General features: G+C 36.9%; 3 protein-coding genes, 1 long non-coding RNA gene and 1 pseudogene across 4 annotated transcripts in view; 2 read left to right on the top strand and 3 right to left on the bottom strand.

Moving 5' to 3' along the window:
- LOC125585348 overlaps positions 1–937 on the top strand; it is a 2,903-nt gene extending 1,966 nt beyond the window's left edge. Inside the window, exons 4-5 of the mRNA XM_048754267.1 lie at positions 1–41; positions 123–937. The exon at positions 1–41 is cut by the window's left edge and continues 44 nt beyond it. Of these exons, the coding sequence (XP_048610224.1) occupies positions 1–41; positions 123–788 (707 nt within the window). The 3' untranslated portion in view covers positions 789–937. The remainder of the gene's footprint in view (positions 42–122) is intronic.
- A 21,384-nt stretch (positions 938–22,321) lies between these two features.
- Positions 22,322–26,121, top strand: LOC106390397 (annotated as a pseudogene).
- Positions 26,122–44,295: 18,174 nt separating this feature from the next.
- Positions 44,296–47,449, bottom strand: LOC125585350. Its single transcript, XR_007322272.1, has 3 exons — positions 45,601–47,449; positions 45,341–45,423; positions 44,296–44,614 (listed from the first exon to the last, which is right to left on the bottom strand). It is a non-coding gene; the product is annotated as an uncharacterized LOC125585350 (long non-coding RNA).
- Positions 47,450–49,506: 2,057 nt separating this feature from the next.
- Positions 49,507–54,193, bottom strand: LOC111212218 (glutathione S-transferase T3-like). The gene is made up of 3 exons (XM_048754269.1): positions 54,160–54,193; positions 53,900–53,982; positions 49,507–53,136 (listed from the first exon to the last, which is right to left on the bottom strand). Exon 3 carries the CDS (start codon positions 50,959–50,961, stop codon positions 50,200–50,202), a length of 762 nt encoding a protein of 253 aa, XP_048610226.1. The 5' UTR covers positions 50,962–53,136; positions 53,900–53,982; positions 54,160–54,193; the 3' UTR covers positions 49,507–50,199.
- Positions 54,194–70,106: 15,913 nt separating this feature from the next.
- Positions 70,107–70,568, bottom strand: LOC125586073 (putative uncharacterized protein DDB_G0287893). Its single transcript, XM_048755872.1, has 2 exons — positions 70,484–70,568; positions 70,107–70,426 (listed from the first exon to the last, which is right to left on the bottom strand). Exons 1-2 carry the CDS (start codon positions 70,566–70,568, stop codon positions 70,107–70,109), a joined length of 405 nt encoding a protein of 134 aa, XP_048611829.1.
- Positions 70,569–72,089: the final 1,521 nt, after the last annotated feature.

Genomic DNA, 72,089 nt, shown 5'->3' on the forward strand with positions numbered 1-72,089 from the left:
TCCTGTCGTTGGCGCGGCCAACAAATTGGGTCAGTACCGAGGTATTCCATTCATCAGAACTTAATCCGTTTTATTCAAGTGGTTTGTACATATTTTTCTAATGGTTTGTACATATTTTTCAGCACATTTCTGTGCTAATTAGTATGCTAGTAAGGCGACATGGACGCAATTATCTGAGTCGGAGGTGCAGATTTGTAGACTACTTCAGTATTGCGGGCATCATATCAAAGTTCGCAGAGTTCGAGAAGGCCTCAGATAAATTGGGATTCAACTGGGGAGGGCTTGTCAGTTTCAGTTTCACCGGAAAAACGCCGCGTCGGAATGACAAGAAGGTGTTGTTGGTTGATGTGGACAGGGTGTACGCCCCAATGATGTGGGGAAAAGATCATTGGGTTGGTCTTGTGATCAACTTGACATGCAGACAAGTGGAGATTTTGGACTGCAACATTCCCCTTAATGAGTCCGATAATGAGGTGAACAAGCACATGGCTTATCTTCTACGCGCATTGCCTCATGTCTTAGCTGCGTTTTCGCCTCCTTCCGATAGTAGTCATCCTGAAGAAGACCAAGCATTTTCATGGGTGCGTCCAGACAATATTTACTTCAACGAAAGGTCTGGCGACTGTGGACCATGCGCGGTCAAATTTCTGGAAATGCATGCAGCGGGATACTCCTATGAGGATATGGGGCAGATCGATGACAAAAAGGTGGACATATTCCGTCAGAAATACGCGATGGATACCTATGAAGAATTTATTGGAAACACAAAAGTTCAAAACGATGGTTGAAGACGTGTATACTGCCTGCTTCATTTCGTTTGTTAAACCGAATTGTTAACGGTTATTGTATCTTTTCATTCATCCAGACACTATAATTCAAACAGATCAGTTTATCTTTGAAGGTTTTATATCGTATTTCTTATATATTTAGTGTTTAGGGTTTAGGGTTTAGGGTTTAGGGTTTAGGGTTTAGGGTTTAGGGTTTAGGGTTTAGGGTTTAGGGTTTAGTGTTTAGGGTTTAGGGTTATTAGAGTATAATATCCATGCAAGATCTCACCATAGTGTGTTAGTTATTTGTTTCAAAGGAAAACAATTTCAGAAGTAGTTGGTGTTTTTACTGTTTCATTTAATAAGTATTAGTGTAAAATTTAAAAATTGATTGCAATAACTATTTCTCTGAGTGTGTTAGGTACAAAATGTGGGAGGGGACAATAACTTTCCTAGTAACTCATAAGACTCATTTGTTTATTTCTTTATTCTATATATACATATTCAATGCTTCTGATAAACATCTCCAACAGAACTCAATAGTATGGCATCTCTAAACATCCCCAATCTTCCAGAAGAAATTTTGTGTAAAATAATAGAGATGGTGGGAGCGGATTCATTCTACTATCTTGGTGGTATTTTGCGGGCTGGGAAACGCGGTTATGCACTTGTCCACGAACCCTCCGTCTTAAGGAAGTGTAATGTTCAGCCAATGGTCACCTTTGCAACATGTCAAATCTGCACTGGTGGTCAGTTTCGAGAGTTTTTCATCAAGTGCGTAACAGCTGGCAACACAAACGCTATCTACTATGAAGGGCTCTATGCAGCACTGATCGTAGGTCCTGAGAAATGTATTAGAATATTGCAACCAAATGTCCCAAATCATGATTTATCAACTTTAGCAGTCGGCATTTTCAACGTGTGTATTGGCAATGACAAGGAAGCCAGTAAACTGTTTCAGCAGTTCGAAGCTAATCACTATGACCTTCGCTCGGATGCGATAGTTGGACTGGGAGCTGATCTAGAGTGGCGATTGATATCATTTGGAGCGCCATACATGAACAGATATGGTGCATCTTTCAAATTTCCGGATGATGAGGTAATCAAGTCACCAAGCTGCCTTTATGGCCATGATTACACAGTCGATTTTGAAGGTTCTTGTAAAAACTGCAGGCTATTTTGGATATGCTGCAACATTTCTCACATCCTCTAGGACTTTATTTATGTTATCCTCGATGTTATCTGTTTTCTATCGTATAGCTTAAATATTCGTAGACCTTAAGTATTCGTATACCTTAAGTATTCGTCAATGTTATCTGTTTTCTCTCGTAGACCTAAAGTATTCGTCAATGTTATATGTTTTCTCCCGTATACCTTCAGTATTCGTATACCTTCAGTATTCGTATACCGTTTAATCAATGAAAAGTGAGTAAAGATAAATATTAATGGAATTATGAATAGAGATGTCAATTGGGCTGTCCATGTCCAATGGGTATGTCCTTTGGACAAAGCAGTTTATTGGACATTAATCTTAAGTCCAAATTGTACCTAGTCCAAATTGTCCAAACACAAAAAGACCATTCCAAAACAGACCCTTCCAAATAGAACCATAAATCATTCCAAATTGGACGTCCATGTCCAAATGGTTTTAGCCCATCTAATTTGGACTTAATAGGTTTCAGTCCATTTGACATCCCTAGTTATGAATTATAAGTAATAAAAGTGAGTAATTAATGGAATTATTCGTAGACCTTAAGTATTCGAATACCGTCAGTATACGTAGACCTTAAGTATTCGAATACCGTCAGTATTCGAATACCGTCAGTATTCGTATACCGTGAGTATTCGTATACCGTTAGTATTCGAATACCGTTAGTATTCGAATACCGTGAGTATTCGAATACCGTGAGTATTCGTATACCGTCAGTATTCGAATACCGTCAGTATTCGTATACCGTCAGTATTCGAATACCGTCAGTATTCGTATACCGTCAGTATTCGAATACCGTTAGTATTCGTATACCGTCAGTATTCGAATACCGTTAGTATTCGTATACCGTCAGTATTCGTATACCGTCAGTATTCGTATACCATCAGTATTCGAATACCGTTAGTATTCGTATACCGTCAGTATTCATATAATTAGCAATTTCTAATTTTACTAATATTAAACATGCATAAAAAGACAGCAATAATAAACAGAAATCATAAATTTTATTATATAATATAATAAAGAGTTCAAAAAAAAAAAGAGATCAACATAATTACAAAAAACAATAAAATTCAAAATATTTAATAATATTAAAAGAAGAGGAGGTTCCTAGTTGGAGTCGGAGGTGCTGGAGTCGGTGCCGGAGCTGTCTGGGTAGTTGTCCATCCTGAACTGCCCAGAACCCAATGTGTCGTCGGTCCAGTCGGAAGCGTCGTCATCCACGTCCGTGTCCATCTGCATCCACTCCCAGTAGTCACCTTCTTCATCGTCCTTTAACCCCGTCGCTTCTTCGCCGGGGTATCCATAACCCTCATCCTCCGGGTCACCTTTTCTCTCCGCCTTGCGAGCACGTTTGCTACTGCGGTGATCGGGGCTTGTGCGGCGGCGTTTGCGAGGGCTGGATGGAGGTGTTTCCTTTAACCCCTCCTCGACTTCCTCCGCCTCCTCGAACAGGGCCTCGAGTGTGGCGAACTCCTCAGTTTCCAGACCGTCGCGGATCTCTTCCTTCAAACCGGCCTTGGCCAACAGGATCAACTGTTGCTCGGTGCGTTCGCCGACTATAGGCAAACTGTAAAAGAATCGTTTGTATTTTGCGACGGTCATTTTGCCCTGGCTGATATCAGACACCATTTTTGGAATGAAAGAGTTTTGCAGAGAAAGAGGTTTGCAGAGAATGTGTTTAGAAAGATGAAAAAGATATTAAATGACAACAGAGTAGTATATATATTACGAAAATAATTAATTAATTTTTTGGTAACAGACGCGGCGTTCCATTACTACTCCTCGGTTTAAACCATGCGAATTAAATCGTTGCGACTCCTCGGTAGAATTAAATCTCCGACTGATTAGACCATATGAAATGAAGTAGGAAACTTTCTTGTCGTAGACAGAGTTCACTTAAATTTATTGGCGTGTTAAAACCATAAGTGTACGCGTGTTCGTACACCAACGAAGAGAGAGATGAGAATACCTTAAGTTCATACATTCATTAGTACAAATATGTATAAAGAAGATGTCTTTTCCGTGTCAGAAGGTTGCCCTAATTTCAAACAACGTAATGAAGCTTACGTAACCGAGGGGTATAATGATGACTTCGTACACCCTAACCGAGGGTGTATAATGATGACTTTTGTACACATTATGAAACTACATTAATTCAAATGGGTTTGCTTCTTAATTGGATATGGATAGGCCCATTATGAGATAAACAGTTAAAATTTGATAGAAGAGTACAAATTAACCTTAATATAAAATTACATAACAGAGTACAAATTAACCTTAGAATCCCTTAACCTTAACGTAAAGAGTACAAATTTGATAGAAGAGTACGAAAATTACATAATTGCATTACAAAATAAAGAGTTACTTGAATATGATCACCAACCCAAGTAAAACTAATATAATAACCATTCCACCAACAAAGTATTCGAAGCCATTGGTTAACCTTGTTCTGTTTTCAGCTAACTCAGACACTATCTTCTCTAGCCTAACCAGCTTCTGCTCAGTCTCATTCTGGAGATCCTTAAACTTGTTAAGTTGTGGGTCATAGTCATTCCAAAATGTAAGATAATCTACCTTTTCAGACAATTGAAGTGTGTGCGTATCCCTGGCTCTCATCTCCTCCATAACCGCCTCATCCCACCATTTATGAACATGACAGTCTCCATCATTAACATAATCACACGTGTAGTATCTTCTACCTGGATCATTTACAGTGCGAGATGTTGCTAGCTTAGGCCGACCACGACAGTAGCATGTCTGCGGGAATCCAAATTCGACCTCGGGTTGCGGAGGGTACTGAACCGTCGCAGCATAATTGTAATTTAGCTCAGCTTGGTCCCGACGAATAAGATCTTCAACCTCACGGTCTTCTGTGTGGCTGGAGTCATTCCCACCATAGTCCTCTGATTCGGAAGGCTGGCTATAGCTATAATCAAGTCCCATCTTTAGTATAAAAATAGAGTAAAGAGAGAATCGCTAAAAATCTGAAATATAGACGACACAAGCAGTCATACTTAAATAGATTGAGATTGTAACGGCTATATTATTATTGGACCACAATACAACGGCTACATTGTATTTAAATGTCTTTCTAACGGCTAGATTGGCTACACAGATATCGTACACCTCAAGTTATAAACAAGTTACATCAAATCATAAACATGAACACCATATTTAGGAATGACAATAAAACCATACATATCTAATAAATTCAAGAAGAAGCACTGCGTAATCCATATCTCATCAGTTCGCAAAATAGCATTATAGATGTGTTATTAGGAAACACCTAAACAATAACTCCCTTGTCAACAATACATAAAATCTCCTCCATCCATAACCCATCATTGTAGCGGTTCTTTACAAGACTTTTTGTTGTGACCTGAGATATGACATCGACTACATGTGTTTAGTTTCTTCTTCTTCGGCCCCTCCTGAAAAAAACATAACAGCCTTTATTCAGAAAATATCCATGACTACAGTCAGATGAGATTAGGTCGTACCGGTATTTCTCCTGCAGAACGTTTACGCTTGGTCGGTGGACGTCCTGGTGGTCTCTTCGTCTTTGGTGGTAACATGATAAGGTCACTAACCTCCGAAGGTATGAAAAGATCTTGCGGATCTGGAACCGGGAGTGTAACACCCTTTGTTGTTTCATTCCATGTCTTTTTTAGATAGGCGTCTGCAACGAACTCTGAGTGCTGCAAGTCCCGAAACATAGCCGCAGCAATGGCATGTCGACATGGTATTCCAACTTTCTGGAATTCAAGACATGTGCAAGACCTGGTTTCCAAATTAACAGAACTCCCGAAGCCGGTTGTTTTTAGAGTTACCTCAAATTCAAAAGCAGACAGAGGCATCACAGCGTACGCTCTTGCGTCTTCTAGATTGTTCTCCATCAACTCGTCAACAGCCGGGGGGATCTCACCACTCATTTTCGATATCTTTCGCTGTCTACTCACAAACCAACGACTAATCATGCGTCTGATGAACTCAAATAGCGCCATTATCGGGGAATCGCGCGCAGGAACTAGTGCTTTGTTGAGAGACTCAGCTATATTCGAGCTCATTAGATTGTACCGCTCGCCCTCAAAGTGTGACCTTGTCCAATGTCTAGGATCGATCTTCTCAAGATAATCCCAACAGCGCTTATCTGTAAGTTTGATCTCCGCGTAAAGTCTCTTAAAGTGGGATACCTTGAATACCTCGGCTGCCCTGCCAACCATTTGCTTCTGATTCCTTTTCTTGAATTTTGCGTCGACGTTTCTCTGTAGGTGTACGAGGCAGCACCCATGGTGTGAAAGAGGATACCACTTATCTTTAGCAACACATATTTGATTTGCTCTATCAGACACAATAGATAAATCGGAGCCATCTTCTACGATCTCTGTCAGCTTCTCAAAAAACCAACTCCAAGACTCGTTTGTTTCATTGTCTACAACAGCAAACGCTATAGGGAATACCTGAAAATTGGCATCTTGCCCACTTGCAGTTAGTAAACACCCTTTGTACTTCCCAAACATATGAGTACCATCCACCACAATAACCTTCCGTAGATGCTTCCACCCGTCAATGCAAGCTTTCAGCGCCATGAACGCGTACTTAAACCTTGCCTGACCCTTATCATCTTTTTCAGTTTTGATATTAGTAATGGACCCAGGATTTGCATACTTTACAACAAAAAAATATTTCGGCAGGAGCTTGTAAGAGCTCTCTTCTGTTCCTTGTGCAGCCACAGTTGCTAACTCTTTTGCTTTCCAACATTTCCAATATGTGGCCGTAAACAAGAACTCACTCCGGAGCATCTCGGGTAATTCAGATGCGCGCGGTCCAGCTTGGAGCCTTTCATACTTCGATCTCATTAGTGCAGCTATTACTTTTGACGTCGCATGTTTCTTATATTGCGCTTTAGCATCAGATGTGCAGACATGCTTCAGTTGCGCCTTCCTCACCTGATATGTCGAAGATTCCCCCAATTGCTTAGCCATAACATAAAATTTGCAGTTTTTATCAATGCATTTCGCTGCGACGTAGTTAAACGCATGTTTTTGGAACTTGAACCTGAACACCTGCTTTAAGGCATAAATGTGCAAACTGATCTTGAATTCTTGCTTGCTACTGAATAGCTTCCCAGTGTACATATCAGCATCTGCTAGAGTGAAGTCAATATCATCGACGGTATAATCGTTAACTGCTTCGTTGTTAGACGAAGCTTCTACATCCTCAAATCCATATAGCTCAACGGCTCTAACGGATTTCATGAGTGATTCGTCATCAGCCTTATCCTTTTCACGACGTCTTCTTGCGTCTTCCTCACGGCTTCGAGACTGAGGTACCGGTTCGATAAAGTCGTCATCCTCGTCTTCTCCAACCAGGGTTTCATGTGTCTGACCACCCGAAACACACTGAGGTACCGGTTCGACAAAGTCGTCATCCTCGTCTTCTCCATCAGATGTATCATGTGTCGGTCTAGACGAAACACATTGAGGGACCTGCCCAACGAAATCATCACTGTCGTCAACTTCCCGAGTATGCATGTTGAACGGCTTTGGAGGAGTCTGGAGAACCAACATTTGGGAGCTGTTGTCCAAACTTGGGTCCTCTTCTTGATTTGGATCTGAATGATTCTCAGTGTCGGCCACTTGATCACTTGACTTGACACCTAAATTGTTACTTGCTTCTTCAATATTCTCCATCGAAATCCTAGATGAGCCTATGTAATCTCTACCCTCATCTACGTAATCTTCAAAAGTTGATGGTGGGTTTGCGGTACGCTGTTTGTTTGTAGATGAACCACTGCCTTTGTTTGAAGAAGGATTAGTTCGTCCACTCCTCGTTTTAGTCACCACCTCACCACGTACACCTCCATATGCAACGTTCGTTCGACCACCACCACCTACCCCTCCATCCTCATCCTTATCATCGTCCCATTCGCAATTTCGTCCAACAAAATCATGCCATAAATTGTAATCATAATCCTCATCGTCGGCATCTTCGCCTTCCCCTAACGCAGCATCTTCAGTCGTCTCCACTTTATTCTGAACTTCACATGCAGTTCCATCCACTTCACGCATCCCAAAACCATTTGAGGCATAAACTGCTTCAATTTCCGCAACTCCCATCAGAATTATTTCATCTTCGGTCAAATCAGTCTCACCGTCATTAACTTCATTCCGGGTGTGCACATCAGCAGACGTACTCCCAACTTGCATTTCGTTGCTGCTGGCAACTTCTTTGGACTTCAAAAGATTCCCCATTGGCCTCAGAAAATGGATTTTCCCATCTATTTCCTCTTTGAATGTGACAAATACGTTGATGTACTTGTCCACCTTACGTGCCGAAGTAAACAAGTCGAAATCCTTATCTTTGGAAATTTGAACAGGAGCTTCTCTTTCACCAACAGCACAAGATCCGTGTTCACCAAGCCAATATGACATCTCAACGGCAACAGACATTCCAACTAGACCGTATGACTCAATAATGGCCCGCTTCAAGTCTTCAACAGAAGTTATCAACTTCGCATAGACAGCCCTCCCCATACGGTCGCTATCAAGTTTAAAATCCCAGTCACCAGTGTCGTACATAATCCACCGTCCAGAGATTACAACGATGTATGAATCGTGAACACCTACGAAAAAAAACATAAATTTATTTAAAAATTTAATGTGCTAATCAGAAGCAATAAATATAGTTTCGCACAAAAAAAACACCTGAATTCCGAACACCCTCAAATCTGTAATAAATGATTTCAGCAATAACTATAATGTCATAAATGCAATGGTGTACGGCTTATATATGATTTACCTTCGATGCTAGATACAGAACACCCACCATCCGCCATACTCTTTCCTCCCTCACCATATCGGATGCAGCTCATGCCTCTGTGTGTAAAATTCGCTGCCTCAAGTTCCCTTGTTCGGTAGCCTTTTTTACTCCTCAACAAGGAGACATGCAAAGAGATAGGGTTCGTACGTTTTTGTATTAAATAATTAATAGTTGCCATGTTTTTAATTAATAAATTAAAGTAAAACACATGTTTTCCAAAGTCACCAGTCATTAATGGCCATTCGTCCACCTTGGAGTCGTTGTTTCCCGCGAGAAATCATCACATATAAGGCCTTCAAGTTTTGGGGTCAAATAGCCCAAAAACGAAGCCCAATACCATGTTTCCTTCTGAAATTAAAATAATATAATATTCAATTCGTCTCTTACACGCACATCCGGCGCGCGTGTGTCGGTATTCCTGAGGCAAGTTTTTCTGGCAAAAGACAGCCTGGTCCCACGAATTTCAGCTCAAGATTGTTGGGCAAAAAGGTTAAAACTGTCCAACTTTTCTTCTCTCTCCTACTAGGTTGCCCAACAACCTAATTAAAACATGGACTTGCCCAAATTTCTAATTCAAACTTAAAAGTTGCCCAATCTTCTAATTTTCCCAAAATTCAAATAGATAAACGCAAACAAAACAAGTCCATAACATTTTCAAAATTGACAAATCAATTCTCGCTTTGCTGGAATATGCTTATTTTGTATGGTAGTAATAATTCAGGGAAATAGAGTAATTAAGAGAGACTCGCATTAAAGCACTTGTACAAGGCTTATAAGAGACCTGAGACACACCACGAAAGAAAGAAAAGTTATGATAACAAAAACTATAAGTGGGGCTTAATAAGAAACTCAGGTGATAGAGGAAACAAGAAAGACTCGAAGTCTATTGTGTGGATGAAGATTGGTCTTCTTTATTTTTGTTTATTTGTATAATTTTATAGAAATATAGTGATCTTAATTTTTTTTAACTTTCTAATCAATATATATACATTTTGTATAGCATTAAAATGAAGAAATGTAAATGATACAACTAAAGAAAAAAAGAAATATTTAGAAAGAAGTCAAAGTCTACGAAAGATACTACCTTAATTAACTACAAAATTTAGGTTGATATTTTAATTGTGCTTATGCAAAATATATGCTTTCTTTCAGTTTATTTTTCATATGTAATGCTTTGTTTTGGTCTACGAAGAGGGATCAATATTTTACATTCATATTGAGTTCATATTAATCTGTTGTAAGATATAAAGAACAAAAATTAAAATTTAAAAAAAAAAAAATTTAAAGAATAAATTATTATTCTGGAAGTATATATACATGTCAAGCAAAAGTAGTTTAAGTTCAAAAAAAACAATTCCATGCATCGCATGGGGTTCATACTAGTAAATTATATTTTACAATTTTAAAAAGGAAATCAGCTATACAATCTAAGCATATATATTATTTATAATAAATATTCTATATATATATATAGATATATATATATATATATATAATCCTTGTAAATTATATACATGTGTCCTCGTTCAATATCTCATATTTCTGTTGACATAAAATGATAAAACAAAATTTTATATAATATTTACTATAGTTCAAAAATAAAATTTATAATTTATTTGATAAATAAGTATTTTTAGCAAAATTATTTTATTATCAAATAATACACATTTAAACTTTAGTTTATGTATATTATATAAATAAGATATTAATGAATGTATATGTGTTTTTTCTATACATTTTAATAATTAAAAACTGTCTATATTACTGTATGTGTAATTAACTTTGTTACTTTATTTTCAGTTGAAAATGTGGTCCAAGAACAAATATGTCCCGTACTCCATTTAACTAAAACAAAAGCAAAAAGCTTAGCTGAATGGTAACACATTTTTTCTTCCGCAGTGTGTTATTTTTATTCCACTAAAAACAGTCGATGCCTAAATGCACAGACAATAACAGATTATATGAAAATGTAATTAAAGAGATGTTTTTTTTAACTATAGGACCCATAGAAAATAAATGACAGAAACAAAATGTTAGGAGAATAAAAACTTAATTGGCATTGAACCCCTCACACGAGAGACGGGGAACAATAAAAACTACTGAGCTGTTTGTCCAACTTTTAACCACATGAAATACATATTGCATATAATCAGATGGGGGCACGTGACCCCATACTCATCAATGTGGGTATGCCTCAGACAGTGAATGTAGGGTTTTTTTTTACCAATACAGTGAATGTATGGTTTAAAGGAGCAATTCTCGAACATTCTTTTATAATGTAGGTTGCACATGCAATTTTGGTTGCGTTACCAGAAACAAAGTCCAACCCATTTCCTGAATGGAATTGAATGCTCCTCCTTTTTTTAAAAAAAAAAATCACTAACTTTTATAATTCTTTACAAAGTCTTATCATATATATATATGAAATTCACGGAAAAAAAACTCGTTGTATCAAAATATTTTATAAAAAAATATTTCATTATAAATAATCAGTAAATCATGAATGTCATACTTATATTGATCCAATATGATTACCAGACAATAATTTGACTATTTCTAACATACACAGCTGCCTTCCTGAACATACACACACCATTTCTCATGGCTTTTTATCTTCCTTAATTTTATCTTTGTACCTATTTTCATCATAACAACACAATCAGATTGTATTACCTGAAACATATGTGTAATGCAAAACATCATACATATCATGGGAAGTACATATATAGACACACCCATCATTTATTTTCACAATCATCTCATATTGTATTTTATGAATTAGAATTATGTGTTTTGTAACTTAATGCTTTACAAGCATTATATTAGACTGTTTCTTTTTAAAATTCAGTATCAATACTTCTGAGATTTTAAACATTTAACCAGCATGATAGTCCAGCCACTGAGATTAGTGAAAATAGGTTTAACATTTAAATGTGTTAAGATAAATTCTATGACAATACAAGTAATATAATAGTCCAAACCGAATATTTTGCATATATAGATACACCCATCATTGATAACCCACTATGCATATTTACATCATGGTGAATTCACGTCTTTAAGTCTTTGATAATTTTTGCATATTCATTGTGAAAAGTGTGAATATTTTGCAGCAATATTAATCGCATCAAGCCAATAAGTAATAAATAGTTCTCCCATCTTTGGTTTTGAGTCTTGAACCAAATGTTTCTCGTCTAAGAATTTGACTTATGTACACATGAGGGAAAATAATTTTTCACCGACTCTTATTCTCTTAGCCATGATTTTTCTCGTTGGATTTTCCTTATAAGGTTTTTGACTAGGTAGGATCTAAGGCATTTCAATAAGTAGTTTGGTATAATAGTCATCAAAGAAAAGTGCTATAAATATTATATTATGTCCAGCATAAAATTTCTAAATTTACTTGAATAATGAGCTTTACTTATTCTCCAAGTTCGATATAATCTCCAAGCGAAAATCTTCTACAAGGAAAGAGCCGAGACTATGAATTTGTAAGACATACAATTGTGGCTCGTTCAATTTGGTTTGGATTTCTCATTATCAAGACCATTAGAACAAAAAATGGATTTCAATTTCAAGCAGCACCAAAACACGTGGATTTCACAAGCCCCTGAAGTGATATAAGTCCAATATGGAAGTACTATAAGTCCAAGATGGTGTTTCCATCTTCAGGAGTATTAGAGTATATGTATTTAGTTTATTTGGTTTAATCTTTGTTATAAGTTGGTTTTGTTAGCATAACACATTATACTTAGTTTACTTTACTGTGAAAAACTCTCTTGTTCATTTTTATATAATTAAGATTTATTTCACATTCTCTTTCTCTTGATCAAATTGAGAGAATATGAAATAAAACGAACAGACAAAACTTAGAAACGGAAAAAGTCAAGCTCAAAGCAATGAGACTGATGCTCGATTCTAGGAGAAAAAATAAAGAAACATAACATGATGAATGAATGGATTAACGAACGTGATGAACGATTCAAAGTAAATTCAAACAATTGAAAGGAAGGAGATAAAGTTGAATGATGATTCTAGGAAAACTCTGATACCATTTCGAATTCACTCAATGTGATCAATATTTAGAAAAGAGATTGTGAAATAAATCTTCATTAGCGTAAACGTGGAAGACAATTTTGTTTTTAACACTGGTTAATTATGATATTACAAACTACGAGAAACATTACATAAACAATATTATAGTCGACAGTTCTACTTAACTTATGAGGATTCACGTCTAAGTGCATCATTCGGACCGTCCTGTGAAATCCATTTCTTAGGTACTTCTTGCTCCATGCTGAAAATCTCTTGTAAGTATTTTCTCTAATATTTTTCGCTAGGAATCAAAACTCAATTCTCCTATTGTAGAAACATTAATGAACCATTGGTCAAACCAATAAACCAAAAGGGCTTACACATGAAGAAGAGTTTGTTTAAATACAATGTTAAAGTGTAAGTAATCGGTTTATATAGTTTACTTTTTGTTATATGTCCGTATAGTTAGCATAGCACATTAGATGTAGTTTACTTTGTATTTAAACACACTCTCTTGTTTACTTGTTGTCTAATGAAGATTTATTTCACAATTCCCTTCTCTCAATCTTGATCACATTTGGAGAATCTGAAATGGTATCACAACATTTCTAGAATCCTCACTCAGCTTCAACATCTTTTTCCTTCTGTTTGTTTTGATTCCCTCTGAATCATTCATCACATTTTTGTTCTTCATTTAATTTATTTCTTTGAATCAAGATTCTGTTTTATTATTTTGACATTCTATTCCATCAATTCTAGTTTTGGTTCCATCGTTTCTCAGCTCAATCTCTCTGATTAATTTATGTTTTGTTTCACTTTAGAATAGTTGGTCTTCTCTTGTTCTCCAATAAAACTTCAAGAAGATAATTTGAGCTTGAGGTTGACTTGAGTTTGTTTATGTCATTTTGTGCTTATATCATGCCTCTAGCAAGCTTCTTGGTTTGTAAGTTGGCAGCTACAAGTCAAGTTATTTTTCTGCTTATTTCTGAAACAAACTTTCAAAAATATTTACTATACAATGAAATGTAACGTAGACAAAGATATAGAAAAATGAGATTCTTCTTTAATTATCAAGTTATTCCACAAGGAAAGAGCCGAGACTATATATGGATTTGTAAGGCATACGATTGTGACTCGTTTTGGTTGCTTAGATTGCTCATTACTGATACCGCCAGAAGAAAACTGAGATTTCAATTTCAAGCAGCTCCAAAACACATGGAGTTCACACGCAATTCGAGTTTCCATCTTGATGAGGAGTATTACACAGTGTATATGGTTGGTATATGGTTAAGTAGTTGATTTGATTTACAGTTGTATTTAACAAACTTTTGTCCTTTTATACTGGTGAACATTTATTCTACAATCTATGTCTCTCAATTTTGATCCCAGTGAGAGAATATGAAAAAATCTATGAAAGACAAAAGGTAGATTGTAAGCAAGTTTGTCAGTCTAAAGAAAGGGAGGCTGAGCTTAAAAATCCCTTAAGAAAGTAAACAAGGTTAGCCTAAGATATTTTTAAACAGTCTTCTCTATGGGTTCAATGAATGGAGAATGAAGTCCTAAGACAAAAAACGTTATGTGGAAATAAGAATTTGAGTGTGGGGTTTGGATGTGGAAGAAACTTCTGAAATATATAGAAGTGTCAAGACAAAGTCCACGGTCGGTTCAATTGTGTTATGGGCTCTGGGACAAAAAAAACTTTTAATTTCCAAACTATTGATTTTCTTTAAAAAATCTTATAGACATATGTTTTTTTTCAAAATACCAGAACTATTTTTAAAAATAAATCTATGGAAATTAAAAAAATACTTTCATATAAAAAAAATTTGAACCCCTTTTTCTATTTTTAATAAAAAAAATACATATATTTTTTTTTAAAAATCGGACTCTTATCTATTAAAAAATAGAGAGACAACGGATTGGCCCGGGGGCGCTCGCCCCCTATGTAAGCCGGACCCTGGACAAGTCCACGGGGTTAAAAGAAACAATGGTGAACGTAAATCACTCTAGCATGACAACTAGTCGGACATAGGTAGACTTATCAATCTAAGTGTCCGAATGGAGGAGCGGGACAAGTGCAGTTCTCCCGCACTGCATTTACCATTCACTATTTTCTGTTTGTAAAAGCAGTTCAAGCGGGAGATCTGCATGCAGTTCAATATTTTTTGTCTTTTTATGGAAAAAGCAGAAGATCTGCATGCAGATCTCACCCGCCAACATTTGGTAGTGTTGATCTGCTTTTTTTTTGTTTGGTCAATAAATAACTTTGTTACAACACATAACTTTAAAAATATATTTATCTAATTTTATGAATATAATATTTTTATTTTATTTACAACTTTAACAATACAAAATTATTATTTTCTAATTATTATTTTTTGTCATATAATTTTTAATTTTTTAAATAAGAAAATAAAAGAAGTATAAGCATCTTATAAAACATTTACATGTATTTCGGGCGATACTATAACATTTAAGATATTTGTTTAGATATCTAAGTGTTATTTTTATTGTTTTAATATATGATATATAGTTTTTAAATGATTTTGTCATTCATAAGTTATAATTAATTATTTGATCGGTTTGATTTGGTTCTCTCCTGCATGATCCGCTTGATCTGCACTTGTCATGCTTGATCTGCACTTGTCCTGCATGATCTGTTTGATCTGTCCGCTTGAACTGTTTTTACCATTCGAAGCCTAAGGTGTGATTGAGGTTATATTGATATGATAATTAATTAGAGAAACAAAGGGGAGAAAAAACAAATATCAGACCTTTCAATTTTTTATTCTTACAAGAGTAAGTGGGAGACAAACAAGGAACACAAACAGTATACATTCCGAAATCGGGAACCGCAAAAAAAAATGATTGTCACGACAAACGATTCGCTTTCCAAGGAAAAAAAAATCAAATCCCTTGATTTTACATTAATCAAATCTCCTAATTAATTTTATAAACTGGAATCTCAAACTGGGTTTTGAAACCAACGGTATCAAACACAACACCCAAGTGAGAATCAACATCCAACCTGCCTGGCGATCCGATACACGCCAGACTCGAGGGGGGGGAGGGGGGGGGGATATTGACCCATAATCCAGTCCAGTGACCCTAAAGCCTGGAAGAAGACAATAAGTCCACAAAGGTTATCAAGGCCTATCCGGAGCTTAGAGGATGGCCAATGCCGAGCAAAGATATTCAAACCAACACGTAACTGAAGTCAAGGTATTAAAGATGATTATAAATGCACATGATACTCGCCGGAGATGAAAAGACCGTTACGATCCTCCTCGTCAACACCTATAAAGAGGAGACCACGAAGGAGAGGGGGATCTAGAATTCTCTGATAGCATACATGTAGTCTCAATACTCTTGTACTCCCTTGTTAATTGATACCCTTTAGACCTCTACGGCTGTATTTTCTCGCATAATCAATAAAAAATATATTTTTAATACTTAATCTCTAATATATACATTTTTCTGGATTTTACTTTTTATACACGTAACCAAAATTCTGTATTTTATTTTTGAGTGGCTTTTAGATCAATCAGTGTCAAACCAAGTGTGTATTTTTCTCTGTTAAAATAGTATTTTTGAACAAATTTGAGAATGTTATAAAAGTAACGGAAAAGTCTATTTTTATTCATAACATAGAAATTTTTTATATAGCAGATTACACCGTTATAAATAAATGGAAAAATTATAAATCATAATCTCTTGGTTATGAACCATCCACAATCTGGTTAATAACACTCCCCCTTAGATGACATAACCATTTAGAGCTTATAATGTGCTTTAATGTTGTCTCATTAAAACATTACCAGGAAAACCCAATTGGGACAAAACCATGGTGAAGGAAAAAAAGTACAACACACATTACTCCCCCTGATTTGGACATTACTGAAGGTCTCTCGGACCTCTCCAATTTTCTGCAATCTGTGGGTGATGAAGATCTTGGGCAGAATATGTTTCGTCCTCGAACATGATAGTTGGTTCTTCTTTACCATCGGCCATGCCACAATCTGATCGAACATATTGAGTCATCGACCTCAAATACACACACACGAAATCTTGGATGATGTTGCTGTGATATGCGTGTACCACCATGTGTAAAACATAACCAGTCTGAAAACAAATCAACAAAACTAAATAACCTCTCTTTGGACTGGTTAGTATAAAATAAACCAAAATCAAAGGCTTCTTCATCGTCTTTCTTATGGGCCAATCAGATCAGTGTCTAAAACAAGACTTCTGCATCGTCCAGCTCAGGACTAAATGAACTTCTTTATCGTCCACCTTTGGACTGAATGGATCAGTGTCCAAAACAAGTGATCTCACGCCCATGTATTAAATAATGGGTGAGACTGGTCCATATTAAATCTCTTGAGTATCCTTTTCTGTATATACTATTTGATGCACAAGGAATTCATTGTTAATGTACTCAAGCTGTAATCTCAACCAAAACTTTGTTTTCCAAGATCTTTCTTCTCAAACTCTTTCTTGAGATATTCAACTGTTTGGGAAATTGTATCCAGAGGTTCCTAGGATATTCAGATCATATACTTTGATGATTATCAATATTGTTCTCGAGAACTTGTTGTACTTTCAGCTCAATACCCTATAGTACTTTCATTATCCAGTGGACCATATAAATATGCAGTCACTACATCAACTTGCTGCAAGTCTAATTTTCTCTCTTATATAACCAGACTTATGAAAAGTAGTGGCATCCACCACATGAGAGTATGTCTCCTTATAATCTATTACTGGTCTTTGTGAGAATCCTTGTGCAACATCAGCTTTATATCTCACGATTTCTATTCCTCACAAGACCCATTTATATCCACTGGTTTTAACATCATATGGCGTCTTAATCATATGGCCAAATACACCTTTCTTCCTTAAACTATTTAACCCCACGTTTCCATTCAATCCAATTTGTTCTACGAGTGCGCACTCTTATATTGTCGTGGGTTCATGATCCTCGCTTATATTCATAAATTCAAGTGCTACCTTGTATGCAAATAAATCATCTTATGTCGACATTCCTTGTTGGTTCCATTATGTTCCAGACATGATATAATCGATTGAGATTTATTATTATCAAGACCTTTAATACTTTGCAGCTTGGCGTCCCAAGCTACATTGTTTGGTACCTGTACATTAGAGCCGGCCGGCCTTATCTCCATGTCTGGGATGGTTTCCTTAGTAACCTCGGATTTGGATTTTGATTATCATTCTCTGCACATTTCTTTTATTTCCGAGGATTCTTATCTTTTGGAACCTATTTGGTCTACCACGTTTTATACGTTGTCTAGACTCTGTAGCATCTTGATTGTGTCTCTTCTTGGACATCAAATTCGTTGGTGTTTTACAAGCTGGTTTATATATGACTTAGTCATTCTTTTTCGGGTCAGCAAATGTGTCTGGCATTTGATTAGCTAGCTTTGTAAATGTATAATCTTTGGACGTCTATTTCACATTCTTTAGTCCGAGGATCTTGCCAAGACATTGATGGTTGATTCCATTCTATTTCTTTTACCATTCTTTTACCAGCCTTATTATTTTTTTCTCCTCCTGGTCTTAAAATAATCTGTGTACCTGACCTCAAATATAATCACCCATAGTTGGCTAAAAGTACTTTATTATTGTGGGAGAATCATATCCAACATATATCCTCATCCTCCTTTTGAGGTCCCATCTTAGTTCTATGTGGTGGAGCTATTAGTACATAGACAGCACATCCAAATGTCTTATGATGGGGTATGTCTGGCTCTTGATCCGTTAATAATTGTGATAGGGGATATCTATGCTCACTAAATGGCCTGATGCGTATTAACTTATGTGCATGTAAATTTCGTGTGGCCCAAGCTGTGAATGGGAGTTTTGACCTCATAAGTTATGGTCTATCAATCAGCTATTTGCGTTTTAAAATATTTCGGCCAAGTCGTTCTTGGTATGGACATGTATCACAAAATTGTCCACACTTACCCCCATGGACATACCATAATCATTTAAACGCTTGGGACATGTATTCACCAGTATTATCTAAACATATAGTCTTTATTTATGAAAAAGGGGCTCGTAGCCGTTTTACTGGTGATGGCCTAATGAGTTTCCCTTGTGTACATGCTACACACGTGAGATTCTTTGGGATAACTCTTCTTATCTTTTAATGTGTGTCTTTTGAATATCAATTTTCGCATCATGTTTGGACCAGGATAGCCAATCTGGTCGTGCCATAAAGTGTATATTTTTCGCAGGCTTTTAGCCTCTATCATACTGATCTATGCATAGTCTAGGTCAGTAGAGAATGCATATATAATCTTTAGGACTTATTATGGCCTTGAGCGATTTTATACATATATCTGAAGGAACTCTTTGTTTCCTTCGCCCATTGTTTCAATATGGAAACCATTCATTCGTATATCTCTAAAACTCAATAGGCTGCTCTTGCTCTTAGAGTTGGGTGAATATAAGGCATAACTGATTTCTAGATGCATACCCTTAGGCAATAATATATTAGCCTAGCCATAGTCTTCTTTCAGACTGGTGATACCTGCTTTAGTACTTATATTGGCGTTTTTCAGTGTACTCATATAGAAAAATCATTCATTCATTTAATCTAAGTAGACAATGTAATAGAAATAAATTCAAGGAGATAAAAATCAGAGAAAGCATACAAGCAAAACAATCACACAAGTTTGATGTCGAAATCAGATTATCAACTTGATTCTTTTAGGCAATCATAAGTCTCATATTCCATAAGATCATCTTGATCATGTTCGAAATTATTTTCACCATTTTTATAGATCAAGTGGGTTTCAAGATTCTTCCCTTTCAGACTCTCTTTGATAGAGGTCACAAAAATGTTTGGGAGTCCTTCATATCTTACCCCAATGGTTCCACATTTCACATCTATGGCACACTGATTTGGTCGAGCTTTGTGGTTTAAAGGATATACCACGACCACTGCCTTGACCATGGCTCAAATTGGGTTGATACCCACAGCCTCTGCCATAGTGATACCCACGGCCAAATGTGTTATAGTGGCCATGGCCACGTCCTTTTCACCCTCCACGGCCATGACCGTGTGGTCTATCATTCTGGACGTGGTTACCTTTTTTTTCTGCGGCCTTATTGGTATCAGGTAATGGGGTTAATCCAGGAGGTCTCAATTCACTGTTTCTCATCAGTAATCCATTATTTTGCCCAGCTAGCAATAGACTCATCCACGGACTTATAGTCCTGGATTCTGGGATTCCTCCAATCAAATAGGGCATTTGGTAATAACACCATTCTTTGGTGTTCATATCTCTATTTTTAACTCTGTCCAACGGTCTAGAGGATTTTCTATAGTCAGATACTGATCTTTGAGACTCTTAATAAGATGATGGCTAATAATTAATATTGCCATGTATCAATCTTTCTCATTGGCATTATTGCCTTCTATGATACATTCACCAAGTCTTTTGGACTTTAGGATAATCTTTATATCCAATGCCCACCATAAATAATTATCTCCAGAGAGATTTAGGGAAACAAAATCCAGGTTGATTTTCGACATCTCAAATCATATATCACTCAATATTTAGGTATAATTTTCATGCGGCCTTACTCTTAAAAACAATCAATTTGGATTTCAATCTTGTGAGGACAATGAGACTATCAATCTTAAAGACATTTAATCAATCAGTCAATTTCTAGCAAGTCTCAGCAATACTATTTCTATGTGCTCATAATAATATGGTTTATCAAGACTAGCAAAAACGGATTCAATTAATCATGCAATTAGGGTTTAACAATCAATGGATTTTAGCAAAACTAGTAAAAAGATTTATTAATCACTCAATCAGTTTCAAGGCTGATTTTAACAATACTAGAATATAGATTTCAAGCATGAATTTCAATGAATGAGTTTCAAGGCTGATTGGTTTTTAGCATAAACCATGTGTAAATAATTTATCTAGTATCCGAATTTAACAAACCTCAAAAACATATAATCAGATCAATCAATTTAACCGAACTTAGCATACAATCTTAAACCTCAAGATATTAGATTTTATCATGAATCTATCAACCTAGCATACAGATTCTCAATTCTCAAAGACATCCAAATCAGATCAATATAACCTATCATACATATTATTTAGGGTTTCTATTTAAAACAGATCAGATTACAAAACTATCAATCCTAGCAAATGATATTAAACCTCAAGAATCATGCAATCAGATCATTCGGATTTTAAACAAGTAAACCTCAATAAATCTATCAACCTATCGGATTATTTAAGCAAAGCAAGATAGCAACCTATCAGATTTAATCAATGTTTTAACAGGCTGGTCGGTTTAAACAATTTTAAATCAGATGAACAATTAACCAAGCATGATGAGAAAATAAATCTATCAATTTAACGGTCAAACAATTCTAGCAACATAGCATCAGATTCAATCAGATTTAAAACCTCAATGATCAAAACCGAAAACAGTTTTGATTTCAAAATATTCGATTAGGGTTTTAATATGTGATTTGATAATTATAGTATAATTAATTCTGATACTTATATTATTTAGGGTTTATAGATATAGGGTTAGGGTTTATTGGATTTTAACTTGTAAAAACCGATTTGAGGTTTTAATCATGTAGGAACATGATTTAGGGTTTGGGGTATTAAACTTTTAGAGCTTCGATTTACTCAATTAGGATTTTTGATCTATTACCCTATGGTTTTGATTCATAAAGATTAAGGTTTTAGGGTTTCATTCTTTATCAATCAATCCATGTTCGATTATGGGTTCTTAGGTTTTGAATTACCTTTTAACCTTAGATGATTGTTGAATCGGACCACCAAAGGAGTTGAGCCGCGAGCTGGAATGAATCGAGTCGTTTCTATCGGGTCGCGGACGTCCTTTGTTGCTTGATTGGGAACGCCTTGATCGTCGAACGCGAGCTGTCTGATGCTATCGCGAACGAGGAAGAGGTCGCGTGCTGGAGCTGCTCTCGGGTCGCGAACGTCTGAGCTAGGATCAGGAGCGCCTTGGGCTAAAGCTGATCGGGGACGCGAGCTGGAACAGATGCGGGAACAAGAGACGAAATCGGGGTTTAGGGTTCGTCGGATCGCCGGCTAGGGTTAGGGTTTTAGGGTTTTTCGATTTGGGTATTAGCTTAGAGATTTAGAGTTTCGTGCTGATAACATGTTATAAAAGTAATGGAAAAATCTATCTTTATTCATAACATAGAGGTTCCTTATAATGGAGATTACACCGTCATAGATAAATAGAAAGATTACAAATCATAATCTTTTGGTTATGAGCCATCCACAATCCGGTTCATAACAGACAACAGTATTTCACTTGATTCGTAATATTTTTAGCGAAATCTAGAGTAACTTAAAAATATTTACCCTATATTAGCCATCCCATCATGAAGTAAACTGTGTTGCAAACAATAAGGCTAAAAAGGCCTTTTAAGACGAGTTGCATGAGGCTCATATTATGTTTTGAACAAAAATGGTTTAGCCCAAAAATAAAAAATAAAAACACGAATCCTCGTTTAGACTCTGTGTTCTCGGTGACTGAGGGCTTCAGACTTTCTCCGCTGCAAGTTTCTTCTCCATCTTTTAGTTTGTTTGTTTGTTTGCTTCGAAAAATCGACAAGTTTCATCTCCAAGGCTTGTTACTGCACTTAAGGTGAGTAATTCTGATTTTACTTTAGTGATTGTTCTCCCTCTCTGGGTTTTAAGTAATTTTGAGAATTGATTTGCCTAAGATGACTCAGAGCATTCGACAACCTTAAACCTTTCTGTCAAATGTGAACAAGTTTATCAAAAAGACGAGAAAGAGATATTGTTCTCTTAAATCTAGCTTCCGTCGTTACGTTTAAGCTCTCCGTTGCAGTCAAAATCTCTCTAAGTTCGTGTCTTTAAGTCATTGTGTGACTGTATCATGGCTGCAGATGGCTAGATGGGATCAAATCTTCTCCCTGCCCGTGCAAAACCCAACTTTGCCAGAGTTTTCTTCTGCGGATCTCGTTTGGTCCAAGGTTGAAGGTTACCGAGACAACATAGATAGATTAGCCCTCATCCCCTACACGAGGGTTGATGATTTTGTAAGAGGTGAATCCTCCAATAAAGATTGCCCTACCAGTTTCCATGTTGAAGCTAGACGACGCAAAGCCAAAGAGAAAACATACAAGGCCAAAGTTGATGGCATCTTGGAGTATATCCTGTAAGTTATTAGCACACTTACAATCAAGTGTAGAAACAAAAAAAAAAAAATAACTTGGGTGTGTTTATTTGTGTGAGTAGGTATTGGTGTTCCTTTGGACCAGATGATAACCGGAAAGGCGGATCTGTACGGCCTTGTAGGAGCACATATGTTCCCAAGAAGAACAACGCAGGCCGGCCCAATTCCAAGCGTGGCTGCAGGTGTCACTTCATTGTCAAACGCTTGATTGCTGAACCAACGGTGGCTTTGATCATTTATAACCATGACAAGCATGTGGATGAGAAAGGGTTGCCTTGCCACGGTCCACAAGACAAAAAGGCGGCTGGCACGAGAGCCATGTTTGCTCCTTATATATCTGAAGATCTTAGGTTACGTGTCCTGTCTTTGCTCTATGTTGGTGTCTCTGTGGAGACCATAATGCAAAGGCATAACGAATCGGTGGAAAAACAAGGCGGTCCGAGTAATAGAGATGATTTGTTAACCCATAGATATGTTCGAAGACTTGAGAGGAGTATAAGACGTTCGACATTTGAGCTGGATGAGGATGATGATGTTAGTGTCAGTATGTGGGTTGAGAGTCATCAGAGCCATGTGTTTTTCTACCAAGGGTTCTCTGACGCAGAACCGTTTTCATTGGGTATTCAAACTGAGTGGCAGTTGCAGCAGATGATTCGGTTTGGGAACTGTAGACTTTTGGCTTCAGATTCAAGGTTTGGGACAAATAAACTCAAGGTCAGTTTCTTACTGTTTGCATCACTCGCTAAATGTGTCTGCTTCTATATATATATCTTATCAGTATATGTGCTGCGTTTATATTTTCAGTATCCTATCCATAGTCTTGTTGTGTTCGACTCCGAGAACAAGGCGATTCCAGTAGCTTGGATAATTGCACCGCGGGTTTCAAGTGGAGATGCGTATAGATGGATGAGAGCTCTTTGTAACCGAGTCCATGCCAAGGATCCCTTGTGGAAGGTGGCTGGGTTCGTAGTTGATGACCCTTTTGCTGACATAACAACGATCAGGTTGGTTGCTTCAAAGACCTTTAATAAAAACGTATTTTGAAGAGTTTACCACACCAAAGCTTTTGGCTTTGAATGCAGATAATTACTTAAGTACATAACCAAATATCGACATATTGAATGAAGCTGCCATTTGGTGTTTTCAATAGTGGAGCAATATTTAAACTGATTGACTTGGTCATACAACAATAGGTCTTGAATCCTTGGTTGGACTGGGTAGGTGCAGAACGCTTGACATGGTTAAATTTTAGGTTTCATCATCAGATACTGAACCATATTGTTCTCTTCGCGAATAAGAAAATTAATGAAAGCATAGATTTCAGACAAGGAACTATATTGTCATTAACCCTCAATATTATATTATCTCATGCTATGTTCCCAGGGATGTGTTTCAGTGTCCGGTCTTGTTTTCGTTTTGGCGTATTCGCCATGCATGGCATAAGAACATAATCAAGAGATGTCAAGACACAGAGACTCGTGTCGAGATTTCAAGACATCTGGGTCAGGCCGTCGATAAAGTCTGTAGAAAGCAAGGAACAGCCACATTGTTTGAAGGTTTAATGGAGCATTTTGGTAATAGTCCGGAGTTTGTAGAGTACTTCAGAGCTGTTTGGTCTCCCAGAATAGGTTATTTTTCGAATCTCTCTTTCTTTTTCTTTTTTTTCTGGCTTACACTTTACCTGCAAGGTTCTTAGACCCTACGGATCAAATGTTGTACATGTGAATGACATCAAGTCATCAAGTCATCTCAGTTATTGACTATTTCTTCCCAATCAATTATAGGAGCTTGGACAAGTGCTTTACAGACTCTTCCCTTGGCAAGCCAAGAGATATGTGCAGCGATGGAGCTTTACCACTATCAGATGAAGTGCAGGCTATTGAATGAGAGAGACTCTGAAGCTTATCAACGTACTGATTGGTTGGTCGATAAGTTAGGAACGAAAGTGCATTCTTACTTCTGGCTAGATGAATATTCTGGAAAAGATGATTTTGCTAGGTACTGGAGAGAGGAATGGGTGAGCGGTTTGACTTCTTTCCGGAAAGCATCGAGTATACCAGATTCTCATGTTGTTATCTCTGGTATGTCTGCAAAAGTAACAGATAAATGTGATGTCAACGAAGTTCATGTTGTGTGGAGTCCAAGTTCCCATTTTGGGGTTTGCAGTTGCAGCTGGGCACAAAAGGGTTACATATGTCAGCACATGATCAAACTTGCACAAGTCTGTCGTGGAAACCGGACTGCTAAAGAATCTGCTAGCCTTCTTCAGTATTATCAGGCCTTGGTTGATCTGCTTCACTTACCACCTGGCGACTCCTTGTTTCGTGATTACGCAGCTTCTTTAGCCGTCTCTGTGGAAAAGCAAATCAATGCCCTTGGCGATCTGCCAAAGAGCGATGCTAGTGAAGGGACTGTGCAGAAAGAAGTTGCTGGCGAAGTAGCTACTGATTTGGATGGAGAGTTGAGTAAAATGCCAATGAGTAGGGATAAATGTAGAGCCTGCTCCGAAAATGCAGAAGATGCTATTTCCGGTTCTGAAATGGAAATGGATCATTCACTATGTTCAACCAAAGCTGGTGCAGAAGATGTTACCTCTACCGTGCAGAACGAGACAGACATCGCGACAGAGAATCATGAAAGAGGTGCAAAAAGGTTGAAATTTTGCAGCACCCGAGCAAGGGAGTATGTCGATGAATGATGGTAGCCGAGCGGAGATTGTAGCCAGAGTTTCCATAAATTGACTGACCATTCTAATGTTGACCATACACAAACTGTGAAGCAACATATATGCTGAGACTCGGGAAACTTTATTAGCTATGATGATGTGGCTCCCACAAAGAGGAAACTGAAAGAAAGGTAGACATTGCATCTAACCTACAAAGTGAGTGAGACACCCCAAGTACATTTTCTTTGGTCTGAAAGCATCAACAGCTCTGTAGTAATCTGGTTACTTTTTTATACTGTCAATCAATCTGTTCCAGTTTTTTTCTAGACTCGGTGAATAAATTATGAAAGCCACCAATGAGAGCCTTTTCTGTGCCATAGATGAGAACTATGGAAATTTAAATTGGACAAGATCGACGATTTATTTCCCACGATAACTATCATATAGCATATCTCCATCAAACTATGATCTCGTGCTAGATCCCCATAAATAGAAAGTTGTAAACTTATTAACTAAACAAATTTAAAATCAACTAAACCAAACAAAAACCCAAATTATATATATATAATACTCCTTTAGTTTCATTTTATTTGTCTTTTTAGGTTTGTGCATACGGATTAAGAAAATATTTAATTTTACATATTTTTAATATAAAAATATCATTACCTATAAAGCTAACCATATTTCAATCAATAGAAAAATTAATAAAGTATTAATGTTAATAAATTTTTCCTTAAAACTTTAAAACGACAATTATTTTGTGACAAATATTTTTCTCTAGAACGACAACTAATTTAAAATGGAAAGAGTATTTTTATTCTTCAACAGCCATCTTAAACCAAACAAAAATATTTGTCGTCATTATCATTAATCATCAAAAGTCAGACGAAGCTTACCAACACAAGCAACAACTTCAATTTCAACAAATCCAAAGTCTCTGCCTTTTACTGCTTTTGCTCACACCAGAAATTTGAAATAGAGATGATAGTCATGAGGAGAAGGAGTCTGATATCCGAAACGGTTGGCTTAAAATCATGGGAGAAGATCAGTTTCCCGCCATGGCAAGGGTTAATGGTGTTGGTGAAGAAGGAGAAGAAAGGTCTGTGAAGAAAAAGATAAATTTTTCTTTTTACAAAATTGGGGTTTTGTTTGGTTAAGTTGGTTTAAAATGTTTGGTTAAGAGTAAACCAATTATAACAATCGGCTATGGGAAAATAAGTTTCGAACTATCAATTTGGGGAGAAATAAGTTTACAACTTTCAATTCATGGAAATCTAGCACGAGGTCATAGTTCGGTGGAGATGTGATGCTACATGATAGTTATTCAGGAGAAATAGATCGTGGACTTAATTGGATAATTATGATTTTATCATTGAAATTTGCACCCTTTATGCAAGAAAAACTAAAGAAGAGTATAACTAGGTATGTGGTAGTCCAACTGTTTTGCATTTTGAATATACTAGTTGTACCTCTATTTTTACACCTGCTCACCTACTCAATAGTAATCTGACATGCAGAGTTATTGTATCAGCAAGTCATCGGTTTAATCATTTTTCGAAATAGTCACCATTTTAGGTAAGTTTTCTCTTCGTACTAATGGACACCAAAAACTTAACTCAATCTTGAATCCCAAAAAGAAGAATCTTTTCGTTTATATCTCAATTCTTCTTTTAACCGTTACCAGACCTGCCAGGGCAGCATGCTTCTTGCTACTATTCCCGTTCGACCTCGATAAGAAACAATGAGTTGGAGTATGCATTGATAACACTAATTGGACGATAACTATAGAATATATATGGAAACATATACTTAAGGGTAATAATGTAATTAGTCTTTTTCAATACCCTAGTACTACTCGATTGTATATATTGATGTACATGACTTACCTAATGAATTAAGTTCTACAATCTATATGGTATCAGAGCCACCATCTCTAAATCTCAAAAAAAAAAAAAAAAATTTATGTGCCGCTCTTGAAACTTTTCAAACATGTCTTCTTCTCAAAACAACTCCCATGTATCAACACATGAAGCGGTGGTTATGAACAACAAAACACTCCTAAACGTCAACATGACAAACGTTGCAAAACTCACGAGTATCAATCACCTAATGTGGAGCAGGCAGGTCCATGCTCTGTTTGATGCGTAGGACTTAGCTGGCTACCTCGATGGATCCTCCCCAATCCCGCCTCCAACGATCACAACAGAGGGTGTCGAAACCATGAATCCCGACTACTCTCATTGGAAGCGACAAGACAAGTTTGTCTTCAGTGCTCTCTTGGGAGCGATCTCACCAACAATCCAACCATTAATTGCTCTCCCGGGCCACCACAGCATATCAGATCTGGGAGACTCTCGAATCTACTTATGCTAAACCAACAAGAGGCCACATCAAACAACTAAGGCAACAAATCAAAGAATGGAAGAAGGGAAACAAGATAATTGATGACTATATGCAAGGATTCATCACTCGATTTGACCAGCTGGCCATACTTGGCAAAGCATATGATCTGGAAGATCAAGTTGAGTTCATCATTCACGGACTCCCAGAAGAGTACAAGAATGTTGCAGATCAGATTGAGAGTAAAGACATAACACCATCTCTCATAGAGATCCATGAGAGGTTAATCAATCAAGAGGCTAAATTCCAATCCGCAAATCCGCAACCGGCTTCAGCAATCATTCCTGTCTCAGCGAATGTTGCTTCTCACCGTGGCAACAACAACACAACTCAGCGTGGCACTTCCAGCAACAGGCAATACTCAAACCGCAACAACCAGAGGAACAACGACTGGCAATATCCAAACAACAACAACAGAGTCGACACATATCAACCACGCCCTTACCTTGGGAGATGCCAGCTTTGTGGAGTGCAAGGCCATAGTGCACGGCGTTGCAACCAACTCAACAACGCAAGCTGAAGCAGCAGCAACAACTCTGTTACTGGTCAACAATCCCCTTTCACACCATGGCAGCCTCGAGCTAATGTAGCTATGGTGCCTCAGTACACGGCGAACAACTGGCTTCTAGATAGCGGAGCCACTCATCACATCACAAGTGATCTAACTAATCTCTCTCTTCATCAGCCATATGCCGGCAACGAGGAGGTTCTCATTGGCGATGGCTCTGGTCTCGCGATCTCGCACACTGGTTCTACCTTACTACCCTCTCAACATCGTCCTTTATCCTTAAATAATATCCTCTGTGTTCCAAACATACATAAGAATCTTATCTCAGTCTATCGCCTTTGTAATTCTAACCAAGTTTCTGTTGAATTTTTCCCGGCTCATTTCCAGGTGAAGGATCTCAGCTCGGGGGTTCTATTACTCCAAGGACAGACTAAAGATGAGCTATATAAGTGGCCAGTGACTCCTTCCAAAATCCATTCTCTTCTAGCTTCAACCTCACCAAAAACCAGCTCACATAAATGGCACTCTCGCTTAGGCCATCCTTCTTTTTCTGTTTTACAATCTGTTGCTTCCCAGTTCGCTTTACCTATGTCGTCTTCTTCTTCTAAACATTTGTCTTGCACCCATTGTCTTATCAATAAAAACCATAAATTGCCATTTTCTCAATCCTCCACAACCTCTTCTCGCCCCTTACAATATATGTCTTTTCTCCTATAACCTCTGTTGAAAACCATAAATATTACCTTGTTTTGGTTGATCATTATACAAGGTATACATGGCTCTACCCTCTCTCAAAGAAATCCCAGGTCCGTGATGTCTTCATTGCGTACAAGGCGCTCGCGGAGAAACAGTTTCAGACTCCACTCACAACACTTTACTCGGATAACGGTGGCGAGTTCATTGCCCTGCGATCCTACTTGACAGAACATGGCATTGCTCACCTCACTACACCACCGCATACGCCGGAGAACAACAGTCTTTCCGAAAGGAAACACAGACACGTGGTAGAAACAGGCATGACGCTAATGTCTCAAGCTGGTGTACCGAAAACGTATTGGCCCTATGCCTTCGCTGCAGCAGTATATCTGATCAATCGTCTTCCCACTCCAATCCTATCAATAGACTCTCCCTTCCAGAAGCTTTTCCACAAGAAGCCGAACTACAACAACCTCAAAGTCTTTGGTTGTATGTGCTTCCCGTGGCTGCGACCATACAATACTCACAAGCTCCAAGACAAGTCGAAACCATGTGTATTCCTAGGCTACTCGATGACACAAAGCGCGTACCTGTGTCTAGATGTCGATGCTGGACGCCTCTATGTCTCGCGTCACATCCAATTTGATGAAGATCAATTCCCGTTCAAAACCAAAATTCCATCTCAAAAAGCTCAAACACTAACCGCTGAAATTCCATGGATGCCACCGGTCACTCGTGTTCCTTGTCAAGCTCCGTCCTCGGCTCCAATGGTGCCTCCAAGTTCGGGTCCTTCTACCTCGTCTCCGACGACTACGCCGGGAATTGTTCAACCGATTCTCCAACCCCACCAAAACTCAGGTTCTATTATTCTTAACTCTATTTTAAATTCTTCACTACCGGGCCCAAGCCCAACAGCCACTATACCTCAACCTATCCCAATACCTACTGGCCCAACAAATGAAACCAGCCCAAACCCATCAACCCAAACAAATCAACAACTCGAATCACCCAGACCGTCCTCACCATCTCCGCCGTCGATACCGATACCAGAATCTGCAACTACACAACCACCAATTCCCCAGAACCCACCAAGAATGACAACCCAGTTACAAAATAATATTATCAAGCCAAATAAAAAGTATTCTCTCAACATTCGAACCCGACAAACCAACACAATCCCAACTACCATTAACCAGTCGCTGCGAGATCCGAAATGGAGAAATTCTTGTACTGAGGAGTTTAATTCTCAAATCAAAAATCGTACATGGGTTTGGTGCCACCATCACCACATCAAAATATTCTCGGTTGTAGATGGATTTTTACAACTAAAATGCTTCTTGATGGTACTATTGACAGGAACAAATCGCGACTAGTGGCTCGTGGTAATAGCCAACAATATGGTGTCGATTTTGGAGATACGTTTGGTCCCGTCATCAAAGCTACGACTGTTCGTACTGTTCTTGGCGTTGCAGAAAGAAAATCATGGACTTTGCGGCAATTGGATGTAAATCATGTGTTCCTTCAAGCTCGATTGACTGATGAGGTATATATGGCTCAGCCCCTAGGATTTGTTGACAATGATCGTCCGGACTATGTTTGTCGCCTCAACAAAGCTATCTACGGTTTAAAACAATCACCGCGTGCCTGGTACCATGAGCTCAAGACATATCTCCTATCCGCTGGTTTCCAAAACTCAATAGCCGATACTTCTCTATTTGTTCTTCGGAAGAATGGTGACATTGTCTATCTTCTGGTCTACGTAGACGATATTATAGTTACTGGTAGTAACAATAGTCTCATCAACGTCATCATTGCCTCGCTTGCCACGCGATTCTCCATCAAGGACCTGGGTGACCTACACTATTTTCTCGGCATTAAAGTGACAAGAAATTATCACGGTCTTCACTTGATGCAGAGTAAATACATCAGCGACTTGCTCAACAAGGTAAACATGCAGAACACTAAGGCTGTCTCTACTCCGTTAAACCCTGCAGAGAAACTATCACTGAATCTCGGCAAGCCACTGTCTGATCCCTCGCAGTATCGAACCGTTGTTGGAAGCCTTCAGTATCTATCATTCACTAGGCCTGACATAGCGTATGCTGTCAACAAGCTCTTTCAATATATGCATTCTCCTACAGATGCACATTGGACTGCAACAAAACGTGTCTTACGTTATCTAGCTGGTACGATGTCACATGGCATTCTCTTGCGCAAGAACAATCCTCTATCACTTCACGCATACTCAGATGCTGACTGGGCCGGGGACAGAGATGATTTCGTCTCAACAAATGCCTATGTAGTTTATCTCAGTGGTCATCCAATCTCTTGGTCGTCGAAGAAACAAAAAGGAGTATCAAGATCATCAACGGAAGCCGAATACCGGTCAGTGGCAAACACAGCAGCGGAGCTTCGCTGGATCTGTTCCTTACTAACAGAACTCGGCATCACATTACCATCAGCTCCGGTTATCTATTTTGACAATATTGGGGCCACCTATCTTTGCGCCAATCCAGTCTTCCATTCTCGGATGAAGCATATAGCTTTGGATTATCACTTCATTCGGGAACAGATACAATCAGGTCAGCTTCGTGTTACACACATTTCTACAAGGGACCAACTCGCTGATGCACTTACAAAGCCACTCACACGAACACCATTTCAGCAGAACTGTCACAAGATTGGAGTGGACAAAGTCCCTCCATCTTGAGGGGGAATATAGAATATATATGGAAACATATACTTAAGGGTTATAATGTAATTAGTCTTTCTCAATACCCTAGTACTACTCGATTGTATATATTGATGTACATGGCTTACCTAATGAATTAAGTTCTACAACCTATAATAACTGTGTTATAATATTGCAACCATCCCTTGCGTAAAATGTGTCAATGTCAAAAGAACCACACATTATTCTATCATTTACCGGAATAACAATGCACATTTATATTCTCTATACAATCCACACCCAACTTTAATAAATTAAAATTCAGTTTCCCCAATCTGCATAATCACTTAATTTTTGGGTCCAAAATGAGCTGTTCTTCTGGAGCAAAACAAGCTACCTCAGATGCGAACCAAACGTAAGTTTTATGGGTGTTCTTAAGAGGTTCTGGTGCGGTGACAAAATTGTCTCTAAGATCTCTAAGTCCGACAACAATCCCCATCACCGGTACTATCGATGTCATTATGCCCAACTTAAGAAGGTATAGTTTGTTGAAGCAACCTCGTGAATCGTATATCTCAGCTTTGATTTCAGATCTAGGGTTTAGATATAATGTCCTTTATTAAAGATCAATTACTGTTTCCTGTAGCTAGCAAACGAAAATGGACGAAACGTTCGAAGATAAACTAGGGAATTTGGGGTCCAAAGTAACTAGTCTGGCAAAAGAGGTGAGACAAACTATTGTGTGTCAGACAGTTAAAGTATGCCTTCTAGAGAGGGTTGACACTGAGATATTCAAAGCGAAGGCATGTGTCTACAAAATTACCTTGGTTTCAATTATCTTGTCTCTGGTCTTCGTAGGAATTCTCAAGTACTTTAAGGTTTAAGAGTGCATTGCTCTTATTCAGTCATTCCTAGAACGTCTAACATTTGGGTTAGTTAACATGTATTAATATAAGTTTCGAATATCCATTGCGACCTATGTTTCTTTTGTGGTCTTGGATGTTTAATCTGGATTCTTGCCCCACTATTAGGATGTTGTATGTATAGGCGAAACTAAAACACATCCAGTTAATGCTTGCAATATCCACATGGTATACCATCGGGATTTTGTTATATATATATCCAAAATATTAGATGAAATTAGTTTATTCAGTTTTTACAGTGTTTAAAATATAATAATTTAGTAATAATTTGAGATTCATTGTCTTAGAAATCTTAACTTAACTATATGTCACGGTGTGCAAGTTTCAATTTTTCCAAAAAAATAATTTTATAAAAATCTTTATTTTCCAACGTATATTATAATCTATTTTGCATTATTAAATTTATAATTCTATAGTCCAGAAAAACCGAATTATAAATTATGTGGGTCATACAAAGAGATATATGCAATATTTGTATAGAATGATTATGGGTAATTAGTTAGATAGTATCTATAAATATCTTTAAAATAATAAATGTTGTTATACATAAATATAAGAATGACATGGCATTGTAAATTTTAAGAAAACTAAGGGCAGAATCCTATGAGAGATTCTGCTTTAATAGTATAGAAAAAAAGAAATATATAATGTGTTTGTGTATATGTGTAAAACTTGAAAGTGTGAGATTTACTATTTAGTATATTGAATCGATTCTATTTATTATATTAGCCAGTATTTAGGAATATTCTCTTATTGAGTTAAAGTATTTAAAAATTATTAATTAATTATATTAAACAAAAATTTATTAGTAATGAGTACATTGGTATCATCGGATTTGGACTAAAATAAAAATAATTATTTTATTCTGAATTATTATGTGCAGTATATATACTATTTATTAAGATTACTTAAACTGTATATTTCCTTATAAAACTTGTTTATTTATTTTATTTGAATCTTTAAAAATAAGATATAATTTTTTTTACGAATTAATGTAATTTTAAAAAATAATTATACCTTGATTTAATTTATTAAAATATATTTAATACTTATATATTGTGCTCCATGTTATATCATTTTCTAGATCCGCCTCTGCTAAGAATACATTGTTTTGAACCACTACAATGATGAATTAATTAGTAATGAATACATTGGTATCATCGGAGTTGGAAAACTTTTCAGACTCAAAACCAAAATAGCAGCAACAATGGCCGTTCTTTGAGCCAACAAAGTGCTCACAAAATCCTCCTAGTCTGTATCCTTTAAACCTACAAAACTCATTACATGTCGTTGAGTTCTTACACTGTTGTTGTAGAAAACATTCTCTGACTTGTCCTATTAGGGCATAAAGAAATATATTAGCAAAATCCTCCTAGTATGTATCCTTTAAACCTATAAATTTCATGTTTTTAATTAAAATGTAACCATAATATCTTCTTTTTAAGTGGTGATGAAGTCTATTTTCAAAGAAAATATTATTGAGTCTCTCATGCACCATGATACTATAGACATATAAAGATAAATCATTATTTAGAGAAATTTAATTTTTGTACCTGAAACCATGGGAAGATAGATGGAAACCAACACCATCAAGGATATGAGAGATAAAAACTTCTTGGTTGCCATAGTTATGTTGCTAAATGCAGTTAATCTTTGTTAGAATATAGTCATTTCAAATTTACAAAAAGAAAAGAAAAAAGGCTGATTAGGGTTAAAATTCACAATCGTCGTTAATAGATCTTTCATGGCTAACAAGAATATCTATAGTATGAATAGATATATAGATAACGGTTAAGCTAATAACTTACAAATATGTAAGAGATGTCGATCTTAATGATCTATTTTTACACTGTTTGATAAACAAGTCTTCTTTATCCTTTTCAAAAAAAACATTTCAGTACTTCTTTCAAAATGAGACTTATTTATAATCTAACTGACGAGACTCAGTTTTATAGAGCATCTCTAATGTATGCATCTATATTTTCTTCTAACATAAAAATCTCTATTATAGAGGTGGATTTGCTCCAATGTATAACTCTATAATAGAGTTCCTCTATTTTAGAGAAAAAATATAGAAGAATATTATTTTTTTACCTCTATATTTAAAGGTGAAAATAACACATCTCTATATTTTCCTCTATAAATAGAGAAACTCTATTACAGAGGCATAAATTGGAGCAAATCCACCTCTATAATAGAGATTCTCTATTTTAGAGGAAAATCTAGAGATGAAAATAGAGGTGGGTCGGAGATGGTCTAAGAAAATAAATAAATCCATTTTTATCATATTTTTGGTCAAACACTTGACTTCACCTATATTTAGTATCATGCCTAGGTAAATGCATTAACATCCTATCAGCTATTCAAAATTTTATTAAATGTATTAACATCCTAGACAGCCTTGGTCAAATACTTAGCTATTGATTATTTGAGTAGTGTTGTTATCCTAGACAGCCTTGGTCAAATAATAATTAACATTAAATGTTATCTGCTATAGTTTTTAAATATAAAGTATTTCTAAAAAAATAAGTAATCATAATATTTTAACATAGTATGCATAAACAACCCATTTTTGGTGGAGAAGTCCAATCTTTCAGAGAAAATATAATTGAGTCTCTCATTAACCATGATATTATAGATTTATAAAGATAAAAATAATATTTAAAGAAGTTTAACTTCATTACCTGAAATCATTGATAGAAAGATTTGAACCAACACCATCAAGTATATAAGAGATAGAAACTCTGATTGGCTACGGTGAGTGTGATGATGTAGGGATAGAGCCGAGGGTCTATACTGGCCGAGTGATGGTCATGGCCTTTAGGTCGATTAGGCACTAAAAGAAAACATAAGTTTAACGACGGCGGTATTCTTCGTGATTTCGTCGTAAAAGAGGGTTTACAAGGAATTAGCGAGGAAACACGTTTCGTCGTTACTCGTTCGTCGTAACGCATATTTTCTCACCAATTCGTCGTAACTTAGCGAGGAAAACGTTTCGTCGTAAAGACGAAGTACCATATTTTATCGTAAAGACCACGTAAATATTCCACGTAAGAATGTCGTTATATTTCCTCGTAAATACCTCGAAAGTAGTTCCTCGTAAAGTACACATAAATACCTCGAAAATAATACCTCGAAAATAATACCTCTTAAAGTACTCATTGAATCTTCCTCGTCATTTCCTCGAAAACTTCCACGCAAATAAGTCGTAAATTAGCTATGAATTCACTTTGTTTTATCATTTTACAGAATTTAAAAATATAATTAAAAATAATAAATAAAATTATTTAATTTATCAATAAAATTAAAATTTAAAAAAAAAATCAATACGAAAATATTTTATATATAAATAAGTTTTGAATTTATAAATACAACAACCGAAAAAAAAAACTAAGAGTCGTTCATCGCCAGGTAGAATTCATCACTCCTCCTCTCTACATCCGCCTCGGCATGTGTGTCGGATGATGACTCGTCTGGAATGAGATTTTGTCGTCGCATGTTCCTCAACAAGAACTCCCATTCCGGATTTGTGGCCGCTATAAGGTCCAAGAAGCCCTCGACTCCACCCACACGAGCTGTGAACGCAGATCGCGTCGAGTCCAACTCGTTACGCAGCTGACCGGACTCTCTACGCAGCTGAGTGACTTCATCTTCCCGTGTCTGACCATAAGACGATGTCGCTCTCGGAACATCGTTGACGGAACAAATCCCCAACGTACGTCCATTTTTCTTAGGGACAACCTTAAAAACAAAAAATAAATATTGTTAGTAAAAATTTAAAGTTAAATTAAATGAATAATAAAAAAATTAAAATTTTTAAATATTTACCTCTTCGTAAATCTTATCCACTTCAAGTGTGGATAAGGTGACGGGTAATCCGTCGGTGGACTGCTGGGTCAGCTGGGTCTGGCGGTCGTCAACCTGAGCAACCAAGTCGTTGAAGATTTGCTCGGACTTGCCTTCTAGAAATTGGCCCGCCTTATTCTTGTGGGTCCTCTCGTAAAGTTGTATAAGAGACGAGAGTTGTCCCGTCTCTTTGGCCTAAAAAACATTTAAAAAAGTTAGAACATACATATATATATATATTAAAAAATTAATTAAATAAAATATTTAATTACCATTTCTAAACGGACACCGGCGTCGGGTTTTTGGCCCATAGAGCGAAGCATCGGCTCGTGGCCTTGCTCATCTACCGTGTTACGGGAGGCAGAGCAAGACTGGGCGATTCTAATGGACTCAGGATCCCGCCAATAACGGATGAGGCCATCCCACACATCCGTGGTGAGCTCAGCGGGTTTGCCACGCTCATACCCCTTCACGATCTAGTCACCCTTCCAGTTGGAGATCCTGTTCAACAAGCAAACTTTCGCCTTCACGTAAAACGCTTTTCTCACCCTCTCATTGACCCCCATGGACCAATGATATTTTTGCTGTAAAACAAAAATTAAATTAATAATTAGTTTTTAAAAAATATATATATATAAATCATGAAAAATTAAAGTATATATAATTAATGAATAGTAACTTACAGCGAAAATTTTGAACCACATCTTTCTGACGTAGATCGGCGTCTTTTTCCAGTTCGGATGTGCCATGGAGAAGTAACCTTTCATCGTGTCGGTTACGTCCGATGCAAGACATCCGTCAATCCCAAACCTGAAAAAAAACAAATTTAAAGTATAAAATATTTATTAATGTTATAAAAGAATTTTAAAAGAATAAAAAAAATTAATGCAACATACCACAAAGTTCCGTCCGATCGGTCGGGGTCTATGACTGGTAAACCTTCTCTGTCTGGCTGACTGAGAATGTCTTCGACAGTATACTGCGAGTAAGGAGCACTCGGAGGCACCATCAAATCGGGATGAATCTCGGCGGGCATCGGAGGAGCCATCGTTGGAGGAGCCATCGGAAGAGGCACAGGAGGAGCCGATGGTGCACTAGAAGAAGACGACCGAGAGACTCTCTGAGAAGGCTGAGTCTCGGGGACAGTCTCCGGACCCGAAGAACCAGGAGCTGAAGAAGACAACGGGTCTAGACGACTACCAGGCTCACCGAACATCTGTCTGTAATGGGGAGTAAGTCTGTTCTTTCGAATCGTCTGGAAAAAAAATTAATTTTTAAAATTAATATCAACAGTAATTAACAAATTCTATAAATAACAAATTCTATAAATCTAGCTAAATTCCCTACATTAACCACCTAATCAACACTAATTAACACAAAATCAGTAAACCTATCTAAATTCCCTACACTAACCACCTAATCTACCCTAGACTAATCAAATTAGAGAGGAAATAGAGAGAGAACATACCATGGCTACGAAAGAGAGAGGAAGTGGAGAGGAAATGGGAGAGCGAAGTTCGCGTGTTTATATAAGAAATTAATAATCGTCGTAATTTCCTCGTAAATTTACGAGGAACTAGCGAGACCCGTGTTTTTCCTTACGAAGAATTAGCGAGGCCCGCGTTTTGTTTCCTCATAACGTCCTCGTTGATTAACGAGGAATTAGTGAGGCCCGTGTTTTCCTATTACGAGGTCTTTACGACGAATTGTGCTTACGTGGAATTAACGAGGAACTCGCGAGGCCCGTTTTGGGTTTCCTCGTAATGTCCTCGTTCACTTACGAGGAATTAGCGAGACACGCTTTTTTATTTACGAGGAAGGAGCCGAAGCTAATTGGTTGTAAAACCTTTCGAAATTTCCTATAAATACACACCAGTTTGCTTCTCAAATCAAAGATAAACTCACCGATTTGCTTCTCAAATCAGAGATAATTACTCACCAGTTTGCTTCTCAAATTAGAAAGATTTGAAGAAAAAAAGAAGGGGAGAAAGATACGGGAACACATGTGGGCGGAGACAAGGCTAGACTTACGTAGGTCTCGCCTTGTTTCTTCCCTCCTATGATTTCTGTATCTTTCTTCTCTTTCTTTTTTTCTCTTCTTTTTTATTGGTCGTTCATTTACGAGGAAATAGTGAGGCCCGTGTTTTTATTTACGAGGAAATAGCGAGGTCCGCGTTTTTCGGTTACGAGGTCTTTACGATGAATTGTGCTTACGTGGAATTAATGAGTCCCGCGTTTTTTTCGTCGTTATTTCCTCATTAACTTACGACGATTAGGTTTAAATCCCTAAAATCCGAAACCCCAAATCCCATCTTCCTTATCTTCTACTTCATATATTCCAAACCTCAAACTCATCTTCCCTTTAACCTCAATCTATTCTTTCCATTCCAAACCCCAAATTCTAAAACCACAATTCCTTAACTTATAATCTCAATCTCTTATTTCTAATACAAACTCCCATTACCTTACAAAAAGTCAAATTATATAATTAGTTTTTCATGATTAAATCTATCAAATCACATGCATTAAGTATGAAAATCAATCTTATTAAATACAAATACATCAATAGGATACATCAACATTCTCGTCATCACTAGAAACATCATCATTTGCATTAAACTCGTCAATAGCATCGTCTGTGGCATCGTCGGTAAGATCTTCGTACTCATGATTATGCGGATCAATGAGAAGGATGTCATCAATTCCTTGTTCAGGTTCCTCGACTTCATTTATCTGTTCTTCTTGCAATGGTGGTTCTTCTCCACTGATGATTCGTCCTCGAGGTGTAACTTTGATCACGGCTAACCAATTTATTCCCGATTCTCTCATCCAAGGGTATGGAAGGAAGCTAACTTGGTCTGCTTGTGAAACTAAGATGAAAGGCTCGAATTTGTTGTACCTGCAAAAATAAAGAAAACTTAGAAATTAATTTATTTTTCTCATGTATGGCAAAAAAAGAATTTGTTGTACCTTCGTCCACCATTGACATCAACTACACCGAATTTGTTAAACCAAACACCTCTGTTGATGACGGGGTCGAACCATTCACATTTGAACATGGCGTATTTCAGCTTCAATATCCCTGGGAATTCGACTTCAATAATCTCCGTCAAGATCCCGTACAAATATGTTTCCCCTTTCACACATATTCCGTAGTTACTGGTCGTCCGCTGTCTACCATACTCATATGTGTGAAAAGTATAGCCTCGTGTGAAATACATCTGTGATGTGGTGACCTTTACAAGTGGAGATTGAATTACTTTGTATAACCACTTAGGATAATCTGCATTGTCGTCATAATCAACCTGCAAAAATAAAGAGAACGTTGAAATACATATCATGTATGAAAAAGGAGTTTGATCGACCTGAAAAATTAAGGGTTTAAATTAATATCTGATTCTTCAACCACTTAATAAAGTTTCTTCGACTTGAGAAACAAATAGGCTATAAAATCACATTTTATATTAATTAATCTTTGGCAATTATATAATTTATACTTATAGGTGTTTAGAAGTGTCCATATATGTTAGCTTTCAAAATAACGCATCAATGGATCCTCGCAAATGAGTAGAATATAGGTGTGTGCACTATGAGCGTCGTCTTCACTCGACCACCAAACCTCTTTTAATTTCCCACCTAGTCGCCCAATATGGCTAAAAATGTCTGGAACACCAGCAACTGCATATGTTGGCGCGACACCACCATCATCATATCTTCTTGGAGCTCTTTTCCGGGTACGTACTTTTGACGCAAAGTAGTACGATGTAAAGTGAGAAGTTTCTTCCATCAAACTTCCAGCAATTATAGAACCTTCAACTTTTGCGAGGTTCTTTGTTTTTCCTTCAAATATTTCATGGCTCGCTCATACTGATACATTCATCCGTAATGTACAGGTCCACGAAGAAATACCTCATATGGGAGTTGGACAGCTAGATGCTCCATGACGTCAAAAAATCCCGGAGGAAATATCTTCTCCAAGTTGCACAATAAGATGGGAATGTTCTGCTGAAGCTCTTCCACGACTTCTTCTTTAAGAGTGTTTGTGCTCAGATCCCTGAAAAATGCTTCAATGCCTTGTATATTCCAAAAACAATTAAACACATTATATTAGTCATATATTATTGCAAACTAAACCATTATAAAATTACTGCGTTATAATATACTACATGCAAGTGCTTCATGTACGTTTGTTGGAAGTAGCTTCGCAAATGCAAAGGGAAGTAGTCGTTGTATAAAGACATGACAATCATGACTCTTCATCCCGGAGAACTTTTGACCCTTTTCAACACATCTAGAGAGATTTGAAACATACCCATCGGGGAACTTCACTTCTGATGCCACCCAGTTGAACAACACCGACTTTTTTTCTGAAGACAATCTGAATATCGGAACGGGAACTTGTCCATTGCTTTTTATATGTAACTCACTTCTTGAGCAAATATCCGACAAGTCCAATCTCGATTTTATGTTGTCTTTTGTCTTCCCTGGGACATTCAATATTGTATTCATGATGTCATCAAATAAATTCTTCTCTATATGCATCACATCGAGGTTGTGGCGCAGAAGAAGATCCTTCCAATATGGCAACTCCCAAAATATACTCTTCTTGTGCCAGTTGTGATGAACACCGTAAGAATCAGACATATTACGAGGATAATGCCAATTACCACCACAACAAACTGTTTCGTTAGCTCCGTAGTAGTCGATTTGCGCTTCCATTTGTTCTCCAGTTAGATATGGAAGAGGAGCGTCTCTCACAACCCTTTTGTGCCTAAACAAATTCTTGTTTCTTCGGTACGGATGGCCAATGGGAAGAAATCGACGATGACAATCGAACCAACTTGTCTTCCTACAATTCTTCAGTTGGAAACGCATATGTCGTTCCATTACAATATGGACAAGCTAATCTCCCATGTGTAGTCCATCCAGACAACATCCCATAGGCAGGAAAGTCACTTATGGTCCACAAAATCATCGCTCGCATCGTAAAATTCGTCTTCGTTGAGCAGTCATACGTCCTCACCCCTGTTGACCACAAATCCTTCAACTCTTTTATCAGTGGTTGTAGGAAAACATCCAGAGACCTTTTTGGATGGTTCGGACCAGGTATTAATATGGTCAAGAATAGCAACTCCCGTTGCATGCACATCTCCAGTGGCAGGTTGTATGGCGTAAGAAAGACTGGCCACAATGAATATTGTCTCCCTGACATTCTGAATGGACTAAATCCATCTTTGTAATCCGAGATACATATTTTGGCTATTGCTAGCGAAATCCGGATGTACTTTGTTAAAATGTCTCCAGGCTCTTGCATCTAATGGATGAGTCATCTCACCATCCGTCTGAGTATGCTCGGCATGCCATCTCATCTTTCCAGCAGTCTGCTCTGATAGGTACAATCTTTTCAATCTGTTTGTAATTAGTAGGTACCACATCCTTTGGTACGGTACCCTATTACGTCTCCGTCCTTGCGGCTTGAATCGTGGCTTCTTGCAGAATCGACATTCTTCTAACTTCTCATCATCTCCCCAGTAGATCATGCAGTTGTCGATGCAAACATCTATCACCTCCGAAGGCAACCCAAGACTATAAACCAGTTTCTGAATCTCATAATAAGAATCAGCAGACACATTGTCTTCCGGTAAATACTCTTTAAACAAGTCGGCACATTCATTCATGCAACTTTCAGGTAGATTGTGATCAGTTTTAATATTCATCATTCTAGCAGCCAACGACAATTTAGAGAGACCTTCTCTACAACCACTATAAAGTGACTGATTCGCCGCATTTAACATTTCATAAAAAAATTTGCATCTATATTAGGTTCTTCATCTTCATCATGAGCTACGAATGCATCAGCTACCATATCATGAACTCTATCATGATCTACCATCTGCTCTTCCTGATGGTAACTATGTTCATTATGCAAATGATGATCAACCGGTTCTTCCTGAAAATTGTTATTACTACTACTAGCTTCATTCTAATCATAATTATAACATTCTCCATGTTGAAACCAGATATAGTAATTTGGCGTGAAACCTCTATTTATTAAATGCTTCTAAACATTTTCACGATTTGCCAATTTCGAATTGTTGCATTTCCGACAAGGACAGAACATCTTACCACTTTCGTGGGCGAGCGGTATGGAATCTGCTTGATGCATAAATGTCTCCAGCCCCGCAAGGTATTCTTTCGTCACTCTCCCGTTAGCATCTCTATGCATATACATCCACCTCCGCAACTCAAAAATATTCCCGGAGCCCGACATTTACTTTTCTTTCACGTTTTTTTTTTCTTGTTGGTGCGTTTAAAATGATGTTCAAATGTCCATATTTATAGGAAATTTTCGAATCTGGTAGTTGTAATTTTCCTACAAATTTACGACGAAATATAGTTAGGTGCCCGAAAAAAAACGTGTTACAACTACAAAGTTGGTGGATTCAAAATTTCCTCGCTAAGTAGACGTAAAATATTTCTTCGTAAAGTACACGCTACATTTACGTCGAGTTTACGAGGAAATCGTAATTCCTTGTAAAAGCCACGTGATATTAATCGACTTTACGACGAAATCATTTCGTCGTTATTTTACGAGGAAATAATGCTGATTTTATATTTCCTCGTAAGTTCCTCGTAAAGTCGACGTAAATTTACGAGGATTACTTTTCCTTGTTAAATTTCTTCGCTAAACTTGTGTTTTCTTGTAGTGAGGGATTATGTGCTGGATTGATTGAGTGTTGCATGATCGGTACACAAGGCATTGAGGCCGCATGTATTACTTTTTTGGGTGCATTCATGTTGTTTACTAAACCCGACTATATGCATATATACCCTAGGTATGGTCGTATGCTTGGGCGAGACAAATGGACCGATCGGTTGCCATGAGGGACAGGGCGATTGGTTAAGGTAGCCGACATATGGGAAGAATTTGCCAAGAACTTCCCTGGAGAATGGACCATACCTAGCGGACAGAGACCATGAGGCCGAGTGATTTAATTGATCGATGGGTTCAGAAAGCCATCGTCGATTAAAATACTTAGGATCACTATCATGTTAGGAATAGGTTTTTAGAAATAACTGTGTAGGTGTAATGATTCACCTCACTAAGGAATTGTAGAGTTTCTTATGTCTCAGAAAGCCATCGTCGATTAAAATACTTAGGATCATTATCATGTTAGGAATAGGTTTTTGGGAATAACCGTGTAGGTGTAATGATTCACATCACTAAAGAATTGTAGAGTTTCTTATGTCTCATTTAATGTGGCAAGTTCTAAGGATTGTCTAGGTTGACGCAAGACAGGCGGCCAATTTGTGTGAGTGATGTTTGATTCATTTAAGTCTAGTGTTGTATATGATTGAATGATTATACTTAAAATACAATGAATCGAAATCCATTATGATTTATACAATGCACCCATATGGCTTTCTTTGCTTCAGTGTATTGATTGAGTAATTAGGAAATCTTTGGTTGAGAACCACTTGAATATTACACTTAAAAACAATAATATTTGATATAATTTTTAGTATATTTAAAAATAGTAAAAATTAATATGTTTAAAAGCCATTATTTTTTAGTACGCTATAGGCGTTATATGAGTCCGGACTGGCACTGAATACAATGATGAACTAATTAGTAATGAGTACATTGGTATGATCGAATTTGAAAAACTTTTCTGAATCAACAAGGTAGCAGCAACAATTGTTGTGATTTGGGCCAAGATAGTGTTGACAATATCCTCCTTTTATGTATCCTTTAGATTTACAAAACTCATTGCATGTCGGTGAGTTTTCACATGGTTGTTGCAGAAAACATTCTTTGGTTTGTCCTAGTTAGGTCAGAAACAAATATATTAGCAAGGCTTTAAGTACAAAATAAGCACCATAGTGTTTTACGAATTTTTTATAAAATTCAGTTAATGTTTTTTATTTTACAAAATATGACACTTGTCAATTAATCCTTGAGTTAATGAAAAAGAAACAGCCGGGAAAAAATGCTGGTTCACCAGCCAGGTATACAACTTATACGAAATTATCTTTTAAATGGTAATCAAATTCAGGGAGCACAAGTTTAAAACATATCGCAATTCGGAGAGAGAAACTGGTTATATTATTATCTCTTACAAAATTTTAACTATATATATATATATCTTAGATCATTGTCAATATAGTATCTATAAAATAAACCAGTTGTGTTTTTTCATGTAAGCATGCCAAGATTAATATTATGTTTTATAATAAAAATACTTATTTATTTCTAAATCATAAAAATAATCATTTTCTTATAGCTCAGTTTACGGAAAGAAGTCATAAATAATTGAAATAAAATAATTTAATATTAATTAACATTAAATGTTATCTGTTATAATTTTTAAATATAAAGTATTTATAAAAAAATAAGTAATCATAATATTTTAACATAGTATGCATAAACAACCCATTTTTGGTGGAGAAGTCCAATCTTTCAGAGAAAATATAATTGAGTCTCTCATTAACCATGATATTATAGATTTATAAAGATAAAAATAATATTTAAAGAAATTTAACTTCGTTACCTGAAATCATTGGTAGAAAGATTTGAACCAACACCATCAAGTATATAAGAGATAGAAACTTCTTGGTTGCCATAACTATGTTGCTAAAATATGTAATAAATCTTTGTTAGAATACAATAAACTTAAATACTTAAAAGAAAAGAAAAATAAAAAGCCTATTAAAAAGAAAGATTCAAAATCAAAGTCGAGAATATTCATGGCTAATAAGAAAATCAATAGTATGAATAGATACATAGATAAAGATAAAACTAATAACTCACAAATATGTAAAAGTTCTTAAAGATTTATTTCACACTGTTTGATAAAAAAAAGTTTGCTTTACATTTCTTTCAAACAAGACATATTTATAATGAAATTGACTAGATTCAGTTTTGGTAGGAAAAGTAAATCAATCCGTTTATATCACGTTTTTTTCAAACACTTGACTTCACCTATATTTAGTATCATGCCTAGGTAAATGCATTAATATTCTATCAGTTATTCAAAATTTTATTAAATGTATTAACATCCTAGACAGTCTTGGTCAAATACTTAGCTATTGATTGTTTAAATTTAAGTTTTGTTATCTAAATTTTAAATTTAAGTTTTTGAATTCGAATATTTAATTTTGAAGTTGACCAATCATTTTCTTCAATCAATTTTTTTTTTTTTTTTGCAAACCTATTAATATTCATCAATAAAAATGGAACACACATACAAGTTAACATGTAAGTCCTAAAAAGTTGAAAAGATTTTAAGAACAACACAATAAGACTAGAATTCTAGTTATTATACAACATGATCTACAATTACAAAATTGGCTAGGACATCTGACAATGTCAATGAGAACGAACCCTAGTCTCCCAAGGACATTACAATGTATAAATCCTGGTCCCCCACGAATGCTTTGAGCACAAAGACTCTCTGCAAGAACCCAACAAGGGCTAACGGTACCTATTCTTAGCATGGGTCCAATAAAGACTGATGACATGTCATGACACAAACTCATCAAAATCCTAAGACAGATTTGACCAAGATCCAAAACCGAAGGTACTCGACATTACCAAAAGTAAAGATGAAAATGGGTTGAAAGGCTGCCGTATTACATCCCATTGCATAACCAAGTCCTGCAACTAACATCCACTAGAGAAAAACAAGAAACATAGGCTCCACCCCTGGAATGATGCAATTCTACACACCCTGCCACCAAAACCCGAGCAATCCAAATGACAAGGGAGATAAGAACCAGGAGACACTCATGCTCAGCCTCTGAGACCCAGAGGTCTTACAGGCTGTAATTTGGCACCAAGCGCACCAAACAATCGAAAGATTGGCACCAAGAGGAAGAGACATGGACGAGAACTAAAAACCAAAATGTCGCGATCGATTTCCAAGAACGAAAAGAAGAGAATGTGGTGACCCGAAAAGGAAAAGAGGAAGAAGCTGCGACTCAATCTATCCGGACACATAAAAGACATTATGCTAACAACCGAGCAGCAGACACACACGCGCCGTCGCCAAAGTTATAAAGCTGACACACGACTGCTTCATAAACATTGAGCCGCCAGCGATATGGAGAAACAAGAAACACGAATGCTGAAAAATGTTGAAACTTCCTGAGAAAAGAGGAAGCAAGACTCCTTCGGTAAGACACAAAGTGGAAGAGTAACCCATGCGCCACCGCCCATTCCACAGGAACTTCACCTTAGAATAAAACTGAGGTTAAAGATAAGATCCCATGCAGAGGAACCTTCCCACGGTGAAAATGGCTAATATCATTTAAATGAAAAGAGTGTATATATGTATATAGAGGGTTGTTCATTCTACATTCCATGAAAAGCTTTTGCCATAGGCCCTGTTAATATATTAAAATTTTGGAGGCCCCAATTCCAGAAATTTAGTTTAGTATAATAAAGTTTAGGACAAATTTTAATGTTTTTGATTCTTTATTTTTAATTAAATTTTCAGGAAGCCATCGTCGATTAAAATACTTAGGATCACTATCATGTTAGGAATAGGTTTTCAGAACTAACCGTGTAGGTGGAATGATTCACCTCACTAAGGAATCGTAGAGTTTCTTATGTCTCATTTAGAGCATAAGGAATCGTAGAGTTTCTTATGTCTCATTTAGAGCATGAGCATTGGTGAACCCCCAATATATTTGTTGTTTTCTGCATTGGTGAACCTCAATAACGAGTTCATAAGAATAAAATAATAATATTTATTTTATTTTTTAAAAAGTTTCAAAATATTCAGAATACATGAATAAAATATTAAAATATATTATAAATATTTAAAAACTTTTTATTCAATACATTAAGAGTAGATTACATAAATAAAAAAATTTAATAACATACAAAGCTTATTCATCTTCATCACCAAACTTTTGCCATATATTTTCCATTAAATCAGCTTTCAAACGAGCATGCTTCTCTGGATCTCGAACTTCTCTGCGCATGCCTAACATATCACCGACATGAATACTTTCTCTCCTTGTCACCCTCGAACTTCTGCTTGATTCTCCTGACTCGAACTCAGAAGTATCAATTTGAGCGTATCCCTGTCGTTCGTTCTCTACTATCATATTGTGCAATATAACACAAGATCTCATTATCTTTCCTATCTTTTCCTTGTCCCATTGTAGAGCAGGGTTTTTAACAATTGTAAACCTTGATTGCAATACTCCAAAAGCCCGTTCGACATCTTTTCTGGCGGATTCTTGCTTTTCTGCAAATTTCTCGGCTTTAGGACCTTAAGGAAGTGGGATGGATTGGATAAATGTTGACCAGTTTGGATAAATTCCGTCAGTAAGATAGTAGGCCATACGATAAGTGTGGTTGTTGACCTTGAACTTAACTTTAGGTGCTCGACCATGTAAGATGTCATCAAAAACAGGTGACCGATCAAGAACATTGATATCGTTGAGGGTACCTGGTAAGCCGAAAAATGCGTGCCATATCCAAAGATCTTGTGATGCCACGGCTTCTAAGACAATTGTCGGCTTTCCTGAACCACGTGTGAACTGACCTTTCCAAGCCGTTGGGCAGTTTTTCCACTCCCAATGCATACAGTCGATGCTGCCTATCATCCCCGGAAACCCCCGTACCTCTCCAACATCGAGTAATCGTTGAAGATCCTCGGCTGTAGGTTTTCGTAGATACTCTTCTCCAAACAATTGTATTATTGCATCAGTGAAATTTGCCAAACACAAACGTGATGTACTGTCACCAAGTCGGAGATATTCGTCATATGTATCTCCCGATTGACCATATGCCAGCATACGTATAGCTGCCGTACACTTTTGAAGTGCAAATAGCCCGTTCCTTCCGTGAGCATTTCGTCTTTGCTGAAAGTAAGGAACTTCACTACTTAGGCGTTCGACAATGCGAAGGAACAATGGCTTGTTCATTCGAAAACGCCGCCTAAACAATTCCGGTGGGTATGTAGGATTTTCCGTGAAATAATCGTTCCATAGTTGATTGTGTCCTACTTCCCGATCTCTTTCGATATAAGCTCGTCTCCTCGGCTTGTTGGCTTGACCATCAACTATTGCGTCGATGTAATTGTCAACTACTTGGTCGACTATTTCGTCTAAAGCTTCATCAACTTCATCCGTTGATGAGGAAGACATTTGTCAAGCAATTTATTTATGTTTTCCTTCCTACAAAAGGCAAGTAGGGGGTTTGTAACTCCATCATTTTTTATATATTTTTCATAATCATTTATATTTTTCATAATCATTTATTTTTCATAATCCTATATTTTTCATAATCATTTATTTTTCATAATCCTATATTTTCTTTTTCATAATCATTTATATTGCATAATCCTTTTATTTTTCATAATCCTATATTTTCTTTTGCATAATCATTTCTTTTTCATAATCATTTATTTTTCATAAACATTTATTTTCACTCGATGATGAAGCCATTTCTCAAGGAATTTATTTATCTTTTTTTCTTCCTACAAAACGCAATTAGATAATCCCTTTTATTCATAATCTTTTTTACATAATCTTTTATTATTTTGAGAAATTTTGTTCATAATCCATTTATTCTTTATTTTTCATAATCCCTTTTATATTACAGTTGAAGTATTTTGAAATTTTTTATTCATAATCCATATTTTTCATAATCCTTTATATTTTTTAAAAAATCTTTTTTATTCATAATCCATACCTATTACTAAGCAACAACTCCTAATTACCTTGTTTGTGTGTTTGAGTTGCCCGTATGGCAGTTTGACTGAGATGGAGAGCGTCTTTACTGAGATGAAGATGGAGATGGCTTCATCGTTTGACTGAGTGATAGAGGAGAAGAGAAGAGGTTTATCCTTTTAGAAACATAAATAGAGAGGTGCATAGAAAGCAGAGAGAAACAAACATACACTTTAAAAGAAAGAGAAGTGCTATTCTTAGAGAGGTGCATAGAAAGAGAGTTCATACATCGACATTATATAGAGAGTTTAGAAAATGAGATAAGAGCATCCGTGATACAAGTTCAGAACATATTACATCCGTGATACATATTAAGTGTACCCAGAAACAAAATGGTACACTTTCCCGTGACTAAAGTCAAACTACCCGTGAAACAAACAGCCAGCAAACATCCAACACCCGTGAGCTCCAACACCCGTGACCTCCAAACTGTCACCTGCACTCCCTGTCCTGCAAAAGAAAAGCAAACAGATTCAATCAAGTACACTAAAAGAGATTCAATAAAGCTTAACATATTCACAAGCTCAATTATTCAATCAAGTAAAGAAAAGAGATTAAAGATATAGAACATATTCACAACCTAAGCCAATCAACCTAAACAGAATCTAGACCTCTAATATTCAAGCAAATTCAAGGCACTCACCAAATCATAGCATTTCCGAGATTAGTTTTTCTTAAGACACACTTCTTCATCAGAAAGTGTGTCTTCATTCTTGCCTAGGAGACGCTCAAGTATCTTCTGTTTGGAAATGCTATTTTTCATAGCTAGCATACTCTGAACTTGATCATAAGCGTGTTCATTCCCGTGCTTCTTGCGTTTTGCCGCTTTTACACCCGGAGGCCTAACCTCTTCATCGTCAGCCACCACCTCCGGACATGCTTCCTTCCGTTTCTCCTTCCCACCATCTTTGGAGCAGGAGAAAGATCGCCATTTCTGATCAAACCTGAGCTCCCTCCAGCAATGCTCAACTGTGAACTTGGCACCATAGTCATTTAAGAAGATGTCATGGGCAGCCTTCATGACATCATTCTCATTTTGGCCACTGGCTTGCTCCTTCAAAGCCGCTTCGTGGCATCCCACAAACTTGCACACCTGCTCATTTACCCTTCCCCACCTCTGCTTACATTGACTCCATTCTCTAGGAACGGCGCCAATGAGCTGAGGGCTTGAGTTGAAGTACTCTTCAATTCTCTTCCAAAACGCTTCTGCCTTCTGCTCATTACTGACTATCGGATCTTTACTCGTGTTCAACCAAGCGCTGATGAGAACGAGGTCTTCTTTGCGTACCCACTTTCTCCTTTCCAATGGTTTCACTATCCCGGGAGAGATACCAGCTGCCTCAGCAGAGTCAACGTCTATTGGTAGACTTCTCTGCGAAGGTAAAAGGTTAACAAACCCGGGAGGATTAAAAGAGAAAGGTTCCATTGTGGTTTAGGTTGGGTTTGTTGTTTATATGTTTCTGTGTTTGGAGTGGCGGATTTGCTATGTTTATAAACTAGTTTGTGAACAATTAAACAAATTATACCTACCAAACATTCATTACAAAAGCCATTACAAGTTGTTACAAGCAGTAACTAGACATCAAATCACTCACCAAAGTTAACTACAGCTAAGTACTATCGAACATTCATAACAGCAACCAACAACCAGAAGATAATTAATGATACCTACTTTTAAGTTCTACTTAGACATCTAGTTATCGTTGTAGTTTAAGGTTTGGTTACGTGTTAATATGTTTGTGTGTTCAAGTTGTTTTTTTCCACGGTTAAACAAGTTAGCTTCGTATGTTAAAATTCTACTTCTAGTTCTACTTTTAAATATACATTAACAATTTCGAACAGACATATAGCAATCAAGTTTTTCAAACAGGCAATTGCAAACAACCTCTACAGTTATGTCGAGTCTTACCTTTGCTTTTCATTCGAAGCAAACCTTCTCCAGGTCAGCCACCTGCCCAGAGAGGATTTGTACCTGTTCCTGGACATGGAAACATAAAACATAAAGTGTTAGTCACGCTTAAAGAAGTACATAACTAAAATCAAACATGTAAGAGGAATGAAACAGCAAAGAAAGTTCACTAACCTCCAGTGTCTCAATCTGTTTAGTGACTTTCGACATCCCCCTCGTGACGTCTTCAGCCTTCACCACCCGCTTAGTCAACCTCTCGATCTCCTCCTGCACACCTATCACCCAAGGCTGACGATAATGGAACCCATCAGCCTTGGGTACAACATTAAAAAATATCAGAGACTTGTAGTTGATGAAACCCATAAACGATAATCAAAGCGAAAAAAGATAACCTCGTGGTTTATGCAGGTGAAGAACCGCTTCCCCGGATGAGTGTCGTACTCGTCCTTCCGTCTAACCTCATCAATGATTCTCCCACCACATGGACACTTTCTTGGAATCCTGTACTCTGAATCGGCCACGAACCCTAACATGTTGTTGTAATCGATTTGCCTCTTTGAATTTCTTTTCTCTTCAGCCGGATCCATCTGTGCCACAAATCGATAGTATTAGCACATAATAATGATGGAATATGATTAAACGAACTCTCAATCGAACTCCCTTATCGATTAAGAACCCTAAGGAAAAAAACCCCAAATCGATTTTGAATCACACAATTCGCAATTCGAAACAAACCCCCAAATCGACTCTAATCCATATTTAATCAACTATATACTCACCTTAGAGCGTCGAGAACAGAGACCGTCGTCGATTTGATGGACAAAACCTACGGAATTCGCCGTCGCACGGAAGATCGCCGCGAGGATGAAAAACCCTAGCTTTTTTGAGAGAAGAGAGAAATGAATGAAATAACGCGAAATCCCGTCTTTCCACAACGTCAACGCGGAAACGACCAGCCAATCTGTGCGTGACGCGTGGCTTGAACTCGCCCCTTACGGGTTCATAACTAAGGCCCGGTTCAGCGATATATACCCATTTTACATTTTCTTTTAATTGATCGGGCCTAAGATCCCAAGCCCATGATCCCCTCCCCCCCCATAAACCGCTGATGCGGATGGTCTTAATGTGGCAAGATCTAAAGATTGTCTAGGTTGACGCAAGACAGGCGGCCAATCTGTGTGAGTGGTATTTGATTCATTTAGGTCTAGTGTTGTATATGATTGATATGATTATACTTAAAATACAATGAATCGAAATCCATTATGATTTTATACAATGCGGCCATATGGCTTTCTTTGCTTCAGTGTATTGATTGAGTAATTAGGAAATCCTTGGTTAAGAACCACTTGAATATTACACTTAAAAAGAATAATTTTTGATATAATTTTTAGTATATTTAAAATGTAGTAAAAATTAATATGTTTAAAGGCATTATTTTTTAGTACGCTATAGGCGTCAAATGATCCGGACCGGCAATGACTACAATGATGAACTAATTAGTAATGAGTACATTGGTATCATCGAATTTGAAAAACTTTTCTGAATCAACAAGGTAGCAGCAACAATTGTTGTGATTTGGGCCAAGATAGTGTTGACAATATCCTCCTTTTATGTATCCTTTAGATTTACAAAACTCATCGCATGTCGGTGAGTTTTCACATGGTTGTTGCAGAAAACATTCTTTGGTTTGTCCTGGTTAGGTCAGAAACAAATATATTAGCAAGGCTTTAAGTACAAAATAAGCACCAAAATTTTAATAAATTTCAGTTAATGTTTTTAATTTTACAAAATATGACACATGTCAATTAATCCTCGAGTTAAGGAAAAAGAAACAACCTGGCAAAAATGCTGGTTCACCAGCCAGGAGGTATACAACTTAGACGAAATTATGTTTTAAATGGTAATGGTAATAAAATTCAGGGAGCACATGTTTAAAACATATCGCAAGTCGAAGAGAGAAACTGGTAATATTATTATCTCTTACAAAATTTTAACTATATATATATATATATATATATATATATATATATATCTTAGATCATTGTCAATACAGTATCTATAAAATAAACCAGTTGCGTTTTTTTTCATGTAAGCATGCCAAGACTAATATTATGTTTTATAATAAAAATACTTATTTATTTCAAAATCATAAAAAATATTTTTTAATAAAAATAATCATTTTCTTTTAGCTCAGTTTACCGAAAGAAGTCATAAATAATTGAAATAAAATAATTTAATATTAATTAACATTAAATGTTATCTGCTATAATTTTTAAATATAAAGTATTTCTAAAAAAATAGCTAATCATAATATTTTAACATAGTATGCATAAACAACCCATTTTTGGTGGAGAAGTCCAATCTTTCAAAGAAAATATAATTGAGTCTCTCATTAACCATGATATTATAGATTTATAAGATAAAAATAATATTTAAAGAAATTTAACTTCATTACCTGAAATCATTGGTAGAAAGATTTGAACCAACACCATCAAGTATATAAGAGATAGAAACTTCTTGGTTGCCATAATTATGTTGCTAAAATATGTAATAAATCTTTGTTAGAATACAATAAACTTAAATATTCAAAACAAAAGAAAAATAAAAAGCCTATTAAAAAGAAAGATTGAAAATCAAAGTTGAGAATATTCATGGCTAATAAGAAAATCAATAGTATGAATAGATACATAGATAAAGATAAAACTAATAACTCACAAATATGTAAGAGTTCTACAGGTTTATTTCACACTGTTTGATAAAAAAAAAGTATGCTTTACATTTCTTTCAGATAAGACATATTTATAATCAAATTGACGAGATTCAGTTTTGGTAAGAAAAGTAAATCAATCCATTTATATCATGTTTTCGGTCAAACACTTGACTTCACCTATATTTATATCATGCCTAGGTAAATGCATTAATATCCTATCAGTTATTCAAAATTTTATTAAATGTATTAACATCCTAGACAGTCTTGGTCAAATACTTAGCTATTGATTGTTTGAGTAGTTTTGTTATCTAAATTTTAAATTTTGTTTTTGAATTCGAATATTTAATTTTGAAGTTGACCAATCATTTTCTTCAATCAATTTTTTTTTTTTTGCTAAACTATTAATATTCATCAATAAAAATGGAACACATACAAGTTAACATGTATGTCCTAAAAAGTTGAAAAGATTTTAAGAACAACACAATAAGACTAGAATTGAAACAATTCTAGTTCTTATACAACATGATCTACAATTACAAAATTGGCTAGGACATCCGACGATGTCAATGGGAACGAACCCTATTCTCCCAATGGCATTATAATGTATGAATCCTGGTCCCCCACGAATGCTTTGAGCACAAAGACTCTCTGCAATAACCCAATAAGGGTTAACGGTCCCTATTCTTAGCATGAACCTAATAAAGACTGATGACGAGTCATGACACAAACTCATCAAAATCCTAAGACAAATTTGACCAAGATCCAAAACCGAAGAGTAACTGTACTCGACACTACCAAAAGTAAAGATGAAAATGGGTTGAAAGGCTGCCGCATTACATCCCATTGCATCACCAAGTCCTGCAACTAACATCCACTAGAGAAAAACAAGAAACATAAGCTCCACCTCTGGAATGATGCAAGTCTACACACCCTGCCACCAAAACCCGAGATATCTGTGGTAGCCTAGTGGCAATCTCTTGGGGCTTGGTGTGTACCCACATTACCCACATCAGTCATGGGTTCGATTCTCCCTGGGAACTAAATTATCACTACTTGGTCAGTCTGGGCTTGGGCTTCGGCCCAAGTGGTTTACATGGTGGGCCATAACAGATGATTGGTCCACCCCCTGGCATTAGTCGGAAGGTATTCCAAACTCGGGTCAGGCAGTGTGGTACGCTTTCGGGCTATTCCACTCTGTATCACTAAGTGCGTTCCTCCCGGGGCCGACCGGATCAGCCGATAGGGTTTATCAAAAAAAAAAAAAAGACCCGAGCAATCCAAATGACAAGGGAGACACTCATGCTCAGCCTCTGAGACCCAGAGGTCTGACAGACTATAATTTGGCTCCAAGCGCACCAAACAATCGAAAGATTGGCACCAAAAAAAAAAAAAAAAAAAAAAAAAGGAAGAGACATGGACGAGAACTAAAAACCAAAACGTCGCGATCGATTTCCAAGAAGGAAAAGAAGAGAATGTGGTGACCGAAAAGGAAAAGAGGAAGAAGCTGCGACTCAATCTATCCGGAGACATAAAACACTTTATGCTAACAACCGAGCAGCAGACACACACGCGCAGTCGCCAAAGTTATAAAGCTGACACACGACTGCTTCATAAACATTGAGCCGCCAGCGATATGGAGAAACAAAAAACACGAATGCTGAAAAATGTTGAAACTTCCTGAGAAAAGAGGAAGCAAGACTCCTTCGGTAAGACACAAAGTGGAAGAGTAACCCATGCGCCACCGCCCATTCCACAGGAACTTCACCTTAGAATAAAACTGAGGTTAAAGATAAGATCCCATGCAGAGGAACCTTCCCACTATGAAAATGGCTAATATCATTTAAATGAAAAGGGTGTAGATATATGTAGGGCTGTTCATAATATGTATATATATATATATATACTATATTTTTTTATATTATTATATTTTCAAAATTATATTTTCTTGTTTTTTTTTACAACGAAAGACTATTCTATTACTCAAACTTGAGATGGTCAGGAGAACCAGACCAGAATAGAACAACCAATCAAATGAAGCTCTCTATGGAAAGATCTTGTCGTCTTAGCTAAAGAGTCTGTAGTCCTATTTTGCGCTCGTGGAATATGTGTAATCTTGAAGTCTGAGAAACATATATGCATAATCTCTATTATCTCCAGTTCCGTTGTAAAGTTTGGCCAAGCATGTGGCTTCTTAATCATGGCGATTAAATCCTTGCAGTCCGTTCCAAAGATCTGACATGTCGAGTGTTGCAACATGCTCTCCATCACCCATTTTAGTGCTTTAACTTCTGAAAGCAGAGCAGACTCTCGCCGAATATAATTATGTGTCCCCATAAGTTGAACCTTCCCCAAGCTGTCCATCCAAGTCCATCCACACCCGCTGAACTGTGATGTAGATGTCCATGATCCGTCTATCATACTGATATTACCCAAGCATAAGACTTGAGATTCGTCAATGCTATGGTCTTGTGGCGTTGATGGCCAAATACATAGGTATTGATTGTTTAAGTAGATTTTGGTTTGTTTTGGTATTTTATATTGTGGTTTTAAGTTTTGATTTTTGGTTTTTGTATTCTACCTTTTTTAGGTTTAGTTATTGATATTGTTTTTAATTTTACAAGGAAAAAAATTAATGGTGATTTATTTTATGGAAATTGTAGTGTATAATGCAATAAAATTATAATTTGTTGTGTAGCAGTTGAGCAGTTGCAGGACATCCACCACATGATTTCGTTCTCGATTAACCTACCCAAGTGAATATTCCAGGAGAATCGCCATCCAATGCTTGATATCGAAAAGCACATTTCTAATCTCCACATTAGCTTCCTCTTGGTTAATGATCCTGCACAAGTTACTGTTGTCGTCTTAAAACAAAACATCTTCATAAGAAAGATATTTCTGAGTTATATCTACCTATAGAGAAGAGCTAGCTGATTTCTTAACTGCCTTTTGTGACTCATTTGACTTGATAAACATTGAAAGAGTCCCATGTGAACATGGAAGAACGATGCTCTGATACCACCTTTGTAACACCTCCAATATGGTCTAAGTCTAAATTGATATGATCAGCTGTGCAACAATCAAACAAGAACATGCACAGACAACCATTAGTAACTCAAATCAAACCAAAGATGCTACAATGTGTTCATAAACGATTAACCCAAGGTTCCCCAACAAATCCGGATACATTTGCCTAAGAACATATATCATATTCAATATAGCCCGAGGCTTTTAAACCTGAGATATGTTTAACAGTTAGTTCGTCTGAACAAAAATTAATAAGACATGGCAACCAAAATTTTCACAAACTCGGTTTATTCATATAATACATATGTTTCAAGTACACCAAGACAAAATTATAGATCCGGCCAGAAAATAAAAACCTTATCATACATTTTACACACCTAGTTGTTAGACAACAATTGAGACAATCTCCAAAAGCCTTTCCTAAGCTCCTCTTGTCCAATGGGCCAATTTATGGCTTGCCTGCAAAACAAATAGAGTTGTGTGCAACTAATTTGCTCAGTGATATACATGGATTTTACCACTTTTAGACCATGGTATATGACATATTTAGATTTTATTATATGTGTTTGGAGTCTTTTTAGAGTATTTGCAGGTTCAGATACGTTTTGGAGAACTTTGGTGATTATGGAGCTTTTGAGGTGCAGAATTGCACAGACGCGTCATAAATTCAGCTATGGATGGAGACCTTCCTAAGGTTAGATTGAGCTCATATTTTGATACAAGATAGAGCTTTGAGTTAACTTTCTACTGCCACCTGTTTGAGGTCCATCTGACGGTTAGATCTAACGTTATTTGTGTTTTATTGAAAAGAGGTATGCCTGCCTCGCGAGAGGAAGCTGTCGAGGATTGTTGGGGGAAAATAATCCATCAAGAGATTACTCCAGCTTCCCGGTTCCTGCCTCCAGCTTCTGGGTTCCTGCCTCCAGCTTCTGGATTCTTGCCTCCAGCCTCTGTGTTTTGGGATCTAGGTCAGATTAATTTTCATGTCTCTGGGCAAAGAGGAAAACTTCTATATAACTATAAACCGCCATATATCTCAGGATATGGCCGGATTTCCTTAAACTCCAAAGGAAAATGGAAATATTCTAATATTTATGCTACTTTCAAGATAAATGAAAGTATTCTATTATCTATGGAGATAGTGAATATTCCCAAATCCTAAGAGAGAGGCACGCCTTCTAATATAAATATAAGGTTTCTAAACCTAAAGGAGGGAGAGGACGTTCATCTACAAAAGACACCAACTCCATAACCGCCAAGGCAAGAATTCATACCTAGAAGACCATCTTCTTCGACATACCTATGAGAGGCTGATACTTGCGATTACTATCAACGAGATGAAGCTTTATGCTCACTGCAGCACGTCTACAACTCTACTTACTGGCTCAGACCACGATCTTCTGCTTATTAGTAGGAACGCTTCATTCTCATTGAAGCATATCGACACATCATGCTCACTGAAGCATATCGACTAGTCTACCATCTGGTTCGGCCATGTACCCTCTAGAACAGATGACTCCTATCACCTACAGAGCCACGTGCTTATAAGGCCACGTGCCCACAAGGCTATGTGCCCATCTAGGCTATGCGCCTCCAATAACATGAACTACGAACGGCTTGATCCCTCGCTGAAGGGTGCATAAGCAATCCCCACTGAAGGATGCATCTATAATCGACAATAGAGCATGAAGACCCTGTGGCCTTCACTATAGACAGGCAGCTCCTGCCTAATGACCAATATCTCCTGCTGCTACTAAGGCACTAACGACATATACTAGCTCATACACTATGGCAGTAGTCTAGAAGCAGGATCCCCTGGTTTATCAACAATCAAAGCAGGAAAATGTACAACCACGACATGTCTCCTTCTCCCTATCATTCCGTAGAGCTGAGCATGAATCACACGTACACAAAAATACCCTAATAGTATGGCGCTAGAAGGAGGGGCAGTTTTAAATTATGTGACGATGTGATAGGCGGAAGAGACATTACATTTTTTTCTGCAAAATCTCTCAACCCCAACTACTTGGGGGCAAGAATGACTTATCCTCATCAGATGTGAAACTCGTGCAGCTGGAGCCACAATGAGTTTCTGCTGGTTCTGGGCCTCAGCCAGGAATCACGCCTCGACAATCTTTGGTTCCTGCCAGTTCCAGGTCTGGACCACAAATCAGACCCCTACAATCTTTGGTTCCTGCTGGTTCCGGCTCTCAACTGAAAAGCAGGCCTCTACAACCTTGGATTTAATGATCCCGACCAAGGACAGTCATCACCAACATCAATATCAGCGGGTAACTTACTAAGAACAACCTAGCAGGTCTTAGACGCCAGCTGCGCGTCAAAGATTCAAAACAGGAATTCCTGGGAAAACTACATGCATATCAACGAGGTAACCCAAAAACACCTTTCTTCATGGTTTGTAGCATATAGGCAATAGTTTATTCCTAGATCGGCTAAGAAGCTGGGTAGAGAGAACACCTTTCAAGTTCTCAGCGAATTCAATAGAAGTTATTCCTAGAATGGAACCAGGACCATAATCATAGAACATCTAAGTAGAATTAGGTATTAATGAACTTCTGAAGAAAATTCCTTTATGGAGTTTTTGGAGAAAAGCCAAGAACCAACCAAAAGCAGGAGAAACCATGCCCAATCGCCAGGCGAGTTGCAACTACTACTTTGTCACCTACCATTAGCTTGTTTTCCCAGCATAGGAGCCCAAAAAAAATGCTAACTCCACATCAAGACGTGTTGGCCATCATATCCTCTACTCATTTAGAACAAAATGATATAAAAGAAGTGGGAGAACTCACGTTCCCGCTACTATTCATACAATCGAAAAAGCCAAACTTTTGAGTTCCAGCTTCCAGTTTCCAAGTTCCTGATCTCATGTTCCGGGTCTTAGGTTGCTCACCTTACAAGGAGGCGAAATCCAATGAATCCACGAAAAAGCGAGCTCCGACCACCTTAATACCGATTTTCCTGGCAATGTACCCTGATATACTTCTAAAGGAAGCTAAGGCCACATGCCTCTCAAATTTCCAAGGCTATGGGCCTCTACAAATTTTCAAGGGTGTGTGCTTCTATGAGCTTCTAAAGAAATAGTTCAAAGACCATGTGCCTTCATGAAACCTCTAAGGAATACACGGCCCGGAGGAAATCAGGGGCAAATAAGTTAAGTCTCAACACAAAAGGAAACACGCGTCAACAAATCCCGTCAACTTGCCCACAATAAGGGAGACTCAAGGCGAGGCTACGAGTCATCAAATGACATCCAGAAAACGCTGAGAGGGGCTCACCCAAGGGGAAGCAGAGAACAGCTTGGACGTTAAATGACATCATAAAACGCTGAGAGTGGCTCACCCAAGCGGGGGCAGAGAACAGCTAGAACGAGTCATTGAGAGATCCCTACAAAAAAAAAGGAAATTCAAGGAATATGAGCAAATCAATATTTGTGGATGATCGACATCAGGAATGGACTAATCATGTCCTAGTATGCATAAGAAAACACTAACCCCGTTTAAGAAGCAAGCAGTACCATGTGTGCTACATCAACACAAAGACCCGATGCAGTCTTCTGAAAAAGCTAGCCCTCCATCAGTTATAAAAGCCAGGGAGTTGTATATATACTTTCAGGCTCATCTAATAGCGGTGGTATCACCACTATTTTGAAAAATATTGCTCCATACGCTAGAGGTACAATGGAAATCAGCCGAGTAGGCAGAAGAGTTCATCAACATTTAGGAACTTCTGGGGTTTAAGAAGGATATATCCCGGAACCTCTGGGTTCCAAGAGAATAAATTCCATAACCTCCGGGTTTCAGGACGATATATCCAAGAACCTTCGGGCTTCAGGAGGATATATTCGATAGGATAAGGATATTCATTTGTTTCCATAATAGGGTTCAATTATATTTTGGTTATTATAATATGTTAAGTTAAAAATGAATATGTCCATACACTTTTTTATAGTTAATTTTTTCAGAATCTTTCTCCTTTAATAGTATAGATTGGATAATAATAAGAAAACTAGATTTTGACTCGCGTTTGGAAAGCGCTGGTTTGTTTTCAAAATTAATTAAATTCTCTTTAAACAAATTTCTATATATGATAGTGTATAGGTTTGAGTACCTTTATCCGGAACCGCGAACCGAACCGTCCCAAACTGGAAAAAAAAAATGAAAACAAAATTTAACTGAATTTCATAAATAATTGAGCAGATCATATATCTCTAGAACCGGAAAATTGAAACGAACAAACAACCAAATGGGTACCTGAATTTTAAAAATACAAATTATATACTTACAAAAATTAATTATATTTAATTTATAAATAACCAAACATCCTAAAATACTATTTATAAACCAAATTACCCGGAAAAAAAAACAAATTACCCGAATATGTTTTATTTCAAAATATTAAAAAATAACCAAATTTCCGATATTTTTATCCGAATTATCCTATATTTAAACTCGAAACCCCAAATTATCTGATATTTTTATTTATAAATCCGTAATTATCTGAAAAAGCCATAATCAAACCAGAACTGAATTTGATCTTTTTTTGCATATTAGACGGTTCCTTATTTTTCTTAGAAAGCGTGGATTTTTTTTTCACTTATTGATTCAAAATTAGTTTAAAAACTACCATTTTTTTGTTTCAAATCTTACCAATTGAGATTTTATGTTTTATCATTTGTTTTTTGTTCGAAATAGATTTAAATATGGTATGTGTGATTTAATAGTATAGATATTATATACTAAAGAACAATGTGTTTTCATTATTGAAATGTAGTAAATATATAAATTGTAGATTTTTTCCATTTAAAATATTTTGTAAGAATTTTGTCCATTTAAAACATTTTGTAAGCATTTTGCATTTAAATCAGCGTTTTTAAACCCAAACTGGACCCGCGGTTGAATTGATAACTCGGTGATGCGATATGGTTTGGGTTTTAAGAGACATCCATTATATTAAAATCCAAAAAACGCTAAAACCCAAAACTAACAAGTTGGACCAATGGGTGATCGATATGTAATCTAATTTGGTTTAAATTGGTATTGCTTAAATTTTGAATTTAATTTCAATATGTGCATTAGATATTATATACTTATTAATTTCAATTTTATTGCATTTTTATTATATGTCGTAATCTGCATCAATTGGAAAATCTTATAATATATTTTTATAATTATAGTATGTTTTCTTTACAAAATATTTGAGAAATTGTGTAAATTTTTTTTCTCTCATAAGTTGTTTGGTAAGATATTTGTTTATATATCAGAGTAAAAATTATATTTTATTTATTTAAATATATTTATTAGATATCAGAATAAAAAGTATATTCTCTTGACTGCAGAAATTTTTTTTTTTGTCATCTAAAGCTTCATTTCATGATCAAACTGGTCCTAACATGCTAACCTCGTGAGATAGCGGTTCAGGAACCACAATGACTACAATCGAAAAATGTGAGTCGCGTGATCGGGCTTCTTTCGCAAGAGAGTCCATACGGATGTTCAAAGATCGTGAAATAAAGCTCAAAGTAAAAGAAGTGAAAGTTGCTCCAAGTGATTTCAATAGTGTCAAGTTCTGGTTCAAGTGCTGGCCATTGCTTGGAGGAGTTTATGATGTGTACCAGCTGCTGGCAGTCCGATTCAAAGCGTAACTGCTTAACACCGCGGCTACTAAGCTCCTCCATAGCCCAGACTAGACCCTCCGCTTCCGCGTGGAGTGGTGAGAAGGAGTTGCTACGCTTCCTCTGCCCCCCCCCCCCCCCCCCGCATTATCTCAGTATCTCCATCAAACATATGATGAAACCCAAGCCCACTCCAGTATCTTCTAAAGTCCATGACACATCAACCATACATCTCCATCTTTCCCTTATATCTTGGCCATCTACCTCTTTCTCCTTCGCTGCACTCCTCTCCGCATCCCAAATGTTCTCTGGCAGGATTTGTGCTAGCTTCCATGCTTCAGCTTCATGACATGCAAGTTGTAGAGTATCCAACGGCGATATGTCCTTGTTGTTAAAGCATTTCTTGTTCTGTGCTTTCCATATATACCATATCAACCAAGGAAACATTGATGTTCTCTCTGCCAAGTTAGGATCTTGTTGCATCTGTAATAGCGTATCAAAGTTGAAAAAAATTGCAGAGCACGGGAAAGACCCCGGAGATGACGGAACTGCTGATAGTGCCCAGCATTGAACTGCCGGTGGGCACTCAAAGATAATATGGTTTATTGTTTTGTTCTCTGCTCCACAACGTTGACAAACCGAGTCCGTTCCACAGTGCCTCTCCTTTAGTTTACTCGCTGCAGCCACATAGCCAGACAGAGCTTGCCAAAGAAAGTATTTAATTTTCCTCGGAGATTTGAGCTTCCATACCTTACTCTTCAAACTGTTGCAGCTTGGTTCCATTCGCATGACTCCCTGTGACTTCTTCCTTTGTTTAACTGCAATGGTATACCCAGATTTTACCGAGTAACATCCTGAGTTAGTGTGCTTCAAGCTATAGCCATCTTTGCGTCCAGTTTTTCTGATTCGTAGTGATAGAATACGTGGGATGTCCTCTGGGGCAATCACTTCATGTATTAAGTCGACCTTCCATTCGTTGCTGTCGAAATCAATGAGGTGGTGTACTCTCAGATCTTTATCGATGGCCACTGACTTTGGCTTTACTGCACAAGCTGGATCAGTAGGAATCCATATGTCTTCCCAAACTTTCGTCTCCGACCCTGTTCCAATGGTTCTTTTAATCCCGTCAACTATGATCGTTTTTGCCGCCATAAGGCTGTTCCACCCAAAAGATGGGGAGTGTGCTTTCCCTCTTAGTAGAGGGTTTGTGTGTCTATAGTATCGACCTTTCAAAACTCTAGCTATAAGGGAATGTGGATGTGTGAGCGGCCGCCACACTTGTTTAGCGAGTAAAGCCAAATTAAAATCTCAAAAGTCTCTGAATCCCAGTCCTCCTTCTTCTACTGGTACACAAATTTTATCCCGTGCAACCCAATGCATACCTCGATTATTGTTACTCGTACTCCACAAGAAACGCGCCACTGCGGCAAAAAGTTTGTTACAAATATCTAGTGGGATCAGGTAACAAGACATCACGTAAGTCCGTATAGCCTGGGCCACTGACTTAATCTGCACCTCCTTTCCACCCTTTGATAAGAGATTTCTATACCAAGAATTAATTCTTCCATTCATCCGCTCTTGTACAAGTGAAAAAACTTGTTTTTTTGACCCACACATTTTCTTCGGCATACCCAAGTACATTCCCATTCCACCTTCCTTGTTGATACCCAGTGATCTTTTCAGATCGTTTTTTGTGGACGCTATGACTTTAGAACCGAACAGAACTGAAGATTTTGAATAATTCAGTTGTTGTCCTGAGGCTTTCCCATAGACGTCGATGATACGAACCAATTCTTTGCATTGTGATTGCTCTGCTTTGCAAAAGAAAAGGCTATCGTCTGCAAAGGGCAGATGACAGATGGCGGGGTTCTCTCTAGCGATCTTGATTCCCGTAATAGTGTGGTCTCTCTCGGCCTGTTTTATATGTGATATCAGAACTTCAGTGCATAAAATAAACAGGAACGGTGAGAGCTGCTCGCCTTGTCTGAGGCCCCGTGACAGGGTGATGTTCCCTTTGCTTCTCCATTTATCAAGACCTGATACGTGACAGAATTGATGCATTTTATGATCCTTGCAACCCACTGCTGGTCAAAGCTGAACTTCAATAGTAGGGCTTCCATAAAACCCCACTCTACACGGTCGTACGCTTTACTCATATATGTCTTAATCACCACAAACTTTTCTTTTCAGATCGGATTCGTACGAAGTGCATGGAACATTTCTTGTGCTACAAGGATATTATCCGTAATGAGTCTCTCTGCTATGAACGCCGTCTGCGTCTCCGATATGATTTTTGGGAGGATGCGTTTCAGTCCCGATGATAAAATCTTTGAGATGATCTTATATCCCACATTACAAAGACTGGTCGGTCGGAATTCGGTCATTGACTCTGGTCTATCAGTCTTTGGTATCAGACAGATGTTGGTTCTATTCAATCTCGGATCCAGCTCTCCTGTCTCAAAGAAACCTCTGACCATGCTGCAAACATCCTTCCCCACTGAGCTCCAAAAGCGTTGATAAAATAGGCTGGTTATGCCGTCTGGACCAGGAGTTTATAGCAAATGTGGCTTCTTTGATCTCCTCATCCTGAGGGAGGCGTATGAAACGTTGGTTCATCACCTCAGTAACTGACGCGGTAATATACCGGAGTGATTCTTCGATAGTATTTGGGTTTGTTGTAGTGAACAACTACTGGAAATACTCGGAGGCTACTACCACAATATCGTCCTCAATACTAACCCATTGATGCATAGAGTTTTTCAGTAGAGTTATTCTATTACGGGCTCGGCGTTGCTTTTTTTTCGTATAAAAGTACTTTGTGTTTCGGTCTCTCGCTCGCAACCACAAAACTAGACTCTTTTGTTTCCAATAGAGCTCCTCCTCCCTATAAGCCGCACAGAGTTTCCACTTCAATTCCAGTTCTTCTTCACTCGAGATGCTTTCATCATTCTGCACCGTAATTTACTTAAATGTTTTGAACTACATATTTTCAAAAGTTAACTAATTAATTAAATGGTTAACTATGGCTCACACAACAAACCCAACCCTTAAAATGATGATGGTTTGACATTTGAGAACATATAATTAGGACTGTGTCTATATAATACTCAACAAGTTTAGATTGTAGTATTATGCAGTCAACATGTTTCGAGATCAAAAACATTCAACGAAACGTAAATATATCGACGTCTCACATAGCTTTGTTATGAAGCTGATGAAATGATTGCAAGAAGACATAGTTTTGCAAACATCATTTGTTGTTAAGGTATAAACGTTTGTTTGATTAAAATGTAATAGGATAAAGATATTCGTTTGTTTTTATAGGGTTAAATTATATTTTGGTTATTATAATAGGTTAGGTTAAAAATGAAGAGGTCCAACAACTTTTTTTACTTGATTTATGAAAAGGAAAAAAGTTTGTTAACTACGCCAAGTATTATAAAATATGGCGGAAAACATCTCAAATATCAGAATATGTGAATAACATCACAACGTTTATGTTAATCAATGTCACGTGTACGAAGTAAAAATAAATATGGTGATAACTACATAATCAGGTTTAGTTGATTTTAACATTAATAAATGGGGTCAATCTGTAATTTTGTAAATCTACACTCCAATTAAATAAATCCAACCCAACCCAACTCATTAAACCCGACCCGGATGCAAATTTGTTCCCCAAATCAATTTAAGGTTCTTAATCTAAAACTAGGATAAGACCTGCGCCTTGCGCAGGGTGGATTTATTTGTATATATTATCGATAGTTTTTTTTATATATGTGATCATTTTATTTATATATATAAAATATTTTTTGTTGTTATTATTATATAATTTCTTTCCGATGGATCGGATCAATTTTTATTAAAAATAATGGAACAAAACCATAATTAATACATCATGGGTTGATCGGATTGGACATTAAACAAATTATGAAATAAAAACCTTCTTTTTTCCATCGAACACATTCTTGAAAAAAGTGAACAGTATTGTTTTCATAGTTGAATTATTTTGACTTTTATCTTCCATATGGTTTTGAAAGCTTTCGAATCAACCATCGAATTGATACATGTCATTTTAATGTTTTTAGTCGTATACTTAAGGAAAACTTACATTTTTGTAATTTAAAGTCGTTTTAAAAAATTCAAAATACAACATCTAAGAAAAAATCTAACATATAAGAAAAATCTAACATATAAGGTGTCCTCATTTTTGTATTTTAAAGTCGTTTTTAAAAAAAAAACATATAAGGTTTCCTCATTTTTTTAATTTAAAGTCATTTTAAAAAATTCAAAATATAACATATAAGAAAAAATCTAATTTTTTATTATACACTACAAGAAAACATATTTTTTACGAGGGCGGTATTCGTTGTAAATTCGTCGTAATAGGGGCTTTACGACGAATTAACATCGATACGCGTTTCGTTGTTAAACGCTCGTCGTAACGGAGGTTTCGTCGTAAAGTCCTAGTTACGTTTACGAGGAAGTCAATTCCTCGTAAAGCGGAAGGAAACTATTCGTCGTAATGCCCTCGTAATAGTTCGTTGTAAAAGCCACGTAAGGCTTCCACGTAAAGTCGATGTAAACTTTACGAGGACTTTACAACGACTCCATGTAAATTCCTCGTAAATGTTACGAGGACTTAACGTGGAATTTTACAACGAATTTACATCTCCATATTTAAAATATTAATTAATTATAATAATTATATAAATTTTATAAAACAATAATTTTAAAATTTAAAATATTTGAAATAAAATTAAATATGAAACCAAATAATTTTTTTAAAAAAACTATAAATTCATTAATTAAATAGAATTTAAATTTTTTATACAAAACAAAAGAAATTAAAAAAGGAAACTAAAGGCCAACATCATCGTCATCGAAGTAGTTGGCTGAGGGGTTCGGGTCTGTAGACGTTCCTGCTTCGGGATCCGGTTGGCTCATCCCGAGAGCTGCTCGTCTCTCCGCCAAAGCTCTCTGCAAAGTTGGATTTCCCACCGCCATCACATCCAGCAAACCCTCCAGAGAGTCCAAACGCTGCTGCTGGGTATCCATGCGAGCCTGCATCCGGTCGTGGTCCTGGTCCCGTCTCGAATAGTATGACGAAGTCGCCCTTGCAACTTCGTTAACGGAACCTATTCCGACCGTCCTTCCCTTCTTTCTAGGAGCCACCTATATGTATATATATAAAAACGTATTTAGAGTTAATAATAAAATAAAGAAAAAAAATTAAAATTATTAAATTTTACCTCCTCGAAGATCCGGTCGACCTCTTCGGTTGACAACTTGACGGGTAATCCATCTGCAGACTGTTGGGTAAGTTGCGTCTCTTGCTCTTCAACCCGAGACGCCACAGCGTTGAAGAGTTTCTCGGATGCAGGATCCACAAAAACCCCATCTGGTGAGGCGTGAGTCATCTTGAATAAGTCCGAGAGAGATGGCAAAACTCCCGTCTTCTCCAACTAATAAACAACAATAATAAATAAATTAAATATAATTAATAAATACAAGTTTAAAATAATGAAAATTATAAATTTAAATAAAACTTACAGCTTCGAGACGAATTCCGGCATGGGGTTTTTGGCCGGTTCTATGAACCATGGGCAAATGGCCATCTTTATCCCTCGTTCTTCGGGAAGCGGAGCAGGAGTTGGCTTTGCGGATGGAGCTGGGTTCGTTCCAATAGATGATGAGGCCATCCCATGCTTCCTTTGTGACCCCGCTCGGCTTCCCCTCATAGCCGTAAATCTCCCACTTGTCCTTCCAATCGGAGACGGTGTTGCAAAGACGAGTTTTCGCCTTTGCAATAAATTCGCTCTTCACCCTCTCGGTGATTCCTACGGACCAGTTCCACCTTTGCTGAAAAAACAAACATTTTAAAAGATTAGAAAAAAAATAATAATTATTTAATTAACAATATAAATATTAATAATATGTAAATATAATTACCGCAAAACATTTAAACCACGTCGTCTTGACGTGATCGGGAGTCATGGTCCAGTTGGGATAAGGGCCGTCATAATATCCCTTCATCGTCTCTGAAACGCTCCGGCTAACACGGTTGTTAGCCCCAAACCTGCAAATATAACAAATTTGTTAAAAAAATTGATCAAAGATTTTAAATTTAAAATTAATAATTTTATGTACTTACCAATAAGTACCCGGGGGTCTATCGGGATCCAGAACGTGTAAACCCTCTCGTCCGGGCTGGGCAAGCAAATCCTCGACGGTGTATCTTGCGAATAGTGCATGAGCTGGCACCCGCAAATCGGGATGAACTGCAGCCGGTGGGGCAGGCTGATCCGGGGCGACAGGTGGAGCTGGTGGGGGAGGCATCTGAGATGGAAGAGGAGGAGGGGTCGAAGAAACTCTCCGAGATGTGTGAGAGTCCGGAACTGTCCCGGAAGAAGACGATGGACCGCTAGAGGAAGATCTATCGCCAAACAAATCCGCATACGTAGGTGCAGGAGCTGCTGGTCTCGGTCTAGGAGCCATCTAGAAAATTTAAAAAAAATAAATTAATATATATCCTAAACGAATTGTTTAAAATAATTTTCTAAACTAATCATCTAAACTAATTCCGTTAACTAATCACCTAAACTAATTCCCTAAACTAATCACCTAAACTAACCACCTAAACTATAAAAGAAAAAAAAAAGATAGAGAGAGAAAGTTACCTTAGAGGGGGAGAGGAGTTAGGGAGGAAGATACGAGCAGTGCTCGTCTGAAAGATTTCTCCCATATATATAAAAACGGTTTCCTCGTAATTTCGTCGTAATGTTACGAGGAAGTTACCAGACCCATGTTTTCGTTTACGACGAAGTTACCAGGCCCGTGTTTTGGTTTACGACGAAGTTACCAGGCCCGTGTTTTTTCATTTACGACAAAGTTACCAGGCCCGTGTTTTTTCATTTACGACGAAGTTACTAGGAAATAGTATTTTATGTTACGACGAATTTACATGTAAATAATATTTTATGTTACGACGAAGTTACCAGGCCCGTGTTTTTATTTACAACGAATTTACGAGGAAAGTATGAAACCCCGAAAGTCAAATCCCTAAACCCCAAAGTTATCATCTTTACCATTATCACTCATTCATACTTTCATCCTCTTTATCCAACTAAAACCCTTAACTTCAACAAAATAAAAATTTTTACCTTAAGAAATAGATATTATACATGACAACTTATAGTACACATACATTAAGTATCTCACTTAAGCAATAAAAAACAACATTGGGTACAATATTTTGTAAAGATAAAAACAACATTTGTTACATGTATTACATCATTCTGAATCGTTTGAGTTCTCATCAACATCTGAACAGTCATCGTCGTCACTACAATCGAACTCGTCTTCACGTGCTTCATCTGTCGCATCTTCGGGAAGATCTTCATATTGATGGTTATTTGGGTCGATCAGAAGATTTTCATCAAGTTGTTGATCAGGAACCTCAACTTCATTAATAGCATCTTCTTCTTGCAATGGTGGTTCTTCTCCAGCAACAATTCGTCCACAAGGTGTAATTTTGATAGTAGCCAACCAATTAATCCCAGAACTTCGAAGGCGAGGGTATGGAAGAAAGCTAACTTGTTCAGCCTGGGAAGCTAGGATGAAAGGCTCGAATTTATTGTATCTTCTCCCAGAGTTGACATCCACAACACCAATTGGTGTTGAGATATGGAGGAGGACTATCTCTGACAACTGTTGTCCGGTTTCCTCCACGCGGCACCGTTTCCAGAGCTCCATAATAATCAATTTCTGCTAGGATATGTTGTCCGGTGAGATATGGAGGAGGACTAACTCTGACAACTTTTTTGTATCTAAACAATGTCTTATTTCTTCGGTACGGATGGGAGATGGGAAGAAATCGACGATGACAATCAAACCAACAACTCTTTCTACCATTCTTCAGTTGAAAAGCATCTGTCGATCCACGACAAATTGGACAAGATAATCTTCCATGAGTTGTCCACCCAGACAATATCCCATAAGCAGGAAAGTCACTAATCGTCCAACTCCGTATCTCGTAGATATTGCATCCATCAGCCATTTTTTTTAGTTGTGTTTTTCAGTTTTTCTTTTTTCTTAGATTTGTTGGTGTGTTTTTAGCATTGAGAAATGACATATATATAGAAGATTTTCGAGTTTGGTAGGTAAAGGTTTAACAAGTATTTTACAACGCAATGTATTACTACGGATTTACAACTTTTTTACAAGGATTTTACATCCACTTTACAAGGAATTTAGTTAGGTATAAAGCACACTTAATACACGTTTCGACCAAGTATAACGGTAACCCGATTCGTTGTAAAATACTTGTTAAATTACAACGCCATTACGAGGAAATACGCCATTACGAGGAAATATAAGGAAATAGGATTCCTCGTAAAGTCCTTGTAACATTACAACGTCTTTACGAGGAAAGATAAGGAAACAGGATTCGTCGTAAAGTCCTTGTTACATTACAAAGCGTTTACGTGGAATTTAATTTTCCACGTAAAAGCGTTGTAACTTTACAACGACTTTACGACGAAACAGTTTCATTGTAATATTACATCCGCTTTACGACGAAACTGCTTTACGTCGTAACGTCGACGTAATCTACTTGTAAATTTACGAGGAATTATGTTCGTTGTAAAACTTCGTTGTAAAGCCAGTGTTTTCTTGTAGTGATATGGTTAATGTGATTGTTTATTTTTTCAATAATATAAAATTAAACAAAATGAAGAAGAATGCAAAAATTGTTATCAAATCTTTATTATTCATAATCATTAATTGTCATATATATGTAAATCATATTAGGTAATTTCGTAGCTTTTATTTAGGGAACGAATACACACTTCTTATATTTTAGGTTAATATAATGTTCTCTAGTGGACATTAAACAAATTATTACATAAAAACCTTATTTTTTTCCTCGAATACAATTTTGAAAAAGTGAATAGTATTGTTTTCACAATTGAATTATTTTGACTTTTAACTTACATGTGGTTTTGAAAGCTTTCAAATCAACCATCGAACTGATACATGTCATTTTAATGTTTTTAGTCGTATACTTAAGGAAAACTTACATTTTTGTAATTTAAAGTTGTTTTAAAAAATTCAAAATATAACATATAAGAAAAAATCTAACATATAAGGTGTCCTCATTTTTGTATTTTAAAGTCGTTTTTTAAAAAAAATAACATATAAGGTTTCCTCATTTTTGTAATTTAAAGTCATTTTAAAAAATTCAAAATATAACATATAAGAAAAAATCTAATTTTT

This window comes from Brassica napus, chromosome C4 (genome assembly GCF_020379485.1).
Source record: "Brassica napus cultivar Da-Ae chromosome C4, Da-Ae, whole genome shotgun sequence".
NCBI classification, from domain to species: Eukaryota; Viridiplantae; Streptophyta; class Magnoliopsida; order Brassicales; family Brassicaceae; genus Brassica; species Brassica napus.

Bases quoted from the DNA above. Each gene is read 5' to 3' on its own strand.
- LOC125586073 (XM_048755872.1), bottom strand. From the start codon at position 70,568: ATGGAGCTCTGGAAACGGTGCCGCGTGGAGGAAACCGGACAACAGTTG. The intron at 70,427-70,483 runs GTGTTGTGGATG...CTTTCATCCTAG, and splicing joins CCATATCTCAACACCAATTG to CTTCCCAGGCTGAACAAGTT.
- LOC111212218 (XM_048754269.1), bottom strand. From the start codon at position 50,961: ATGGAACCTTTCTCTTTTAATCCTCCCGGGTTTGTTAACCTTTTACCT.